This window comes from Marmota flaviventris, chromosome 7 (assembly GCF_047511675.1).
Source record: "Marmota flaviventris isolate mMarFla1 chromosome 7, mMarFla1.hap1, whole genome shotgun sequence".
Classification (NCBI taxonomy): Eukaryota; Metazoa; Chordata; class Mammalia; order Rodentia; family Sciuridae; genus Marmota; species Marmota flaviventris.
This window is the reverse complement of record NC_092504.1, coordinates 71,347,174-71,401,535: the sequence shown is the minus strand read 5'-3', so window position 1 is coordinate 71,401,535 and position 54,362 is coordinate 71,347,174. Positions and strand designations below refer to the sequence as shown.

The following is a 54,362-nucleotide window of genomic DNA, read 5'->3' as shown; positions in this document are numbered from 1 at the left end:
TCCTTTGCTGTGCAGGATCTTTTTAAATGATGCTATCCCATTTATTAACTCTTGGCATTATTTTCTAAGCTTTAAGGTCCTATTGAGAAAGTCATTGTCAGTGTCTATATTGCTCGAGTGTTGACCTTGCATTTTCTTCTAGAAATTGAATCGTTCCTGGTCTAATTTTTATATTTTTTTTATTCATGTTTAATTGATTTTCATGTGGGATAAGAGATAAAAGTCTAATTTTTTTCTTCTATATATGGGCTCCCGGTTTTCCTAGCACTGTTTGCAAAAAAAGGCTGTCTTTGTCAAAAAAAGATGAGGTTACTGTATCTGAGTAAGTTTGTATCTGTGTCTTCAAGTCTGTACTATTGGTCTATGTGTCTGTTCTTAGGGCAATTATTTTTGAGGGAAGTGTCTGTGTGTGTCACCTAAGGATGCAGAGGGGACTTAGAAATGACAATGGACAGCACTCTCAGTGCTGTCCATAATGCATGGAGTAGTGCATATTCTAAGTGCATTTTCTGAGATGGTTTATTGTAGTTGTAACTGTCCTTATACTAAGTGTGACAGTATACACTTGGACACTAAGACCCTGTGGTCCATATGTTACCATTTGATGGCTGGGTTTTATTTGTAGATAAATCTAAATTTTATAGAGGAATAAGTGGGCCTCCCCTTCCATCCTTCCTTCCTTCCTGCCTTCTTTTTTTTTTACTCTTATTTTTAAGTAGGAGTAGACTGGAGATATAGTAGGAGTAGGCTGGAGATATAGCTCAGTTGGTAGAGTGCTTGCCTTGCATGTACAAGACCCTGGGTTCAATCCCCAGTACCAAAAAAAAAAAAAAAAAAAAAAAAGAAAAAAGAAAGAAAGAAAACTTATAGAATAGTAAATATGTAACCAGTAACATCATCATTTACCATTGCTATTGAGTATTATGTATGGTACATAACTTTCCATGCTATACTTTTATGACAGAAGTACTGTAGGTTATTTATACCAGCAACACCCCAAATTTAATGAGTAGTGCACTTGCTAGAACAGCTGCCATGATGTTGACAACAGATGACAGCTGTCATGTCACGGGGCAACAGGGATTTTCCAGCTCTGTTATAATCTTATGGGAACATCACAGAAGCAGTCCATTGTTGAACAAAATGTCTATGGCTGTCGTTTTTATATTCAATTACACACACTTGATTGATCCTGTTGGTGAGTTGATCTAGTTTGTTGCTGATTTTATGCCACTAGATCTGTCCATTTCTAACACTCAATAGGAGGCTGACAAGAGTGAATATCTGATTTTGAGCTACACATTTAATTTATATACAGAGAGGAAATATTTGGTGGATCATATTCAAAGTTAGTAGTGTAGTAGTTGTTTAAGCCAGGGATGGGTGATAAGTACAGGGAGAAATTGCTATTCAACCTTCTGCTTGCATCCTGGTGTCTATGAATAAGTCTGTTTTTTACAAGAAGGGAATGAAGTCTGTACTTGGTCAGAAACCCTCCTGAACCAGTATTCCTGTATTTTATTGATTAATACCTCAATGTCTTGGGTTTGTGACTGGAAAGACCTTGCTGCTGTTTAAGCAGGGTCTGGCTGGAATTTAGTTCTTAGGCTCAGCTGGCACTAGATAATAAACTTCATTTTATCCAGGAGGTGAAACAGAAGTTTCTAGAAGATAACAAGTCTGAAGATCTTGTAGCTGTAACTGTCCTTATACTAAATGTGACAGTACACACTTGGACACTAAGACCCTGTGGTCCATATGCTACTGTTTGATAGCTGGATTTTATTTGGAGATAAATAAATGATGCCATGTCCCACTGAGGCCACTGGAGGTGAGAGTCTTACAAAGAAAGAGGAAGGACAGACTGAGAGGTTTATCTACCCTCTCACAGAAGGTCTAAACAGGATGCAGTACAGTGGGGTCAGCTTGGTGAAGAGAGGAGACAAAGGGTGAGGACTTCCCAGGGCATCTGCCGGTGTTGTCCTCCTGACTCCCACAGACGCACACTCCCCCATGTCTTGATACCTACTCCTCTTGTTTGGATTCATAGGAGCCTCTCCATTGGATTCCTTTTAAATTTGCATGAGTTTTTCTCTAGTTTCCATGGGACATAAAGTCAACTGTTATTATGTATTATACTTATTCTATTTCCTAAAGTGATCATGGGGTGTGTGAGGCAGGGTACTGGGATATTTTTGGAACAAGTTAAGATCATAAAGGACCCTCACAAATCCTCTGTTTGGACCATAGTGCCCTTGCTGTGGGAATAAGGATCTCCTCCTCTTGAAGTTTTGTGCATTCCCCACCTGCACCCCCATTTTCTTGTGGGCCAGGAGAGAGTGCTACAGGTGGTGTGTTCTTGGTGTGTTGTGTCTGATAAACCTGGGGATGTTTCTGTTCTTGGAGTTTCTAAGTGGTGTTGCACAGGGGCAGCACATACAGAGATAAAGAAGTCTTCCAAGTTCTCTCATAGGCAACAGAGGAGGGATTGAGAACAGTGTTCCCATGCTGGCTCTTTGGTTGTTAGAGTAGTCTTTTATATGATCTCCTTCCTCCATCCTTACCCTGATAAAAGTAAGAGTGGTCCTTTTAAATGTAGTTAAATCATGGCATTCCTTCACTCAGAATTTTGTGATACCCTCAATCTCATTCCCAGTCCAAGTCAAATTTCTCATGGTGGTCAGTAATGATCTCTGCCTGAGCTCTCCTTCTTTTGACCTTATCACCTGTCTTCTTGCCCTCCTTCACTCTTCAGGCCCTCTGGCCTTTTTGCTGGTTCCTTACACTAGTGCTTAGAATAGCACTGTTCCTCCAGAAAACCACCCTCAGTGACTGCTCAATAGCATCATTGGAGAGTGCTTTCCTGACCCCCTGTCCTACATCAGTCTCTTGTGTAGCTGGGATTTAGAGGTTTGCACCACCATATCTAGCTTGAATTCTTTATTTTAATATTTTTTTAAAGATGTGGTTATTAGGTGATAATCTGTTTTCCTTAACATATTACTACTGTAATTAAAACTACCTTTTAATGTCAATGTTTAATAACTCCAGTCTGGATTACCTGTGGGTCTTCTTTTATGTTCTTATTTTTGGAACTTTAGCTCCTATATCTGACATACTTGAAAATTTGAATGAGGATATCTTTTGTTTTTCTTTGTATTGTTAATCTGGGGCCCTTAACCAGTGAGCCACATCCACATGCCGTTTTATTTTATTTTTTTATTTTGAGACCATGTACTTGCTGTGCTACTTAGGGCCTCAGTAAATTCCTAAGCTGGCTTTGAACTTGAAATTCTCCTTCCTCAGTCTCTTAAGTTGCTAAGATCAAAAATATGTGCCACTCCATCTGGGTGATGATATCTTTTTAAGAATGATGACCTAGATTGAGCAGAGAATGGTCTCTTTTTGGTTTTCCTGTATTCTCAGGACATAATGTTTCTGAGATCTCGAAAGCTTGGTTTTCTAGGAATCCTCACCTTTACTGGCTCACAATTCCAAATTTTGTCTCCCTGGATGAAAGACTGTTGAGATATTTGCTCAGATATACTAGGGGCTTCCTGGACAATGCCTCTAGCAGCTTCTTTCTGCTTGGCTCCTGAGTGGTGCCCTGTGTGTAAAGTTTGAATTTGCAAACCCCAGAGGGGAAAAGGCACAGGGTTCTGGGATTGCCCAGTGCTGTTCCTTGCTTGCTGGGATTTTCTGCATGGAGGACTACATACCTGGCATACACCAAGGTTTTCTGAGTGGCAGGCAACTTCCCTTGTGCTAGGCATGTGAGCAGCAGAAGTCTTACCCCATAGGCACAGCCCTGAGCATGAGGCCGTGTGTTGCAATCCCCGTGCTTGCTCCATGGTACACTCCTCAATTGGTCACTGCAAGGACAGGTAGCAGAAATTGCATTGGTAGCTGCCTGTAATCTGCTTAGCTACTGCCTAAGAATATATACATGGTAACTGTGCAATAAAATCAGATCTGTTTCCTGCTTGGTCTCCAGAGGTCTTGATTAGCAATTCTGCAGTCACACTCTCCTCTACCCTGTTCTGTGGACCTACTCGCTGGATGAGAGAGAGCCCACACAATTTTGGTTCCTCCAGTACCATTGGCTTTCTTGCTCTCATCAGAGAACTCTTCACACACTCCGTCTCATGTTCTCTCTGCTTCTATGGTTGTTCTCGGGAGGATGATTAGTTTGGAGCAGCTAGTCCACCATAGGCAAAGATAAAGTTCTTCATGAATGTCTTTGGCTTTTAAAAATGAGAGCTAGGATTATTGCAGTTAGCACTTAAAACCAATTTAACAAGCTTAGTTCAGCCACAGGTCTAATTCTGATTAAATACTTTAAGGGAACTTTTGTAATTTCTGTAATGAAATATTTTTAACTTAATATTCACTTTTGCTCTAAAGCTTTGAACTGCTTAACTATTGGTTTGATTTAGTTCATAATTTTCATATGTTTGTGCATGAAGGAAATAATAATGTCATTGCAAAAGAATGTTGGCGTTTACCTACTTTGCTGATTGAAGGTGCACAACAACCAAAGTTGTACAACTATAAATTCAGAGAAATCTCTCCTGCCCCAGAATGCTAGAATAAGTTCCTTTTTGCCGCAGTCTGGCTGGGCACAAATCACGAGCCACTGAAGCAGGAACAAACTTTATTTTTAAAACGCAGAAAAACACTTCACACAGCTCCCGGGGAAATCCTCCCGAACACGCCACGAGGCTTGTCCAGGAACCCCCAGCCGGAACTATATCTCCCGGAAATCCCTCCTCCTGCACTTCCCCAACCAATGGGAACTCTCGGGGAATCCCCGGAAATCCCCACGAGAACTCCAAAATAGTGCGAGAACTCAAAAGTTGCGGCAGAGGCGGACAGGCAGAGGCGCCTGTCAATCAATACTGTTGGCAAAATGCCAGGGGCCATACAGACTCAGCCGTGGCTCTCAGCATCTCCCCCTTTTTGTTTAATTAAACAACAAGCAATGTGGCTTAGGGACCGTGCCTGTTAGGCAGTCCAATTCAACATATGGTCCTTACCCGTCATCGGATGAACTGACCTCTAGGCGTCAGCCTCCTGTCTTAGGTTGGTACCACTGCAATTGGATCATACCCGTCACTGACTACCGGTCCAGCATACAGCCATACTTGTGGATAGGTCTATGCACCAGTGGGGGGGTGAGGTTCTTTGCCTCACCTCTGTTGGCCCCCAAATTTGGCCTTGGTGCCAGTGGGGGAGTGAGGTTAATGTGGCTTAAGGACCGTGCCTGGTAGGTTGTCCAATTCAACATATGGTTCTTACCCGTCATCGGAAAACTGACCTTTAGGCGTCAGCCTCCTGTCTTAGGTTGATACCACTGCAATTGGATCATACCCGTCACTGACTACCGGTCCAGTATAAGCCATTGGCCCCCAAATTTTAGACCATCACTAGCAGAAGGGAGGAGGATGCAAAATGCCATGACACTAAGCCAATTGAGGGCTCCTTTGAAAAATTGTACCACCGGTGACACCATCAACAAAAATACTCCAGCACTACCACAATTCGCTGTACCAACAGATAGTTCACAATGCATACAAGTGATACATAGTCCAGGCAAGGTCTGCAAGCAATTCAAAGCAGAGGAATCTGTCAATATGTCCATTTCCTCCCAAAGTAAATCGACTCCTTGATTGAGCATTACTTGTGGAGTTATTATTCATTGATGCATCAGTTTTTACAGTTTGTTGTGATAACTATCGAAGAAGCTGTAGTTTGGTTTTATCTTTGTCTTCACCGGCACTGGGATGAAGATAGGAGTTCTGGCAATGATGCTAAGAAAAAAATTATGTAACATTCCAACAGGCACTAAGAAAACAATTTTTTGAACAATTTACATTATCCTGAACAGAATTATTAAATATAATGAGAAGGAAAGGTGAAAGTAAACAAACAGATCTGTTAACCTCCTATTTGTTCACATATTAAAACAATTTTCAACAGCTGTTTACCCAATCTAAATTAAACCATTAAAATCACGTGAATAAAAAAATTCGGATCCATTTATTCATGAGCGCTCCTCATATATGATATATGGACATACACACATACAGACATACAACACAAAACAGAAGTGTGCACACATAACATACAACACTTAAGACAATAGTAAAGGCCTTGAAGCTTTACCTAGGTGAAATCTCCATTGCAATGCTTAAAAACTCCACAGTCAAAAAATAAAACTGATCAGAAAAACATTAACCTAGGTCTGTATGAGCTCAAAAATAAAATAGAACTTTATGATGTGGGAAAAGGCAAATAATAAAATAAATATTGAAAAAAGCATCCTGGTTAATCACTGTCGCAGATGTAAGAATAGCCAAACTGGAGTTCTGGATATCAGCTGTTATGGATTTGAGTCAAATCATCTTCCTTTTGGCCTGTAGAAATTGTTTTAGTTAATCTCTCTGGAATCCAAATCGGCTGCTGTTCTCCCTGTGGAAAAACACAAACAGAACCCCGACTCCAGACAATCACTGGGTCAGGACCTTTCCATTGTCCTGTTAGAATATCCTTCCAAAGTACCTTAGGCTTATGTACATTTTTTGGACACATATGCCTTTCCGCAGCACTAAGCCCTGAGGAATCCAAATTTAAAAAGTTTAGAGTAAAAAGGGTTATTTTAAGTTTATCTTTTGGTGACATATACCCCTTTCCAATTCCCTCTTTTTGCTTTAGTAAGTACATTTTAATAGTTTGATGAGCTCTTTCAACTATGCCTTGTCCTTGTGGATTGTATGGAATTCCTGTTATATGAGTAATGCCAAATGATGAGCAAAATTGTTTAAAAGAGGTAGAAGTATAACCAGGACCATTATCTGTTTTTAACTGTTTTGGAACGCCCACAGTGGCAAAATTTTGTAAGCAATGAGCTATAACATCTTTAGTTTTTTCTCCGGAATGAAGGGAGCCCATCAAAAATCCGGAAGAAGTATCAACTGTAACATGCAAATATTTTAATTTTCCAAATTGTGGCAAGTGTGTGACGTCCATCTGCCAAATATGGTTAGGTATCAGTCCTCTAGGATTGACTCCAAGATTAACTTGTGGTAAAAAGGTCACACAATTTTGACATTGTTTTATTATTTGTCTAGCTTGTTCCTTAGTTATTTTAAAACGCTTTTGTAAAGTATTAGCATTGACATGGAACCTTTTATGAAAATGTGTAGCTTCTTCTAGTGTAGAGAAAATATGTATGTCATGTGTAGTTTTATCTGCTAAATCGTTGCCCAAACTAAGGGCTCCAGGCAATCCTGTATGTGCTCTGATATGTCCTATAAAGAATGGATCTTTTCTGTCCCAGATTAGACTTTGTATAGCAGAAAACAAAGAGAAAACAGTAGAGGAAGGGGAAATCCTGCCAGCATCTTCAAGGGATACTATAGCATTAACTACATACTGACTATCAGAGAATAAATTAAATACAGAATCTTTAAACATCACAAAAGCTTGTAAAACTGCATTAAGCTCTACCTTTTGAGCTGATTGTTTGGGTACTAAAAATGTAAAAGTTTGATCAGGGGTAACTACTGCTGCTGTACCATTATTTGACCCATCAGTGAATACATTTGGAGCATTCATGATAGGGGTTTTTCTTGTCATTTTTGGAAAAACTACAGGATGCGAAGACCAAAAAGACAACAAAGGATTAGATGGTAAGTGATTATCAAATGAAACATTAGATTTACACATGATTATTGCCCAAGTATTTAACTCATTAGCTAACTCATCAATTTGATCCATAGTATATGGAGTAATAATTTTATTGGGAGAAATTCCAAACACTCCCTTTGCTGCTTTTATTCCTTTGAGTATTAATTGTCCTACAGCCTCAGGATACCTAGTAAGAATAGTGTTAGGAGAATAAGATAAATGTATCCACAATAATGGACCTTCTTGCCAAAATACTCCTGTAGGAATATTTTTTGTTGGTATTACAATAAATAATAAAGGCAAAGTTATATCAATTCTATCCAAATGCATATTTTCCATATATGTTTCAATAATTTTTAATGCCTTTCTTGCTTCAGGCGTTAACATGCGGGGTGAATTTGGATCTGATGGACCTTTTAGGATATCAAATAAAGGTCCCAACTCTCCTGTTGGTATGCCTAGATAAGGCCTTATCCAATTTATGTCTCCTAATAACTTTTGAAAGTCGTTAAGTGATTTGAGTTGATCTACTCGTATTTGAATTTTTGGTGGACGGACCATGGTTGAGGATAATAGAACTCCTAAATAATTAATTGGAAAATTTAATTGTACTTTATCTATTGCTATCTCTAGATTATAATTTTTTAATAAATTTGTAAGTGTGGCATAACATTCTAGCAATGTGTTTTTATCTTTGTGTGCTAACAATACATCATCCATATAGTGAAATATTTGTAGTTTAGGATTTTGATTTCTAAGTGGCTGGATTGCTTTGTTAACATAAATTTGACACATAGTTGGGCTGTTAGCCATCCCTTGAGGGAGTACTTTCCATTCATATCTCTGATCAGGACCTTCATGATTCAGTGCAGGGATAGTAAATGCAAAATGTGGACTATCCTCAGGATGAATTGGAATTGAAAAAAAACAATCTTTAATATCTATAGCTAAAACGTACCAGGTTTTTGGCAAAGCAGACAATTGAGGAATCCCCGATTGAGCAGGTCCCATAATAACCATCTCATTATTAATGGCTCTTAAATCTTGCAATAATCTCCATTTACCAGATTTCTTTTTAATGACAAAAATGGGAGTATTGTAAGGAGATACGGAAGGTTGTATATGTCCCTCCGCTAATTGTTGCTTGACCAGGTCATGGGCTGCTTGTATCTTTTCTTTAGTCAGGGGCCACTGAGGAACCCATACTGGTCTATCTGATTTCCAAGTAATTTTTATTGCCTCAGTGACCCCTTCTGAAAACCCAGTCCATGTCTATTTATTCCCTGATCTATTTGAATGGGTGCTGCTATGCCTTGTTCTCCTAATCTTTTTTCTTTCCTGAAACCTTGTCTAGCCCTAATAGTGGGCGCATTTGGATTGATGTTATTTGTTAATGTCAAACCTAATTGATCTAGGACATCTCGTCCCCATAAATTTATAGGAAGATGATCCAATACATATGGCTGTATAGTTCCTTCGCATCCTTCAGGATCCTTCCAATCTAATACCATTGCACTTCTATGGGGATTAGTTGCCACTCCTAGGCCTCGAAGCGTTTGAGTGGCTTGTTGTAGCGGCCAATGTTGTGGCCATTCTTGACGAGATATGATGCTAAGGTCTGCACCTGTATCCAGTAGCCCATTAAATACATGTCCTTGAATATTTAGTTTTAGCATGGGGCGAGAATCTAAATTTAAAGACAGCATAGCCCAATCTACACCTGTGGAGCCTAATCCCCTGGAACCTCTTTCTATAGTACTACTGGAAAATTTATCATGTAGGCTGGGTATTATTAATAACTGTGCTATTCTATCTCCTGGTGAAATTACTGATATACCCTTTGGAGAACTAGCTATAATTTTTATTTCACCTTCATAATCGGGATCAATTACCCCGGGACTTATCATAAGTCCTTTTAGCGTAGAAGAACTGCGTCCTAACAATAAGCCTACTGTTCCTTGGGGAAGAGGTCCTTTTACTCCTGTGGGAATGATTTGAACTCCCATCTCTGGAGTTAGTACTGCTCTGGCGGAGGCGCAGATGTCCAACCCTGTGCTCCCTTTGGTTCGTCTGATGAGAGATCTGATGGATAATGTGTCCTGGGCACTACCCTGATGGTGTTGCTGGGTTCCTCCATGGTGTTTCTGGGTTCCTCCAGTGCCCCGTACATTTGTGGTCGTGGGCCCCGGAGCATTGGGCCCCCCTGTCCGTTTTTTGGCAATGGAGCTCGATGCCTTTCTCCACGATATCGTGGGTAAACACTTGGTCCTTGTCTGTTTTTTGATAACGGAATACCCTCTATGGTGGTTTGAGAACGGCATTCATTAGCCCAATGTTTCCCTCTACGGCATCGTGGGCAAATACCCGGTATTCTATTCGTTTGATATCTAGCTTTGTTAAACCCTCCTCCTATGGGGCAACTCCTTTTAAAATGTCCTGTTTGATCACAATTATAGCATGTTTTTGGCCTGGCATCTAAAGCCTGTTGTACTGCTGCCAAGACTTGCCCTTGTTCATTAACGTCTCTACATAATTTAATATATGTGTTTAAATCTTCATGTCTCCATGGTCTAATGACCTCTCTGCAACAACGATTTGCTTGGTCATAAGCCAGTTGTTTTATAAATGGCATTGCCTGTTCTGTATCCCCAAAAATTCTGGAAGCTGCTTGAATAAGCCTATCTACAAATTCAGCGTAAGGTTCATTAGTTCCTTGTATTACCTTAGATAATTGACCTTGTAAACCTCCATGCCCCTGTAAAGTTTTCCATGCCCTAACCGCATCTACAGCAATTTGTGCGTATACACCAGGATCATATTCAATTTGTTGCCGTTGACCCTCATAAGGTCCTTTTCCTAACAACATATCTAGATTTCTTTGAGGGTAACCGGCTGCTGCATTTCGCCTAGCTGTCTCCCTGCAAAATTCCTCATTGGCAACCTTCCATAACAAATATTGTCCTCCATTTAGCACAGATTTACACATACTAGCCCAATCTGCTGGCGTCATGTCCAAGTTGGTAATGGATTCGACCATGCTTACAGTGAAGGGTGCTTGAGGACCATAGGTTGTTACAGCCTCCTTTAACTGCTTCACTGTTTTGAAATCTAAAGCACGGTGAATTCGCTGCCCTCCTGCCTGCTCAAGTACAGGGCATGCTAATCTTTGAGGTCCTGTCTCAGGATCCCATCTATCAACTACGGGGTTTGAGGGCCACTCAGCTATCTCCATAGGGGGTGCTGTTGGTTGAATTACGCCCTCTGGTGATAGAACGGTGTTAGTAGCAGCCTCCTGTTGTAGCTTTTTCCCTAATAGCTGTTTCTCCTCTAAGCTTTCTTCCTTTAAATTTTCTTCCTCTGTCTGACTAGCTTGAGAGACCTTCTCTTTTGCTTGATCTAAAATGTCTTTCTCCATGGTCTGAACCTCTAACAATTTACTTAACACTCTTTCAGTTTGTTTTTTACTAATTTCTAATCTGTTATAAAGATAACGCAACCCAATAAGATAACACAAAACAAAACCGAAACAGAATGAAACAAAAACGGAACAAAAAATCGTTGTATCAATTTTCCTATTTTCTTGATATGTGCATTTGTGGTCTATTTCTATCTCTTCCTCAGGGGCGAACAACTTCAAACCTTGAGCCAACCATTTTTCCCAATCTGCCTGATAAAATTCTAGGGATAGGCAGCTTGAAACAAACACAAAACAAATCAAAACAAGAACACATTGTTTTTTAAAATGGTCACCCATTCTCTCACCTTCCCTTAGGGGCAAGTAATTTCACTTACCCCGAAGCTTCAGACGTTCCCCGCACGGGCCACCAAATGCCGCAGTCTGGCTGGGCACAAATCACGAGCCACTGAAGCAGGAACAAACTTTATTTTTAAAACGCAGAAAAACACTTCACACAGCTCCCGGGGAAATCCTCCCGAACACGCCACGAGGCTTGTCCAGGAACCCCCAGCCGGAACTATATCTCCCGGAAATCCCTCCTCCTGCACTTCCCCAACCAATGGGAACTCTCGGGGAATCCCCGGAAATCCCCACGAGAACTCCAAAATAGTGCGAGAACTCAAAAGTTGCGGCAGAGGCGGACAGGCAGAGGCGCCTGTCAATCAATACTGTTGGCAAAATGCCAGGGGCCATACAGACTCAGCCGTGGCTCTCAGCACCTTTTGGTAGTAAAAATATTATAAACATTAACATTAAACAAATACAACCACTGAATGATGCTCCTCTAGGCTCTTCCTGAATTGAGGTTATATCATATTATGATTTTCAAGCCAGACAAAACTAATAATTATTTGCATTTTTCTGCCTCCCTGGGTTTTGAATAATTTTCATACTGTTTAATTATTAGGACACCTTAATTTGGGAATGTGACATCTAATTGGGGTGCAGGTATTCTAGTTTGGATCTGCCTCCCATTATAGGTTCTAAGGTTCTTTTTATCACAGTGATGTGGGGTCTTCTTTATAAAGAAGAACCTACTCACTACAGCACAGTTTAAAAGGATCCTGGTTTAAATGTGTTCATATGTTGTTATCTAGTGTTTATAATTTGATTTACGTGGACTATCAACTTACTAATGCTTTTCCCTCTACAGAAAGGCAGAACTATCCAGATGTCTTCCAGTAATGACCTGTGTTCAATTTCCATGTCCCAAAGAAACTCTGATGATCTCCCTGAGACAACTTCCAGTGATAAGAAAGGGCCTGTGTTGAGTTTTCACAATGTCTCTTATCATGTAAAAGAGAAGAAATGCTTTCCATTTAATCAAAAAACAACTGAGGAAAAGGAACTATGGAATATCAAGTATGTGCAAGAACTTTTTAAAAGACCACTATATTGACCAACAATGAATACAGGTCTTGGCTACTGTGTTCAAGACTGTGTACAGACATATTAAGATATGCTTTCACATCTTTTGGCTAAACTAGGACTGAAATGATTGAGTCATCTTTAAGTGTATGTTTAGTTTGAAAGGAACTGAACTGACACACCATTTCTAAAAATGATTGTAAAACGTATATCAATATTTATTTAAGAAACTGAACAATTAATAGGTCTTTAGTTTTTCATGGGTAACCTTGTGTTTGGGTGGAAGGATGTCTGTATCATTGTTTTTTAATTGTGGGTATATAATTGTAACTCTGAAGTTTCCAAACTATGAAATACAATGTGCTTTCTGAAACAGATGCATTTTAGGTACCTGTGCACTTTATATCCTTTATAGTCTAGAAGCAAGAAAGTTAAAATGCTAGTATATTGTGAAAGTACTTATCTTTTCAAACAGACCTGGGTTAAATGAATAGTTGCTTTAAAATTGTCTCTTTATAATAGTTATAATTGTTCTATAACAATTTACTTATCACTTATTCTAATAAAGACAGGTACAACATATTTAAATATAAGATGTCTGTAAATTAATTGAAGTTATACAGTTAAAGTACAGAGTAATAAGAACTTATAATCTTAAATCAACTATTTTTATTTGTTCTAATTAGTTTTACGTGACAGTAGAATTTTGCATTTTGACACATCATATGGAAATAGAGTATATCCTCTCATTCTTCTGGTTGTATATGATGTGGAATAACACCAGTCATGGAATCATAAATGCACATAGGGCAGGGTAATAATGTCCAATTCATTTTACTAACCTTCCGACCCCTGTATCTTCTCCCTTCCCTTCACTCCCCTCTGCCTAGTCCACTCTATTTTTCCCTAACCCCCACTGCCTTTTTGTAAATTAGCATTCACATACCTAAGAAAACATTCAGCCTTTGGTTTTTCTGGGATTGGCTTATTTTGCTTAACATGATATTCTCTAGCTCCATCCATTTACCAGCAAATGCCACAATTTCATTCTTCTTTAAGGCTGAGTAATATACCATTGTGTATATATACCACATTTTTTTTATCCATTCATCTGTTGAAGGGCACCTAGGTTGGTTCCATAGTTTAGCTATTGTGAATTGGGCTGCTATAAATGTTGATGTGGTTGTGTCACTGTAGTATGATGATTTTAAGTCATTTGGGAATAAATAATTATATTTTTAAAGTACATGGCAATTATGATTTTTATTCTTTTCATCTCACAACAAATTCAGAACTCAAAGTGCAATGTTGAAATGAGATCTAGAGTAGGAGGGCAATGAATATTTCTATGTAACCTATCACTACCACATGTACCTCTGTGAGTTCAGATACTGACCGTTATGGGTGTCAATGTTTTTCTGATATTTGTGAGTCTCTGATTCCCATATATGATGTTAGGATGTGAATTTGGCTTTGCATAGATACCATCGCTATAAGTTCTGTTTGTGTCATAAGGGAAAAATTCTTCCTAAACAAAACAAAAACTTTTTCCTGGCTCCCCAAGGCTGGAGAGTAGTTATAAAAGAGTACTTTGACTCAATGTGGCTGCAGATCTATATGGAATTAGACATTCATTCTGTTTTCTAGATATTTTTTATGTGACTTTATACTTCTTTGTTAATTCCAGCAACTCCCTTCAGATCAAGGAAGTGATAAAATAGCATAGAAAATGTTGAGGCATAGGTGGAAAAGAAATGGTGAGGATCTGAGGGCTGATTGGGCTGAGGCCTTGACTGCTATTAGGATGGGATCTCTGTCCATGCAGCAACACCTGCTATCTTGCCTACTTCTTGTCTCTCTAGGTATAGGAAATCCTGACTAGGAGAATAAGGAGAGAAATGGTGGATAAAAGGCTTTGATCTTTTACTACATTAGATAGACTTGACTTATGAAAAGCTAACAAGCCTTTGTGAAATACAGTAATTAAAATATGTTTGTCCCTACAGATTTTGTGATGAAAGAAGTGAATGTACCATGCTTTGAATATGTGCAGGTTGAATAGATATAAAATACATTCTGTGTGAGGGTTCATTTACCTTGCTTATCCTTTCCAGCTGCCTCAATGGATATGGAATTAGCTACTGCTCCACATTGGAACTGTGGCATTTGGGAATCTACACTACTTCCATTTTCTGCAACACTGGGTTTAGTGTCAAAGAAAACCAAATAGTGGTACCTGTGAAATACTTTGCCTTTACATATTTACATTTGGTTTTGGTTGAATCATTCAGGATGGCATGATCTTTCCTTCAGTACATATCTTAAAAACCTGGGAAGTTTTCCAGGCACTGAATGAAGACTTAGGGAATAAGAAGGCTTTTCCTACTCATTTTAGAAGCAGTTTCTAGGTAGATATTAATAAAGAAGATCATTAGGAACTGTATACAAATGCACTTTGAGAGTGTACACAAGCATTTTTAATTTGGGAGTTTGCTAATGATTGAACCCAAGACTTTATGCATGCTAAACACCCATGCTAGCACTGATCTTCACCCCCAGATGTACCCAGTCATTTGTGTGTCCTTACACTGGGGGAGGAAGGTTACCAAAAGAGTAAGAATTTTCTGTGTCACATCTTGTTCCTGGTTTATCACACTCTCATTATATTAGTTCAGTCATTGAGTGAGTTGTTCCTAGTTAAAAAGCAAAGTGAAAGGTACATTTCACCTCAGCCCCCAGCTGCCCTAGTATCATTGTGGGACAGATTAGGTGGCACCGGCCATGAATGCCAAAGTCCTAGTGGTGTGAGTGCTGTGGGGCACTGTAAAACACATTTTGAGGTACCTAACAGTTCTAAAGAGAGACTGGCATAGACACCAGTGTTCTGAATGGGTTAAGTCAAACTGTTCTTTGATCATTCCTGTGCACCTGCAATGTCCCTGCCCTTAGTTATCCTTCCTCCATTTAATTTTCTTAGTAGTTTCACCTCTTATATTTAGGACAAAATTCAGCCTATTTGACTTCATCTTGGGTCTTAGCACAGTCAACACTGCCATCATAACCCCCTTCTTCTCTATCTGAATACTCACTTCTCTCACATACACCCTTAATTAGATTGAAGCACAATTGTATCTGTTTTGTGCCTGCACATCCCCAAAGGACATCCATGCTAGAGGGATGTCTCCTAATTCTACACAGATCATTTTCCAGTCCATTTATCAGATCCTGAACAAGCAGTAAATCATCTATCCTAGGGCATGTTTTGCTTTTTTAATTGGTAAGGTGTTTTTCTCAAATGTGAAGAACAGGTGATATTTTCTTATACTCTAGAGTGCTTTATTCCAGTCTTTTATTTCTATTTAAGATGTATTGATTCTTTTGTTCTGATTAGATTTTATTTGTTTGTTTGTTTTTTAATTTTTTTTTATTGGTTGTTCAAAACATTGTAAAGCTCTTGACATATCATATTTCATACATTAGATTCAAGTTGGTTATGAACTCCCAATTTTACCCCAAATACAGATTGCAGAATCACATCGGTTACACATCCACATTTTTACATAATGCCCTATTAGTAACTGTTGTATTCTGCTACCTTTCCTATCCTCTACCATCCCCCCTCCCTCCCCTCCCATCTTCTCTCTCTACCCCATCCACTGTAATTCATATCTCTCCTTGTTTATTTTCCCATTCCCCTCACAACCTCTTATATGTAATTTTGTATAACAATGAGGGTCTCCCTCCATTACCATGCAATTTCCCTTTTCTCTCCCTTTCCATCCCACCTCATGTATCTGTTTAATGTTAATCTTTTCTTCCTGCTCTTCCTCCCTGCTCTGTTCTTAGTTGCTCTCATTATATCAAAGAAGACATTTGGTATTTGTTTTTTAGGGATTGGCTAGCTTCACTAAGCATAATCTGCTCTAGTGCCATCCATTTCCCTGCAAATTCTATGATTTTGTCATTTTTTAGTGCTGCGTAATACTCCATGGTGTACAAATGCCACATTTTTTTTATCCATTCATCTATTGAAGGGCATCTGGGTTGGTTCCACAGTCTAGCAATTGTGAATTGTGCTGCTATGAACATCGATGTAGCAGTATCCCTGTAGTACGCTCTTTTAAGGTCTTCAGGGAAAAGTCCAAGAAGGGCAATAGCTGGGTCAAATGGTGGTTCCATTCCCAGCTTTCCCAGGAATCTCCATACTGCTTTCCAGATTGGCCGCACCAGTTTGCAGTCCCACCAGCAATGTACAAGAGTACCCTTTTCCCCACATCCTCTCCAGCACTTGTTGTTGTTTGACTTCATAATGGCTGCCAATCTTACTGGAGTGAGATGGTATCTTAGGGTGGTTTTGATTTGCATTTCTCTGACTGCTAGAGATGGTGAGCATTTTTTCATGTATTTGTTGATTGATTGTATGTCCTCCTCTGAGAAGGGTCTGTTCAGGTCTTTGGCCCATTTGTTGATTGGGTTATTTGTTTTCTTATTGTTTAATTTTTTTGAGTTCTTTGTATACTCTGGATATTAGGGCTCTATCTGAAGTGTGAGGAATAAAAATTTGTTCCCATGATGTAGGCTCCCTATTTACCTCTTTTATTGTTTCTCTTGCTGAGAGAAAACTTTTCAGTTTAAGTAAGTCCCATTTGTTGATTTTTGTTATCAACTTTTGTGCTATGGGTGTCCTATTAAGGAATTTGGAGCCCGACCCTACAATACGTAGATCGGAGCCAACTTTTTCTTCTATCAGACGCAGAGTCTCTGATTTGATATCTAGCTCCTTGATCCACTTTGAGTTAACTTTTGTGCATGGCGAGAGGAGGGGATTCAGTTTCATTTTGTTGCATATGGATTTCCAGTTTTCCCAGCACCATTTGTTGAAGATGCTATCCTCCCTCCATTGCATGTTTTTAGCTCCTTTATCAAATATAAGATAGTTGTAGCTTTGTGGATTAGTCTCTGTGTCCTCTATTCTGTACCATTGGTCCACCCTCCTGTTTTGGTACCAGTACCATGCTGTTTTTGTTACTATTGCTCTGTAATAGATTTTAAAAGTGAGAACACTACTCCTGATAGTCTACAAATCATTGATTTATTAATTGTGTGTTACTTGACTGGGAAGCATGCCAGGGGATTTGAAGAGGCTGATCATCAAACATTATTCAGAAGCTGTTTAAGAAGAGTAAGAGGAATGGAGATTATTTATAAGAATTTCACAGATTGTTGGTATAGAATGTGTCATTTCCATTTAGGGATTAGTGGCTTCATGAATAAATGAAAGGGGTTTTGAAGGATCTGAGGCTTTTCTCTCATAGGTCTTGACTAGTAATTCATATCCTATGTATACTAGACTATTTTTAACCAATGATTTTTTCCTTAAAATTTGGTTCTTGTTATATGTCTGCAATTTCATTAGCCTTCAATAATATATTCAGTGTAGCCCCTAAACCTATAGAACTCTTTAAAAAGTGAAATAATAAATCAGTATGTTTTTGTGTTTACAGTGGGATCATGAAACCTGGCCTTAATGCCATCGTGGGACCCCAAGGTGGAGGCAAATCATTGTGAGTATAACAGAAAGCACAAATAAGACTTTTGGTGCTGTTTCTGTGTGCTTTTACAAATCACATGCATTTTCTTTTCATGTCTTGTCTGGACCTTTGTCCTGTGGATAATGTGCATTTGGACTATTTTATGGTTTTAATCCTAGGACCAGGAATTCTTATTAAATTCAGCATTCAAACACAGCATGATAAAGTAATTAGCACAAAGCAGTTGACCTTGTTATGAGATAATGAGAAAGGAAAATAAAGGAATAATATTAAAAGTGTAGATAAGGAACTGAAGGTCTCAGTGGGACATACCTCAGAGGTAAAGGCTCCTATTGCTTGGGTTGGATCCATAAAGATGAGGGTCACTTGGAAGATCTGTACTGGATAAACCAATGATATCTTGCTTTAATTTTTTTTGGCTTTCTTATACCACATGATAAAGGAAAGTAAGAATTTGTGTGTCTGCGTGCATGTACACGCATATGTTAAACCACAGAATATTTTGGCTAGTTCACTTTCTAACCTGAACAGAATTTGGATTCAGAATAGGTGAGAGATGTGACCTTTGTAGTAAGGAAAAATCTCACAACATGTGTGTCCTTTTATCGGTTATTAGATATCTTAGCTGCAAGGAAAGAACCAAGAGTATTATATGAAAATGTTTGGGTACATGAAGTACCTCACCCTGACAATTTCCAGTGTAATTCAGGATACGTGGTACAGGTAAGTATGGGTGGCTTTTCCTTTTAGGTTTCCCCTGTTTCTATATGGGCAAGAGCCTTGGCTTGTAGTATACCATGCTTCCAATTGAACATGCTCAAGGAATCAATCTTATTTACACCGAATTTACATAATCTCCCTTAAGACTGACAAAGAGGTTAAAAGGAGAGGAAGAAATGATCTGGAATATGAACCTGTAGGCAATGGTAACAATTCTAACTTTGAATCATTTCCAAAGGGTCTACTGTTGCCCTTTTGCCCTTCCTTCACCTCTCTTTTTCTCCTAAAAGATGCCCCTGTCAAATCCTCATATAAAGTATTCTGGAAGTGCTTAGAAGTCACCATAATCACCTGTGCTCCATCTGGGTGTGAAGATAGGGAAGGAAAATTATTCCCTGGGCTCTGAAGCTCTGTGGAGTCACTGAAATGTTTAGAGTTGAAAGTTCACCATTACCTAGAAATTTTCCATGAGTTTGTTATTTTTGTGAATAAACTTAAACATTCGCTGGAGTGATGGTCTTAGAAAAGACTCAGTATGACTCATTGAAAGCACATTTCCCTTCAGGATGATGTCGTGATGAGCACCCTGACAGTGAGAGAAAACATGTGGTTCTCAGCTTCTCTTCGACTTCCAACAACTATGTCAAAGAAGAGAAAAAATAAGCGAATCAAAAAGGTCATTGAAAAGTTAGGTCTCTGTGAAGTGGCAGATTCCAAGGTAATGTGAAAATTCCTGACAGATTCATAACCAGGAAAGAAGACTTCCCTATGTGGGCAATATGACCTTAATCAGAAGTTTCCTAAGATGTGTGTGGTCAAAACTGGCTGCTTTCTGTAGTGATAAAAAGAAGTGTCCAGATTCCTACTTTAAAGGGGTAAATTAAGTGAAGAAATAATCTTAACCGTGATCTAATCCTGGGGTGGAGTTGGTCTATGTGGAGAGAGCCCCGAACAGCCCACCCTCATTGCTCAAGACACAGATCATTTGATGTCTTTGAACTTTTCTTGTTATTTCTTTCCTTTTTTACTTTTCTTCTCCCTCTCTTCTTCTGGGGGACATTGTTGTATTGTTTTCTGAAATACACTTCTGTGTTTCGTAAATGACAAGAATTCAAGGATTTTTTTTAAATGGGTTCTTTTTAGTTGCACATAACACTATGATTCATTTTGACATAATTAGAAAAGCATGGAATATAGTTTGTTCTGGTTCAGTCCCCAATGCTTTCGCTTCCCCTTCTAACCTGCCTGCCCTGTATCCTTCCCTCTACTCTACTGAAACTTCAGCTATTTACTTATAGTTTTTTTTTTTAAATTAATGTCTTTTGGATTTACATGATGGGAAGATTCCCTGTTGTTTAATCATATAGGCACATAGGAAAGTTTGGTTAGACTCATTCCACTGTCTCTCCTTATCTCACCCCTCCTTCTCCTCTTCATCCTCTTTTTTCTATCTCACTGAACTTTCTTCTAGTTTTCTTATTTTGGATTAGCTTCCACATATCAGAGAAAACATTTGAACCTAAGCTTTGTGGAACAGGTTACTTTCATTTAGCGTGATAGACTTCTGTTCCATCCATTTACTGGCAAATGGCATAATGTCATTCTTTATGGTTTAGTAAAACTCCATTTCATATTTTTACCACTTTATTTTTCTGCCCATTTATCTCTTGATGGGCACCTAGTTTGATTCCATAACTTTGCTATTGTGAATTGTGCTGCTTTAAACATTGATGTGACTTTATCACTATAGTATATGATTTTAAATGTTTTGGATATATCAAGGAGTGGGCTAACTGGGTGAAAGGATTCTTTCATTTCTAGTATTTAAAGGGATCTCCACACTGCTTTCCAGAGTGGTTGCACTAATTTTTAGTCCCACCAACAATGTATGAATGTACCTTTTTTCCACATCCTAATCAACATTTATGGTTACTTGTATTCTTGATAATTGCCACTCTAACTAGATCAAGAAGAAATCTCAATGTAGTTTTAATTTGCATTTCCTTGATTAGCAGATATTAAACACTTTTCATGTATTTATTGAGAGTTTGTATTTCTCCTTTTGAGAAGTCTCTGTTTAATTTCTTTGCCCACTTACTGATTTGTTCATTTATTTATTTGGTGTTAATTTTTTTAAAAAAATTCTTTGTATATTCTGGATATCAATGCCCTGAGAAGCAGATGGAAAACATTTTCTCCCATTCTGTAGGTTTTCTCTTCATGCTCTTAATTCTTTCCTCTGCCATTCATAAACTTTAACTTGATGCCATCCCACTTATTGAATTTATTTTATTTCTTGCACTTTAGGAGTCTTATTTAAATAGTCAGTTCCTTTGCTGATTTATTGGAGTGTTGGGCCTACATTTCCTTTTAGCAGGTGCAGGGTTTCTGGTCTAATTCCTAGGTCTCCAATTCAATTTGAGTTGACATTTTTGCAGAGTAAGAGGTTGGAGTTAAATTTTATTCTCTTCCATATAGATTTCCAGTTTTCCCAGGACCATTGGTTAAAAAGGCTATCTTTTCTCCAGCATATGTTTTTGGCACCTTTGTCTAGTATAAGATAATTGTTTTATGTGGGTTTGTCTCTGTGTCTTCTGTTCTATTCTGTGGTCTTCATACCTGTTTGGTGCTAGCTGTTTTTGTTACAATAGCTGTGTACTATAATTTGAGATCTGGTATTGTGATGCCTCCTGCTCTGCTTTTCTCCCCTAGGATTGCTTTGGCTATTCTGGGTCTTTTATTTTTCCAAATAAATATTATAAGTGCTTTTTATAGTTCTGTGAAGATTGTCATTGGAATTTTGATGGGATTTGCATTGAATCTGTACATGCTTCTTGTAGAATGCCATTTTGATAATATTAATTCTACCTATATAAGAATATGAGAGATTTTTCCATCTTCTAAGATCTTCCTCAATTATTTTCTTTATTCCAGTCCTATTCTGTATTTTATTTAAAGACAGGGTTTTACTGAGTTGCTTACTGCCTCACTTTTGCTGAGACTGGCTTTGAACTCATAATCCTCCTGCCTCAGCCTCCTGAGCCACTGAGATTACAGGCATGCACCACTGAACCCAGCTATTTTCTTAAGAGTTCGATATTTTTTATTGTAGAGATCCTTCACCACTTTTGTTAGATTTATTCCCAAGTATTTTTTGAGACTATTGTGAATAGGATAGTCTTTCTAATTTATTTTTTAGTTGATTCATCATTAGAGTATAGGAATATGATTGATTTATGAGTGTTGACATTGTATCCTGTTACATTACTGAATTCACTTATGAGTTCTCAAAGTCTCCTGCTGGAGTTATTTGAGTCTTCTAAATATAGTAGTATCATATCATCAGCATACAGAGATAATTTAAATTCTTCTTTTCACATTTGCATTTCTACAGATTCCTTCTCTTGCCTGAGTGCTCTGGCTAGAATTTCAAGAATTATTTTGAAAAGGACTTGTGAAAGTGGGCATACTTGCCTTGTTTCTGTTTTTAGAGGAAGTGATTTTAGTTTTACTCCATTCAGTATAATGTTGGCATTGGGTTTGTCATATATAGCATTTTAATGTTCAATTAAATTTCTTCTGTCTGTAGTTTTTCAAAATGAATGGGTGTTGTACTTTGTCAAATGGTTTATCTGCAACTATTGATATTATCATGTGATTCTTGTTCTTAAGTCCATTTATATGGCAAATTACACTTATCAATTTCTGTATGTTAAGCCAAACTTGCATCTCTGGGATAATACCCACTTGATCTTGATGCACTACCTTTTTAATATTTTTTTGTCAACATTGTCAAGATTTTCTAGCTTATTGGGATATACATTTTCAAAATAGATTCTGTGGTGATATTTCTTTTTTCATCCTGAATTTGTTTTTTAGCCTTCTTTCTTTTTGTTAGTGTTTATCAATCTTGTTTATCCTTTCAAAAAACCAATTCTTTCTTATGTTGATCTCTCCAATCTTTTTTCTTTTATTATTCTCAATTTCATTGATTTCTCCTCTGGTTTTAATTATTTCCTATCTTCTACTGCTTTTGGTGTTGGTGTATTTGTTCTTGTTTTTCTATGGCCTTGAGATGTAATGTTAGATTATTTATTTGTCATCTTTCTATTATTATAATATATGAGCTCAATGCTATGAACTTAGAGATTTTGATGTGTTGTATTACTATTCTCATTTACTTCTAATTTTTTTATTTCTCCTCTGATTTATTCTACTATGCATTCATCATTCAAATGTGTAGTATTTAATCTCCTGGTGTTAAAGTGTTTTTTTTAATATTATAATAATTGATTTCTAACTTCATTCCTTTATGATCTGATAGAATGCAAGGTATTTTTCTCTATTTTGCAAAGATTTGCTTTATGACCTAAAACATGGTCTATTTTAGAAAAATTTCCACGTGCTGCTGAGAAGAAGAAAGTGAAACAAGTCATTGATTGATGAAATATTTCATGGATGACTATTAGCTCCACTTATTAATTTTATTTTTTAATTCTGTAAAATCCTTGTTTAGTTTATGTTTGAAGGATCTCTACAGTGGTGATAAAGGTTTGTTAAAAATCACCCAGTATTAGTGTTTTGTTGATTTATAATATTGATTTAATTTTTTAAATTAAAAATTTTGTTTGTTGGATGTATGTAGATGCTCTTTTGTTTGAGGGACTAATATTTACAATCATTATATTTTTGATATGCTCCCTTAGGCAGCATGAATTGACCTTCTTTTTCTTTTCTGATTTATTATGTCTTAATGTCCACATTATCTGATACGAGAAGAGCTGCCACTGATTGTTCATGAGTAAAATTTGAATGGTATGTCTTTTTCATCCTTTCACCTTCAGTCTGTGGATGTTTTTGCCTGTAAGGTGAGTCTCTTGGAGACAGCATAATTTTGGGTCCTGTTTTTAAATCCAATCTGCCAACCTGTGTCTTTTGATTAATATTTCAGACCATTTACTTTCAAATTTGTTATTTAGAGATGATTTTTATTCTCTGACATTTTGTTTTATTTCTAATGTTTAAAGTGGACTTGATTCTCCTTTGACTATTCTACTAGTACACTTCATTCCTATGCTGCTTATCATTTTTACTCTTCATTTCCTTTTCATAAAATTTTCCCGTGAGTGTATCTTCTAGGTCAGGCTTTCTAGTTATAAATTCTATTGGTTCTGTTTATCATGGAAGGTTTTTATTTCAACTTCAATTCTGAAGCTTAATTTTGCTGGCTATGGAATTATTGGTTGGCATCAATTTTATTTCAGAGGTTAGTATATATTATTCCAAGTCCTCCTGACTTTCAGGGTCTGGGTTGAGAAATGAGTTGAAATTTGGATTGGTTTAGCTCTAAATGTGACCAATCATTTTTCTCTTGCAGCTTTTATAATTCTCTCCTTATTTTGTATGTTAGGCATTTTCATGATAATGTGTCTTAGAGTGGATCTATTATGATTTTTCTATAATTGGAATTCTTATGCCTCTTTAATTTGAATCTCTATCTCATTCTTAAGGCTTGGAAATTTTTCTAGTATTATTTTATTCAAAAGACTGTGCATCCCTTTAGCTCAAATTTCAGAGCCTTCATGTATCCCAATGAATCTTAAATTTGGTCATTTAGTGTTATCACATTTTTAAAAATATTTTATTTATGGTCTCTTAACCTCTTTTCTTTATTGTCAGCTTTATTTTCAAGATTATATACTTTGTCTTTGAGGTCTGAAAATCTCTCTTTGAAGTAGTTTAATCTATTGGTGATGCTTTCATTTAAGTTTTTAATTTGGTTTCTTGAGCTTTTCATTTCTAACATTTCAATTTGATGCCTTTTCAGAATTTTTTTATCTTTATTGAAATAATCTTTACTTCCTGTATTTTCTTTCAATTTCACTTCTTACTTCTTCCTTTAGGTCATAGAACATTTTAACTATGAACTTTCTAAATTCTTTCTCTGACATTTCCTCTACTATAATGTTGATGAAGTCAGTTGAAGCATTATGGGAAATTTGGGATAGTTCATTCTCTTGCCTTTTCATACTGTTTGTATGTCTATCCTTGTATGGGTATAGTTCTCACTTCTTCTTTTAAGGGAGGGACTATTTTGTGAGTTTCTTTCTCTTAAGAGTCCTGGGTAGGTTGAATATCCACATATTGATTTTTTATTTTTTATACAAATATCCCAATATTATCCCAATATCAGCACTACTTTCAGAGTAGTGCTGATATTGGGATAATATTAGGATATTTATTTTTTTATTATAATTGCTTCTGTGCCAAGCCTCATGCTGTTCAACCTTATGAGAAACTAAAACTTCTTGCTATTTGTTTTTTATGGTTCCTCAAATCTAGTGTAAGCTTGGAATAAACTTCTCTAACAGGCAAAAAAATGGGTATTTTTTTTTTAATTTTTTATTGTTGGCTGTTCAAAACATTACATAGTTCTTGATATATCATATTTCACACTTTGATTCAAGTGGGTTATGAGCTCCCATTTTTACCCCATATACAGATTGCAGAATCACATCAGTTACACATCCATTGATTTACATATTGCCATACTAGTGTCTGTTGTGTTCTGCTGCCTTTCCTATCCTCTACTATCCCCCCTCCCCTCCCCTCCCCTCCCCTCTTCTCTCTCTACCCCCCTCTACTGTCATTCATTTCTCCCCCTTGTATTATTTTTCCCTTTCCCCTCACTTCCTCTTGTATGTACTTTTGTATAACTCTGAGGGTCTCCTTCCATTTCCATGCAATTTCCCTTCTCTCTCCCTTTCCCTCCCACCTCTCATCCCTGTTTAATGTTAATCTTCTTCTCATGCTCTTCGACCCTACTCTGTTCTTAATTACTCTCCTTATATCAAAGAAGACATTTGGCATTTGTTTTTTAGGGATTGGCTAGCTTCACTTAGCATAATCTGCTCTAATGCCATCCATTTCCCTGTAAATTCTATGATTTTGTCATTTTTTAATGCAGAGTAATACTCCATTGTGTATAAATGCCACATTTTTTTTATCCATTCATCTATTGAAGGGCATCTAGGTTGGTTCCACAGTCTTGCTATTGTGAATTGTGCTGCTATGAACATCGATGTAGCAGTGTCCCTGTAGCATGCTCTTTTTAAGTCTTTAGGGAATAGACCAAGAAGGGGAATAGCTGGGTCAAATGGTGGCTCCATTCCCAGCTTTCCAAGAAATCTCCATACTGCTTTCCAAATTGGCTGCACCAATTTGCAGTCCCACCAGCAATGTACAAGTGTACCCTTTTCCCCACATCCTCGCCAGCACTTGTTGTTGTTTGACTTCATAATGGCTGCCAATCTAACTGGAGTGAGATGGTATCTTAGGGTGGTTTTGATTTGCATTTCTCTGACAGCTAGAGATGGTGAGCATTTTTTCATGTACTTGTTGATTGATTGTATGTCCTCCTCTGAGAAGTGTCTGTTCAGGTCCTTGGCCCATTTGTTGATTGGGTTGTTTGTTCTCTTATTGTCTAATTTTTTGAGTTCTTTGTATACTCTGGATATTAGGGCTCTATCTGAAGTGTGAGGAGTAAAGATTTGTTCCCAGGATGTAGGCTCTCTATTTACCTCTCTTATTGTTTCTTTTGCTGAGAAAAAACTTTTTAGTTTGAGTAAGTCCCATTTGTTGATTCTAGTTATTAACTTTTGTGCTATGGGTGTCCTATTGAGGAATTTGGAGCCCGACCCCACAGTATGTAGATCGTAGCCAACTTTTTCTTCTATCAAAAAAAATGGGTATTTAATTTAGTAAAATTACTATACTTAAATGAGGGCTAAATGGGGAAAAGGAGAAAGATTGGGCAAACAGAGAGGGAAAAGAGATACTGAAAATAAGAAAGAGAGAGTAAAGTTATAAAAGGGTAATTCAGACCCAGATATAGAGGAGAAATAGATAGATGTTATATATTTGAAATAGTAGCAGATAAGGCAAGAAGATGAATTAGGGTTAAGAGGAACATTTATCAGCTAGTGCTAGAAAAGCAAAGATAGGAACATTGCTTCCAATTAAGGCTTTAAACCATTGGATGAAATACTTTCAAATGGGTTGAGGGTACAATGTTAGTTATTGGGTAACAACTATCATTCAAGTTAAAGAGTTATATATATTATCAAAGTTGATGTTAGAATTGATTATAGTAATCCATGCCGAGGCAAAGAAAAGCCTTGTTAAATTTTGATTTAGATTTCAGTGGGGTTTGGACATTTAGGAGATTACCATCATTCTTTGGCTGTGGATCTGTCCATATTACAGGGGCATAGGAGCCAATTCGCAAGTTGCTGTGAACCTCCACCAGGCAGTTCTGGTTTGTCAGCTCAGGGGCTTGAAGCTGTCTGCTTGGAGGGTGCAGTGTTGTATGTTGGTTGTTTTTATTGTGCGTAGGAGTTCAGATGCAGAATCTGGAGTGTCCCTATGAGTGCTGTGGGTCACTGTGTACCTCTTACCCTCTATCAGATTCTTTTAGTGGTGGTGAGGATCCTGGTGACTGACTGAGTGCAGCAACTCTATGAGCACAGGAACTCTGTGTTCTTTGATGCAGCTGTCTGGGTATGGGAAATGGCCATGGTGATTTAAGGGATAACTTTAAGGGGTGGAAGGACTGTGGACTCCAGTTCAGTTTTCTTTTCAGATTTGGTTTTAAGCTATTTGTTCTAAGAACCCTGCTGTTCCTGTCACACTTTAAATTTTGTCTGCCTTTCTACTTGCTTTTAAGTGGGTGAGCTTAAGAGTTTTTCTGCTCCCTCCTTTCTCTCTCTGTTGCCCTGTCCCACTTTACCGATCTGGTTCAGTTTTAGGGTTAGGGGACTCTGTGCTCTTTTTCTACTCTGGTAACCTATCATCAAGTTTCTCCAGGTCTTAAACTTTGTAATATTGCATCTTAAAGCATTTGTTTTGTCACCCAAATCTTAATTCTGCTTTTCCTTCACTACCTCCTTCTGTGTGAACTGATTGGGACTCGCTAATTCTTGTGCTGTGATTCACTTTGTTGTAATTGGGCTTCCAAATGATATTTGTTTACCTCTGGAGTTACTTCTAATTTGTGGAGTGATAAAGTTATTTTGTAAAGCCTTTCTTCTTTCTTTCACAGTTTTCTTTTCTCATTCTCTCCAGTCTTTTTTGTTGTTGTTGTTTTTTATTTCCAGACTCTTACATCATTCTCTTTGATTTCTCATTTGTTTACCTCTTCTCACATAATTGCAAAAGGAAATAAGTACATTTACTTACCTTATCAACACATTGTCAATCAACAAAATGTCTCTAAAAAATGTGTCTGTATAATCAGCTGTTTTAAGTCCATATTTTTTGTCACAATCATGGTTTACAATATACAATAGCTTTAGACTCGTGATTGATGAAGATTTAATACAAATCATTTTTTTAAGTTCCCAATTTTTAAGGTTTTCTTAATCTTAAAAATTATTTTTGTTTTGTTTTGTTTTACAGGTAAGTAGATCAGCATGGATATAAAGGGAGGATGAAAAATAGGACAGACATTTCACATTCAGTATCTTGTTGACTTTTTCCTTTGTAAATTATTCATTGTATTCCCCAACTTCAATACTGATTAGCTTGTCAAAAGTTGAATTCCATAAGATTCCACGACATTGGTCGTAATTTGTTACTTAAAGTAGAGAAAAAATTTAAGAAAAATCTCCTGTAGGGAAAGGTTTCCTAAAACTCCAAGCAATTACATTTTTAGTATACTTTTCTTTTGAAGGTTTTTATCTATTTAGGGAGATATATAAAATTAACTAGAGTGATAGTAGTGGTAATATCATGTATTTGTGTAGCACTTTTAATATTAAGCATCAACTCTATATTTATATTCAAGTGTTTTTATTAGTTTATAATAATTATACAGAATAATAGATTCCATTGTGGCATATTTGTACAAGCATATGACATTTTGATAAAGGTACCCAAATGTCTTTTATAGTTCATTTGTTAATAATACCCAATCAAGGGCCATGAGTAGCATTTGGATATCATCTGTTTGGAGACTCCAAATTCCAGATGTGTTTTCTACTTCCTTCCTCCCCAAAACCTTCTTTCTCCCCTGCATATATATTTACTCATTGCAAAGACTGGGCCAGTTGCCCTGTGGAATATTCGATTTTCTGGATTTTTCTGAAAAGATGAATCAGGAATTCCAAGGTAAGTTAAGGTATAGAAAACAACATTTTGGGGAAAAAATTATGAAATTGGAAAGATGCTAAAATGGTATGGTAAAAAGTGTACATTCCTGGCTCCGACTTGACTCTCTTTATCAATCCCCTTGGGATTGTTTTGTGAGGCAGTGTGTCAGTGGGAGGTGGTTAGAAAAAACTGAAAGATCGATATAGTTAGTTTCCTCTCCTATCTTAGTAGGGATTTTTTTTTTATGTCAGAGTCATATTTTTTTTTTTTAGTGTTGTAACTTACTCTCTTAAAACTAAATACTTGACTTGGTGAGGAACATACAGGACTATTAGAGCCTGAGCTTTAATAACACATGATATTACCACTACTATCACTCTAGTTAATTTTATATCATATCAGGTGCAGTCACTTGATAACTTTGCTCTGGGCCTCACCTTATGCATATGATAAGAGAAACCTCTCCTTCTCCCAGGTGTCATTTACTTAACATACAGAATAATCAACATAATGAGATAACATGCCTTTATGAAGAATGGTACAGGTTAATTCATCAAATGACAGTGACTATATTCATTCATGTGGATGATGATAATAATTCGTGTTTTAGGTGAAATCTAAAGGAGAAAGAAAAATGATTTGCATAGGAATGGAGCTGATCCTTGATCCTTCCATCTTGTTCCTGGATGAGCCCACAACTGGTTTAGACTGGAACACAGCATATAAGGTCATTAAACTCCTGAAAAGGTAAATGCTATGGCAACGTTGTTTTTTAATTTATTTACTATCTGTTCACCTGGTATTCTTGGTGCAGAGGATTCAGAATCTAAAAAAGTGCTCCTCTTGGTTAGTGGAATACAGTCAATAAACAAGAAGTGGTTCAAGAAAGATGAAACAAGAGCATAGGGAAGGAAGTTCATGTAAAGTTGGGAAGCTTTTAAAATAGCAGAAAGGTCAGGTAAGACCACAAGCATGTGACACATGAGGAGAGAGAGAGAGAGAGAGAGAGAGAGAGAGAGAGAGAGAGAGAGAGAGGTACTATAAATTCAGAAGAGAGTTCTGGTTGTAAGAAGTAGTGGCCCTGAGGCAGGTCATATCTGGTGTGTGGACATCAGAGAGGCCAGAGGGACAGACCCATGGACTAAAGGTAGTAGAGGTTGGCTGGGGGCTTAACAAAAAAATTTAATTTTCTTATGGCTCTGGAAGTAGAAATTTGAGATCAATGCATCCTCAGGGTTGTTTCTTCCTTAGCCTCTCTCCTTGCCTTGTAGATGGCCATCAACTTCATTGTGTGTCTTTGTCCTAATTTGCTCTTAATTGGAAAGGCAGATGAGGGACTTTCGAAGACCACATTTAACTTTAATAACATCTTCAAAGGTGCTGTGTCCAATGTGGCCACATTTTGTGGCACTAGGGGATATGGCTTCAACACCTGAGTTTGGGGAGGACCCAGTTCAGACCATCACAGGTGGATTAGGATATGAGGTGGAGTTGGGCTCTTGGCAGATTGCATAGATCTCATAGGCCATCTCAGATGTGTGCTTTTCCTGTCCCTAGGGGACATGGGGATGGTTTGAGAGTTTTAGAGCAGAGCAATGACTGTGGAGAATACTGTGCAGTTGGGCAAGGGTGAGGGAGGACCCCATGAAGGAGTTGCTGAAGGAGGATGGAGCTTTGACTACGATAATCATGGTGAGAATTGGGCAGTTTCTGGGTCTGTTTTCAAGGGACTCAACAGGATCAGCTCAGGATTAGACTTGGGATGGGAGGATGGAGACAAACTGCTGAGATTTGGAGCTTGAAGATGTGGAAGAATGAGATGAAAGAAATGACTTTCCTCTTACAAGAAAGAAAAATATGAGGGATCACCTATAAGAAAATTTTCAATAGCTAAGATTTAGACATCATCTTTAAAAATATAGAAAAATATTTCATACTGACAGAAAGGATGCAAATATAATACAGATGAAATCCTGCTTTTCTCACCTGGATTCCTCACTGTCATACTTCACTGCGTCTATAGCCCCTCCTGCTCTCTCTGGTGCTCCCTACATAGTTTTTTTTTTTCTGCCATCATGCCCTTCCACTGAAAATACTACCTACTCCAGATTCCAATGAGGGAGGCAACACCACTGTCTGCACTCCCCAGTCAATAAGCATGGCTTGCCAGGATTCAATCCAGGGCTATTCAGATTTCACCGCTTCTCCATACCATCTATTTACACTCAGCACTCATTGAATGACATGGCTCCCAAGCAATCCCATTTCCATCTTCCAGACATTTCCCAACTCATTATGGTCTTTAAAGTTGCAGTTTCTAAGTGAAGGGTTCATCATGAGTTTGTTTTGCTCCTCACTTTAGTTATCTTTTTCACCCAACACAACACCAAGACAAGCACACACATAAGCACTGCTTATTGTGTGACACAGAACTGCTTCTGGTACTTTCAGAATAGACCTGTTCACTTTACTCTTTGTTCACCTTGTTCTTTAACCGTGAGTATCTCTTTTCTTAACTCACTCCTGTTAGTGCTTTCAATATTCTACTTATATTATTTTAAGACTGGGTTGTAACCCTCTGTTTGTTTACAAGGAACCATTAGCTACTTCTAATCATCATATTGAAATTACAGATTCCTATCTTGTGTTTCTCATTGAATCAGAACATTCTTGGATACATTGCTAGATGCACAAGGTGCTTATCAAATTTTTAAATTAAAATGATTCTTCTCTTAAAATAATTTAAATAACTGTTTTGAATAGTGACTGTGGCCTTTGTTTCTTCTACCCATAAGTAATAACTTCTATAAAAGATAGTTTAGCAGTGTTCCTAGCTTAGCATTGGTTCAGAGCTCAGATCCCAAACTTGCCCCTTAGTAACTGTGAGTCCCTTTTCAGTTGCTTGACCTTTAAGCCTTATCTGTAAAATGGAGGGAAATGATAATATTAGAACTGCCTTATAACAACATTTTGTAAATGGAAATGAGTTTAATTCTAAAGCATTTAGTGAAGATATTCTGAGTGCTTAGTAATAATATATCATGAGGATAGAAGTGAAAACCAATTCCTAATGAGCCAGAATAGTTAAATGATCAATGAGAATTCGTTATATGATATTCTTTTAATCAATGGTCCATAACTACTCCTCAAAATGAGATTATCTGTGATGCTTATTAATAATACAGATTCCCTATACATAACTCCAGATATTGTAATTCACTGTCTGGGAAGACTATATAGGAACCTGCATTTTCACTAAAATTCTAGCCAATTCTAGACTGTTGATGCATCAAATTTTAAGAATCTTTATCTTCTTTAAAAAAGATTAAATTTAGGTTCCCCAGTTTCCAAGTATGAGATATGGAATATGACAAACCCTAAAATAGTATGGCTTGAACAGAGGAAAATTAGCACATTAACGGCATTGATCCTTTCCCAGTTCATTCTTCCCAGTGACAGAACAATCCCTAGAAAGGAAGCCAAAGCATTAATCCTTCCCCAAATAAACCCTTTCCCAGTGACAGTACAGTAGGACCCTGAAGGGAAAGAGACAAGCACTGTACGCTGACCCCAGACCCTCCATTCTTCCCCAAGTAAAAATATTTCCCAGTAAAAACAAATTTTCAAATTCTCACAAACCTTTTTCCTGAGTGCCCAAACTGACCACTGACCCTAGATCTCTCCCATTTCACCCAGTATGTCATACCCCAAATTCCTAAGTGCCCCAAACTAATAAGATCATTAATTAAGTCACCTCTCAGTATAGCTATATAAGCCCAGAAGCCTCCTTTGTCCAGGGTCTCAATTTCCACCAGAAGAGTGGGTCCATTCCTGTGAATGTAATCCCCTTCTGGAATAAAAGGCTGAAATGATCCATGAAGTTTGCACCCAGCCTTGTCCTTTTGTGCTAACACCAAGTATATAATATGAATTGAAATGAGAAGTTTGTGGGACGAGATCAAGTTGAACTGAGAGAAAATGCTCTACTGACATGAATAAAGTATTTTTTTGAAGTTTAATAATTCATTATTTTCCCTTTTTCACTTAGCCTTTCAGAGCAGGGACGAACAATCATCTTCTCTATTTATCAGCCTCAGTATTCCATCGTCCAGCTATTTGACAGCCTCACCATATTGGCCTCAGGAAAACTAATGTACCATGGTCCTGCCAAGATGGCTTTGGAGTACTTCAAATCAGCAGGTGTAGTTGACCTTTTCATGCATGATCCTTCATTCATGGACTCCTGGGGAGAGCAGAGGGGGTAGCAACAGTGCTGCTTGATCTTTGCATAGACCTAACTGGATTTTCACCACCCTAAAGCATTTTTGATCAGTTTGGTGCCAGAGTGTTCCCTCATTTTGGCAGCACTTGCTTATTGTTCAGGGCTCTCTCTTTCTCTTCTCCTATGTGAGTATGCATAGTGTGTGTGGGGGGGGAGGCGGGGGAATACACGTGTATTTCTCATGGGCAATTCATTGCCTGTTCTATTCCCAGTTGTGGTGACCTTTCCCTTACAGTTAAGTAATTAACATGTTGGATTTACAGCTAGTTATTTTGTCGGTTGAACATTTTTTAAAAGTCCCGAATCATTGCCTTTTGGACCATGTAACAGATTGTTGTTGTCCAGTATTTCCCCTGACACATGATCTTGCTCTGCCTTCCTGAGGGTTCATGAGATGCTGCTGCATTTTCTAGTAACTTTAGTTTGAAGATGTAGGTCTTAAGTGATGTGGTCTTGAGTGGAATGGCTGGCCCTGAATCTGACATTAATGGACCAAACATTCCAGGCTGCTTGGTTCTATTTCAGATTAAATATTATGATTTCTTTAATGGCTTATCCATCTTCTTCTTTTTAGAAGTTTTTGGGTATTATTATAGATGTTTCTCCATGACCCTAAATCAAATTGTTGATATTATCTTTCTCAATTTGTTTTTATTAAATCTTTGCTGTTTAAAAATAATCAAACACATGTGAATCTGGGGAATCCAGGGAAGATGAACTAAAGAGTCAAGCATAGGTCAAGTTTAGATGATTGTGCCACAGGAAGTTGAGGTGAGAGCTCAGGTGTGCTGTGCTGGTCACATTCTGTTGATAAAGCTTCTTATGGGGATTTCTTGTCTATCTAGGATTATGGCAGCTTGAGAGGTGATTTTTTGGATCTCTGGATTTAGTAGGTAGCCAAGCAGTCCTTGCTGATATGCATATTGCTGTTTCAGCATTCTTTACATGAACTAAAAGTTCACAAGAAACTTAATATTTTTTCTTGGACCTATATTTAGATTTTTGAAGAAGTGCTAATAAGCACCAAGACATATTGAAAGCTACTTGGGGTTCAAAGATTTATGAGAAGTAAGGATTAATATAAGATGGTCTATAGATTTCAAAAATGTTTTGGAATATTTCTTTTTAACTTGGGGACAGAGTGTATGAAATATTGTAGGACTAAATGTATAAGAGGAAAGGATAAATCAGTGAGACGAAAAGAGAGCAAGGAGAAAGAAGTTATTGAGTCAGTCTTCCCTAGCCTTACCTCCATCAGACTTACTGAGTCTGCTCTATTTTCCAAGACCTATGTGGCATTCTTGCTGGTATCTTTTCTAGGTTACAGCTGTGAGCACTATGCCAATCCTGCTGAAGTCTTCTTTGATGTCATTAATGGTATAATAAAGCAAAAGTCAGAAGGTATGTGAATCTCTAACATTTCCATATTTTTGCCAAATTAAGTTGGTTAAGGATTAGCAATGCAGTAGCTCATTAAAACACAGCCTAGTGAATTTACATATTAATGTGGTGACCAAATAAATTTAGTTGTCAGTGAATACTGTGAGTATTTTTATCTAATTTACAAGTGATTATGTTGGTTTTTTTGTACTCAAGTTTCAGAATTTAGGAGTTATACAAATAAGAGTTCACAGAAAACCTGGTAAAACTGGTAGTAATCTGTTACTAATGAGGTAGTAATCTGAGGCCTGTTATCCATTTTTATTCCAGCCAACAACACTGAAATGCCTTCAACGAATGAAAAGTCAGTCATAGAAGCATTAGCTGATTTTTATGAAAAATCCCCCATCTGTGGAGAAACAAAATCTGAACTAGAACGACTCTCAAATGATCAGAACAAGAAGAGCTTATTCAGGGAGGAGATCACCTATGTTACCTCTTTTGGTCATCAGCTCATAGGCATCACCTGGCGTTCATTCCAAAACTTGGTGGGTCGTCCCCAGCCCTGGATAAAACAGGTAACTGACAGATTCTTCTAATTATGCTGTGAAATAATCATGTGAGAGCTATTTGGTTCTGATATGAACTGCTCCAGGATTATTTTATCTTCTACCCATCCTCCCATTTATTTGTCATTCCTATTCTATTTGAGATATAGAAAGAGTCAATTGAACCAGTGTAATAGTTTGGAAATGATGTAAGTCTTCCCCCAAAGACTCATGTGTTGAAGGCATAGTCCCCATAGAGCAGTATTCAGAGGTGAGGCTCTTGGAAAGTGGTTGGATCATCTGACCTCATCAAAGGATGGAGGGATTCATAGTTTGGTGGCAGTATTGGGAGGTTGGGAAAGTAGGAGGTGAGGCCTAATTGAAATAAGTGGTCTCTGGGGTGGTGGGGGGTTGCCCTGGAAGGGACTATCTTGTCTGTGGTTCCTCCTTTGCTCTCTCTGCTTCCTGGCTGCCGTGAGGTAAGCAGCTTTTCTTCATCATGCCCTCCTGCCATGATGTTCTGCCTCACCTCAGGCCCAAAACAATCTAGCTAATATACCATGGACTGAAACCTCTGAAACTGTGAACCAAAATAAATCTTATCTCCTGTCAGTGTCCTTTTTTCTGTGACCAAAATAGCAGAAAACAACTTCCGGAGGAAAAGGTAATTTGAGTCTTATGGTTTCAGAAAGTCTGGGTTCATAGAGGACTGACTCCATTGTTCTGGGCCCAAGGGGAGGTAGCACTTATACAAATAAGTGTAAATGCTCAGAAGCAGAGAGTGAGAGTGAGAAGGGGCCTCAGGAAGAACAATACTTTCTGGACATGCTCCCCAGTGACCCACCTCCTCCCACCACACCCCATGTGTCTGCAGTTACTACTCAGACATTCCATAGTAATGGATGGACAGGTCAGATTACAGCTGTCACAATTCAACCATTCCACCTCTGAATATTGCTGCATTATCAAATAAGTTTTCAGGGGACACCTCATTTGAAAGTTATAATATCTCCTTTAAGTTGATTTTCTTAGGTATTTTTTTCACAATGATAAAAAGCTGAATAACACATCAGGTAAGACACAATTACATTTATACCTTTGCAATGCTTTTTAAAGTGTTTTCCTGGACTGTATAACTCAAAATTTTGATGATGTAGACAAATTTTAATGGAAAATCTTCAACAAAATTTTATTTTTTAAAAAGTGTCAAGAAAAGAAAATATCAACTAAATATAGTATTTTCTAGTAGCTGTCCACAATCATTTATTGATTCATTTGAAAAGTTCAACTCAAGAGTATGTATTCCATTTTGATACTCTACTGGTGAATGAAATGGGTAAAAATTAAAACCTCTACTGGCATAGATTTTATTTTCTTATGAGGACAGAGACATGATATCTGAAAACAGAAAATTCATGGTGTGCCATATGGTAGAAGAGACTATGACGAGGTTTTAAAGAGAAAGAAAATACAAAAGGGGAAGGGAGAAGATAGATGGACTATGGTTGGTTTGCTCTTATATTTATTTATTTATTTTTAATTTTCGGAGGACATAACATCTTTGTTTGTATGTGGTGCTGAGGATCAAACCCGGGCTGCACGCATGCCAGGCAAGCGTGCTACCACTTGAGCCACATCCCCAGCCCCGGTTGGTTTGCTCTTGATATCAGATGTTGAAGGAACCTAGTCTTATTGACTATTCCTGACGGTAGTTTGTTCTGTGCACTGTCTGAGGGAAGAGACTGTAGGCAGAATGCTGTTCCTTATAATTGACCCTTCTCGTTAAGAGATTCTAATCCTGGTGAAGCCATAGATGTCTCAAAGAATGTGCAGTTTATGCACAGGAAATAACCAGACTAAACAAGGCTATTCATGTCTGCTTAACTCCTTTATATAAGACGTGATGGTGTTCTTTTTTTTTCCCTTTTACTGGCTCTGTAGTAGTTGTTTCACTTCTAAGGTTTTTTTTTTTTTTTCCCCACCGCAGTGCTAGGACTGAATTTAGAGCCTCATACATGCTAAACAATTGCTGTATCCCTGAGCTATAAAGCCAGCCAATTTTTTTTTTTATTTATTCATGGCCCTATGTCACACAAAAAACTAGTTCTCCTCAGGTAGTTTATAAGAAAATCAATTTAGCTTGTTTTGGTGGGGTATTATTTTTATTATCAATCATTGAGTTTCTGTGGAATATTTAGATGTGGCTTGGTTTTGGCTCCAAATAACTGACTTCCCTGCACAAGCACCATACTTTTCATTTTTAAGTATTATTGATTTGCAAGTGTGCCTGAGAGCCAGCATCTCCTTCTCAATCATGCTTTCCATCCTGCAAACATTTTTGATCCTTGTGCTTTGGCATATCTCTCAGAACACAGGCATTTTAGTGTCTTGTCAACCAAAAGTTACATTTTATTCTTCATAATAGATGTTATTTCATTTGGAAAATTGTCAGGTGAGTTACATCATGGAACCTTAGTTGCCCATTGTTCAGTAGTGAGATGATGTAGTGATTTGATTCTTTAGAGTAATTTATGCATTAGGTCTTTCTTTTTTGCCTCTATAACTGGTATGTCTTGTCCAATACATATATGGTAGTTACGGGCAGGCATTATTAGAAGACACCTATCTGTAAAATACCAGGATTGTGCATGTTTTGGGTCTAGGCTTCCTTAAGGTGCAGACAACAGGTTGCACATTCAGCCTACTTGCCTCATCAGCAAACTCAGTTCCACAGAAGGAATTCCAACAGTGTTCAGAAAAGATGCAGTCTCTAAAATAAGGGTAGAACCTTGTAGCTCCCTGAGTTTAGCAGGACAACTATTGTTCCCATTTGTAAATGCTGGAATATTAGCTCAGGAGCAGGCAAATACTCTTTGATAAAGGCCCAGATAGTAAATATTTTGGACTTTGAGAGCTATAGATGGCCTTTGTCTGGAGTAGTCAACCCTGCCGCTTCAGCATCAAAGTAGCCACAGCTAATACATATGCTATTCATGGACACTGAATTTTGAATTCTTTAGATGTTCCATATTGCAGGAAATATTATTCTTGATTTGTTTCTCCCAATTAATGGGAAAAAATCTAACCATTTTTAGCTTATATGCTTAAGAAAAATAGGAGGCTAGCCCTATTTGATCTGTGTCTTGTAGTTTACTGACCCTTGCACAGGGTTCTTATTCTCACATTATTTTTATTTCTCTAAGTTTGTAAAAATGGAGTTGTTAAAAAGTTTTATGACTCCTGCTGATAATTCTGTATTTATTGTCTTATTGTTGTACTTTGTTCTGGACTTTTTGACATGATTCAGACTTGACATCTAACCAGATAAAATACTGAGAAAATCTAGGAATGAATAGATTATTGGAGAAAGAAGATTTAATGTTCTTTTAATGTGCCAAGTTTTCTGAACAAATCAACTTGGACAACATTATCACTAATCACCTGGAAGTTCATTGTTTATATTCACATAAAAAACAAACATTTGACTATGGATCCTCCTCATACTCCTTCTACTTCTTTTTTAAGAGAAAGCTACAAACATCACTCAAAACACACCTTGAGAAATGAAATGTTGTTTAAATACATCTGAACAAAAGCAGAGTAAGATGGTTGGAAAATTTCTTTTTTTTTATGTCTTTTGAAAGAGACTAGTGGACAGATGCACAAATCTCATAGATAGTGTCATTTGCTCTGTTGTGAGAGTTTCAGTTTGCTCAAAGGCTTTCTTTTTCTTTATGGCAGAAGAAATACCACATATAAACCTTGTGAAAGCATGGTATGATCCAGGATTCATCATTTTGTCAGTATGTTTGAAAACTGAAAATATCTAGGAAACATCCTAATGGTAATATTCAGTCAGTGTAAGATGTCAAGTTTGGATGCAAAAGAAGCAAAGAATGCAGAGCATCTATTTGGAAGTCTTAATATCTTAAAAGTCATACTGTGTAAAAGTATAGATTCTTGTATACATGTGTGTGCTGCATGTCAATAGAACCAACTGCATTTGTTTTGAAAGTTTGAGCTATTGAAATGAAATAGAGCATATCCTGAAGGTATTTGAAAAATGTCAGGGCAAAGGATTTTCCTCCCTAAATTTCTCTTATTAGCAAATGAATTTTAAGAACATCTCATAGGCGAAACATTTAAATAATATTGTTTCCAGCATCTGGTCTTTACAAACTAGTATTTACAGACTATGATTCTGTTTTTGCCTTTTGTTTGACTTCTTGCCATAAGTGTCCTTTACAAATTAGCTCATGGCTTGATGTTACAATAATGTTGAGGTTTCTTTTTATTTTGATGTTTCCAAGATATATGGTAGCATATTTTGTTTTCTTTGCATTACAATTTTCTCTATTATTATATTTAAAGCAAGAATAATTATAAGATGAATTCCTTACATAGACTATATCACAATGTAACCCTTAACTTTTTGACAATTAAATCACTCTTAAGCCACTTTTTATTCTACAAACAAGTGTTATGTTGGTCCATTCTCTATGGGAGCCATTCATACAGACTGTGTAAGTAAAGATGAATGAGAATGGCAAAGAAAGAATTTGAGGCTCAGGTGTGCCAAGTAAATGTAGACCTCACTGGCTGGGATTGGAAGATAAGCAATGTCATTGGAGATGGTCATGGAACCTTTGGTTGTCCTCAACTGGCTGAGTGCTTTGGTGACAGTGACAATGTACTTTCCAGTGCAGGTGGGGATATCTCACAAGTTGGAAAGGTGTCTATTACTACTGCATTATCATTCACAATCCCATTGTTAGAATTTGTATGAGTGTGTGTATATATGTTATTATATTCTTGTTTATCTCTTTATTTGGAAGTGGTGAGGATCAAAACCTAGGATGTGGCATGTGCTATGACAGCATTCTATTGGTAAGCTACCTCCTCAGCCTTGAAATTTCATTCATTTCCAATGATCAGAGTAAAGACATCCTGTTTTTACTTGATCTTCTTGAAGTATAAAGCTGCATGTTCACTGGCATGATAGTTGAGAGTTCAGTTCCAGTTAATGACTGATTTAGAAAGTAGTGGGAATCTGGCCAAGTCATTTAAAGTGTGTATTTTAGTGGAGAAATTTGATTAGGTAGTATGATATAAATAAAATGTAGTATATACATATGATATCCTAGCATATGTATATACTACATTTTATTTGTCCACTCATCCATTGCTAATATATATATATATATATATATATATATATATATATATATATATATATTTTTTTTTTTTTTTAATAATAAAATTTTTACATGCAATTGAAACTCTTTTCTTTCTGTTTTCATTTTTTTTCTTTTTGAAAAGATAATTTCCACATTCATTCTGGGAATTATTGTAGGCGGTACTTTCCTTTGGCTAAAAAATGATTGTACTGAAATACAAAATAGGTAAGTAAAATTAGCTCTTGATTTTGAGAAAATTCTGTCACTTTGCTCAAGCTCAGGGGCATCTATTACGAATTTGAACTTATTGTATCAAAATAGATTCTACTGCTATGTATAACAATTAAAAATAATTTGAATTTATGACAATAGAGGGTAAACATTGGTGTTTTATTATGGGGTAGGGACAGTAAATGTATTGAAAACTGAATAGAAGAGTTAATTTTTTTCACATATATGTATACTTGTGTGGTGGTAAGTTACACACATCTCATACACATCTTAACCATTTCTAAGTGCACAGTTCCGGGACATCAAATATATTCACGTTGTCAACTATCACCACCATCCAACTCCAGAGCGTTTCTTCATCTTCCCAGGGGGAATCTTAAACCCACCTAAAAGAAACCACCCACAGCCACCTCTGCCACCTCTGCAACCATCTGCAATTTTCTGTTTCTGCATTTGGCTATTCTAGGAAGCTCATGAATGTGCAGGCATACTATACTCATCTTTTTATGACTGCCTTATTTACCTTAGCGTAATGTCCTCAAGGTTCTTCTAAATTAAGGTATTCTATTTTTTTCTGTTTTAAGGTTGAAAAATATTCTATCATATGTATATACTACATTTTATTTGTCCACTCATCCATTGCTAAAAATAGGGATTGCCTACACATCTTGGTTATTTGTGTGATGCTGCTATGGGTATACACATAGCTATTTGAATTCTGTTTTCAATAGGGCTTTGGAGAAGATACCAGAAGTAGAATTTCTGTATCATTTGGAAATTCTGTTGATTTTTTTAACTAATGCCATACTCTCTTCTACTTCATTTTACCTTCTTAGCAGCAGAACATAGAGTTCCGATCTCTCCACATTCTCATCAAAATTGATTATTTTTTCTTTTTTGAAATAACAGCGTTCCATTAGATTTTTGAAGATATGTCTGTTTTAAGTCCTTTGCCAGTTTTAAAATAGGATTTTTTTGCTCTTAGCAGGATTTTTTGTTATTGTTGCTGCTAATGTACAGTCCTTTATATTTATGATTTATTAATCCCTCTTCAGATACATGATGTATGCATATTTTATCCTATTCTGTGGATTTATTTCTCTCTGTTGATAGTACCATTTTTGCACAGATTTTTAAATTTTGATATAGTCCTATTGATCATTTTTCTTTGGAGGTTTGTGAGCCAATTTTCCTAATGCTTTTTATTTGGGAGTATAGGACACATGGATGGAATGGTGTTTATCCTCTCATTTGGAAAGCACTTGTCAGTGTTATGATCCTTTCTAGTTTCAGTCATAAAATGTATCCCCCAAACTTGCATACCAGGATGTCATTTTACACAGTTGCATCATAGTCTGAACCTAGATTCTCAACATCACAGTCCACAGGGCTTTCATCATAATTCATATAAGGAGAACCACTCCTTGCTAGGCATTGAGCTCCATTATTGACAGCTGTGGCTCATGTTACCTACCAATGGCCAGAGAAGTGGATGGTCTCATCCTCATTTTAATATTGATAACCTTTGAGGAATTTGATGTTGAATCTATTTTGATGTCTAGAAAAGGCTTGATTCCAAAAGCTCAGTCCTTGTCCCAGATGTCAGTGCAAATCATGAAAACAGGGTTTTGCAAAACACACAAAAATAAATTTTATTGATTTCCTCTAGTATATGAAAAAGAAAGAGCAGATTAACATTTCCAGAGTTATTGTCCTCTCTACAAGGGGGAACAAAGTGTTATTAAAGGGAAATTCTGGAACCAGACTCCAAGTATACTTTTTAAAAGGTATATATAATGTCCACATGGTGCCCTGAAGAAGCCATTGGTCAGATCTGTTGGTACCAGTTTCTATGTTTGCACATCTTACTAATACCAATTTCCTTATTCTTGTTAATGATCTGAACATGTTAACAACCTGGATATGATAGCCCAGACTAGGACACAAAAAAAAATGTGAATCTTACTTCCACACACACAGGGAGGGGAAGAAGGAAAATAGGAAGAAAAGAGAATAAAACACATCAGTTTTAAAATAAGCCTCCTGTGTTTGAGCAGGAAAGTTCATACTCAATGCCTGAAATGAATCCCTGTTACAGGCTGGTTGCTTTTAATGGAAGAATAACCATAAAAGTTAATTCTTTACTCAAGTACAGTGAATTTTCCTCTTTATTGAATCAGGTTGTGTTTCCCTATGAAGAGACGATTATTACAGCCGTTTTCCAGAGTTAAGTCTCCTTTTTAGCTTCTAAAGGCAGAGATCTCTGGAATTTTTTACAACTCTGCCAATACTTGGTTTATGCCCTGTGTGGATACTATTTCTTAACCAAGCTCAGCATAATCACAGGTTCTCAAAGTTGTGTACCGTTTATATCATGTAGCAGGAAGCATTTGGAAAAATATTAAGGAATCTGTCATCAGCTGCAATTTTAAAGTAGTGAAATGCTAACCATTAAATGTTTTAATAGAAAAAAACCAAAGAAATAAATAGGAACTTTAGCAGTTTCTTCAGATGTTTTCTGGAAAAAATGAACACTAACCTTGTTTTAATTTGTATTTTTGACTTACAATTGCTACAACTTTTAATAAGTTTGGGCATTGTAAAAGTGGCCAGTGTGTGTTGGCTCATCAAATCCATCTTCATGTAATTGATTCTTCAGTTTATGAAAAAAAAATCAGCCTTATCTCTGAAACCAGATTATTAGACCTTTCTTCAGGGCTTAGTATCAGTGCCTCATTATTTGAAGAGGCCAACAGTTTAGTTCTTTGGGGGGACCAAGCAATGTCTTTGCACTCTCTCTTACCCTGTGTAACCAAGGAACTGGGTTAGAATCCTGTGTAGAGTGTGAGCTTATTTGAATAGCCTTAAGAGTTGTGATGGTTGCTAAACATATTTGAAAAAAGGTGTTTAAAAAATATTTGGATCCAGTAACCCCACTTCTGTGTATTTATACAAAATATTTGAAGTCAGTTTGTTGAAGAGGGATCTGCACTCCCATGTTCATTGCAGCACTGTGCACAATAGTCGATTCAGAAATCAGTCTAAGTGTCCATCAGCTGACTAACAGATAAGGAAAGTGTGTGTATACACAAGGGAACGCTGTTCAGCCTCAGGAAAAGAAATCTTGCCATTTGTGACAACATGGATAGAATTGGAGAACATTATGCTAAGTAAAATAATCCAGACAGAGAAAGACAAAAGTCACATGTTCTCATATGTAAATTCTGACACTATTGGACTCTATAAAACAGAGAGTAGAATGGGGGTTGCTAAAGGCTAACATATGGGGAAATGAGGTGATGAAGGTTGAAAGTACAAATCTCAGTAAAGCAGGAAGTATAGTTTTTTTCTTTTGAACAACTCCTCCTCCTCCTCCTCCTCCTCCTCCTCCTCCTCCTCCTCCTCCTCCTCCTCCTCCTCCTTCTTCTTCTTCTTTTTTGAGGTACACTGCACAGGATGGTAAATCCATAAAAGAATAATGTACAATTCATAATTTCTAGGAATAAATTTCAAATATTCTCATCATAAAAAATGATGAATACTTGAATTGATGGGTACCACCATAATTTTTTTCATTTTGTTATTCTTTCACACATTATATTTTTGAAGCATAACATTACTTTTTGCCCCAGAAATATACTATTACAATTTGTCAATTTATGAATAAAAATAAATCAGATCTATATGAAGGTTACCCCTTGAAAAGCACTGAATATTTTAATATTAAATTTTTTTAATAATAAAACTGTTTAATGTAAAATAAATCATCTTATGTATTAGAAGGAATTATGCTGTGTTTTCTTAGAATCATGAATATTTTAATAGAAAAAGCCAAAGAAATAAAGAAGAACTTTAGCAGTTTCTTCAGATGTTTTCTGGAAAAAAATGAACACTAACCTCATTTTAATTTGTATTTTTGACTTACAATTATTAAATGTATTTGTATTATTAAATGTGAGAGAACAAATTAAAGTGAATTTTTGCCCTGTCCCATGTTTCTAAAATTGCCTTTCAACTTGATATTATGTTTATTCCATTAGCAAAAGTTATATAGTAGTTTTTCTCTTGGGCTTGGCTATTTTCCATTCACTTTGATTATTATGTGAACTTTCAAACTAAAAACAGTTTGCACCCCTTAGTTCTTCATTCTTTAGGTGAAAAAAAATTGCCTATGGGCTCTTCTTTTTCTTTTCTTTTCTTTTTTTTTTTTTTTTGAAGTAGTTGGAATTATTTACTTGGGTTTACATGCATAAAAATCTTCTCTTCTTTTTAAGTCATTTAAATGATACACACATCATCTCACTTTCTGGTTTTCACTGTCAGTTCAGTTGTTTGGTTTGGAAGGGAAGCTTTTCTTTGTTTCAGGGATGGTGGCATGCTTTCATGAAATCCTTATTTCTATTGGAGTATAAATTAACTGAACACTTTTCTTTCTAAACCTCAATTATTTTAACCAAGAAATAAGTATTAAAGCTTCATACACACGATCAAATTACTTTTTACATTATAAATAAGAATCAGATTGATTTTTGTTTTGAGCATCCTAGAAAATCCTGTAGGAAAGTGGCTGTCCCACATCAAGGGTAACTGTCAAGGCTATTGATGGCCCTGTCCTGGGTGACTACAGCAAGGAGCTGAGCAGGGGTTTCCTCCCCTATTTCATTTCTTTCCATATGTCTTACTTTCTTATTACTTCACTTTAAAACAAAACTGGATAATTAAATATTTTAACCCTTGGGAGATTTATTTAGGTTCATTTAGGTTAATGTTTCTCTTTTCGTACATTAGGAATGACATACAGCATTTTTGTGAGTTAATTTGAAGATGAGGGAGTATTTTTATGTTAGCTCAGGCTGTCATAGGAAAATCCCATGTACTTGGTGGCTGAAACAACAGAATGTTATTTTCTCTCAATAATGGAGTCTGGAAGTCTGGGGTTAGAATTCCCTTCCAGCAGGTCAGGGTTCTATGAGGGTCCCTCCCTGGCTTGTAGATGGGGCCTTCACTGGACATCCTCTCATGGCAGAGAACAGCTGGTATTTCTTCCTCTCCACCAATTCACTAATCCCATCATTGGGCTCTACTCTCATGACCTCATGTAATCCTTATTACTTCCTTAAGCCTACCTCCTGGTACTATCACATTGGGGGTTATCTCTTCAACAGGTGAATTTTAGGGAAAACAAGTCAGTGCACAACAACCCCAAACAAGAATTTCAATTTTTGCTGTAGTGTGGAGTGACAAGGGTACCAATGAGGAGATACAGAGTTGGGAGAGCCACTAGAGGGGGCCAGGCTTTCCTATCTGTTTAAACTTAAAGAGCTCTACTTTTCTTTTTAAGATGTATTTGATGTTACATTATTTCTGGAAGGAGTTTTATGGGAAGAAACCAACCTAAGAGTGCTGAGTTAACTGAGGTGCTTTTGTTCCCATTCTGTCCTGACAGAGCAGCAGTGCTGTTCTTCCTGATGGCTCACCAGTGTTTCAGCAGCGTGTCAGCCGTGAAACTCTTTGTGGTCCAGAAGCAGCTATTTCTGTGAGTTGGTCTCTATTCTGGTAAGGGACATCGCTGGCTGGGGGAAAATGGTTAAATGCAGAATTAGACCAAAAATATGATTCTGGGGATTACTGGTATTTATTTTTCTTTTCTTTTCCCTTGTGTTCTTTATGTTTTCAAATTGACATTTAAATTATACATATTTATCATGTAAAACACAAAGTATATATAAGGATTACCAATATTAAGTGAGAAAAAGCAGTCCCAATTGGGATAGAAGGTCAAGAGTGTGTGGGGCCTGCTACAAAGAAAAAAGAAATTTCAAGGTTAGGGTATGGTCATCAAATCCCTATTCTGCCGAGAAAGAAAGGAATAAAGGGGTTAAGGAGTATCTTTAGTTTTTAGAAAAAAAAATAGGTCATAATGACCCTCCCACGGAAATTTTTTAGAGGCTTTGGTAGAGATTAAGTGGAAGTGTAAACAGCAAATTATAAGTGGGATATGAAGTTAACAAAGTATGTGGCCAAGCACAGCTCTGAGTGGATCAAAGAAAAAGTGAAGAGACCCAGAGGGCAACCTTACAGGAAAGAGCAAGATGGTTTTGCCCTTGTATTTTTCAAGGATGGAGGAAATTTACCCATGCTTTAATGCCCAGGACAGGAATCACCCACCAGAGAGGAAAGGAATGAAGACAGTGGTGAAAGAGTTTGGAATTTAGGGAAGAAAGGTGTCAGCAAGAGGGGAGATGAAGATTTGATTGCTGACAGTGCTGCACCTTGGAGGCAGGATTACTGGAGGAAGAAGTCTTTTTCTTTTTTTAACAAAAGAGAAGTAAACAAATTTAGTGATCTGAATCTGCTTGAGGGCCATGGAAATTAACAATGTTACTTTCACGCTCAGAAGTGGAGAGAAGAAAAGCCTCCATTACCACTGAAGTTAGCCCTGAAGTGCTGCTCATCAGGCAGAGCCAGCCTGACAGCAGAAGCAGAGTCTCTGAGGAGAGCGAGGACATGCAGACTCTGTCCCTGGAGGGGTGATATGGGCCAGAGTGGGTGGGAGCAGGAGGAGTGCTGTCATGAGAGGGTCACAGCAAGAGCCTCATGGGACTGATGCCCCAGGGAGGCTGCATCTGAGGTGGAGAAGGATGGGGGTGGGGGTCAGCCTGGAGCCTGTGAGCAGCTGCAGTGTCAGACCTGGTGGCAGCAGGAGTCTGCACAGCAGCATCTCATCTGGGCTGTGCCTTCTGGGACTAATCTGGGGTGTGTGGTGTGTGTTTTTGTTCTGTAGACAAGAGCACATCAGTGGATACTACAGGGTGTCGTCTTATTTCCTTGGAAATATTTTATCTGACTTACTAGCCAGGAGGTTCTTGCCAAGTTTTATATTTACTTTTATAGTATACTTCATGGTGGGTAAGTAACAAGACAAAGGGGATGTGTCTCTAGCCTTGAATATGTTGAGATGTTAACTTCTCATTGCAAACACGCTTTTGGTTCCCAAAACTATAAAACAAGCTATAAGGAATCATGTATTGATGGTATATTCTCTAAATTATCTGGTTAATGTGGACACTTTTTCTAGACTTTTTCCCAACTGAACTTTAAAATGTATTTACGGAACTATATTTTTCTGAAGGATGCCATGTGTCATACTCAAACATGGAAAGAATTTGTTGAATTATTTGAGACTGTGCTAGAGAAGCTGGATATTTATTGCTTATCTGTATTTTTTTCTCTATATCTTACTACATGTATCTCTATGTGGAGAAAAAATATATACAGGCAGGTAATATCTATGATATGCAGAGATATGTAGAAAGAGACTGAAAAAAACAATGTTTGCATATCTTTTCTTCCTGTCTCCTACTCTAACGAGAGGAAGACGGTGACTTTGGGATCTATTGATTTAATAAAATTACTTGTTTGATGATGTAGAACAGAATCAGTTGTGCATTATGCTCTGGCTTCACACCAGGATCACTGAATTATCATTTCTATAAGTTTCTCTGATATGTGTGTGTGTGCACACACGTGCACACACACACACGCACACACAAATTTTCTTTGACAACTCACCACAGGATTATAACCACTAATAGAGCTGGAAACTTCAGTTTTATGAATAATAAGTGTGCTATGAGAATTAGGCATGGAATCTTAGAGCTGTAGACTTCTTATCAGTATTCTTACAGATATTCCAAAATCTTCAGACCATTCTAATACAAAGCATCAGTTCATGATAATTATAAAGTAATTTAAGAAGCTTGGCAGCCCAATCACAGAGCCACGTGGTGGTGATTATACTAGGGGGATTTACGTTATAAAGATGGCTACCCTTCATTCGCATGAAGAGAAACAATGAAATTAGTGACACAATTAGTGATACATTGATTGTGATTTGGAAGTTTTCGTGTAGAATTTTAAAAGCCAGTCGTAAAATTTTATTGCATGTGAGTGATGTTTTTTGTTGTTCTGATCTTACTTTCTCAGGATATTGTAGTGTTATTGGCACTATAAACAGTTCCAGATACACAGGGATCTACACAGCTAAACTGATCCTTTGTTTTCTTTAAGGATCAAAACCAGCAGTGGAGGCTTTCTTCATCATGATCTTTATCCTCATGATGATGGCTTTTTCATCCATTTCCATGTCACTGGCCATAGGAATAAGTCATAGTGATGTAACTATAACAAGACAGGTCATGAACATCTATTTTACTTTTATGTTGGTGAGTGTGAATTGGGCTTCTCTGGGGACAGAATTTTTCCCCCTGTTTCTCTGACACCTTCCTGTCATGAAAAAGTCTGTTTTGAGGATTCTGGATGTGGGAATCTGATGGTTTCAGGAAGCCATAGACTGAACTATAGTTTATATTAAAGAATGTACCACTTTCTTCCTTGCTCCTATATAGGCTTTTCTGCTAGTGTTCTCATGTAGTTACTTATCTTAGCTATGTCCTTATTAATGAGCTTTTAAAAAAGACTTTTTGGTGATTATGAACGTTTATTAGGACTTCAAAAACAAGAATAATGATTGATTCCCTTGCAAAAACCACAGGCTGTCTACCTGCCTTTCATGCTGGTGTTAGAGAACTGCCAGCTGTGTAAGCAGCAGAGCTTGTTTGGTTGGATTCATTATTCCCCAAGGTGAAAGTGAAGCTCCATGAGAAGTGTTACAGGGGTCTAGCTTGGATGCCTCTTGCATTTGAAAATGTTTTAAAATTACTGGAAATTTCTAAAGTCCATAGTATTAGGTCACCTGTTGTCTGGCTTCCTGAGAATTGCTAATATCAATATGTTTCTGTTTCATCTTTTTAGAAAATGATTGCAAAGTCATAATCTTTCATGGTCCTAAAATTTGCACTCACATAGATGAATCAACAGATAAACAGAGCCTATTACCACACACCCCACACAATATCGGCTAAACAGCATCCTTTCTGGTACAATAGAAAGAGATGCCCTTGAATGGCACATATACAACACTTAAAAAAGTTCTTTTTATTAATGTGGTATAGTTATCTATAATTTGGGGTTCATTTTGAGGCAACCATAAAAGCATGGCTTATACATACTCTTGTCAAAGTTTAGTTCAATTTCTGAATTTGTCAACTGCCAATATATACCATCAACAATGTGATGTCTAATTTGTATTTAATCTACTATAAAAAGAAGTCCTTCAGTAAATAGAGATGTTTTGTTTGATTTATTTGATACATTGATTGTGATTTGGAAGTTTTCGTGTAGAATTTGAAAAGCCAGTCGTAAAATTTTATTTCACTCAGAGATGTCATGTTATACACCAGTCACTTCTGGTAGGTCAAGTCTGATATACACAGGCACACCACAGCACTGCCACCATTGTGCAAATCCCAGCTCACCTCACCCCAGTTGGGGCCAGTGTTATGTGGGCCTCTCGTTCATCTCCAGCGCTCCTTCCTGAATCTGCATTGCAATATCACTTTTTCATAGCTTTAAACAGAGGGATTGTCCATGTTTTCTGCTGTACTACACCACGCTATACAGTGTATAAGTTCTAGGCATTGGGAAACCTGAAGCCTACAATTCTGAACCCCAAATTATTATTAATGTCATGGATGCAAAAAGCAAATCCTTGTAAATAACAAATCTTACAGTTGTATGGAAATAGAGAGGTGTATGTGAAGCTCAGGAACATTCTTGTATATGTTCCTAGATTTTCAGGATCATTAGGGGCAACACACCTTGGTGTTATACTTAGGATAGTCAGTAGTCAGCTCTTTGTGTCAGTGAGTTCTGCATTAGAAACTTCAAACAACCACAGATGAAAAACATACAGAACAAGAATTAGGTATGTACTGAATATGTACATTTTCTTTTTTAGTTATTATTGCCTAAACTACATAGTTTATATGGTCATAGGTATATAGTATAAACTACATATACAACATTTATACTATAGTAGGTAAAAGAAATATGAAGATGATTTAAAATGCAAAGGACACATATATTTAAAGTATAAAGCATTTGCTTGGGATTACATGCAAATACTATGCTCTTTTAAAATAATGGAATTTGAGATCTGCAGATTTGAGTATCTATGTATGTGAGTACTAGAGCTGGTCTCCCTTGGATACCAAGAGATGAATATATTTCTTAATCTTCCATTGTTTGCAAGTACAGAAAAACATGAAAATATAGTATTAACAATTAAGGATCTTCCAAATAAATGAAATCTATGATATAGACTAGAGTATATTTTCATTAATTAAAACCCTAAACAGTCTTAGCCATGTGAGGTTTACACATGCAAAGGAAGATTAATATTTAGAGCAAGGTCAAAGAATTTCAAGAGTTGTTCCTACCAGAAATGTTCAGAAGGTTATAACATTCTTGAAGATGCTTTTCTCTAGAATTCCTCATGAAATTCCCGGACCAGTTCTAATTCATGATTTTTGCTTTTTGTAGATTTTTTTGGGTCTGACATTGTATTTTGGAAGCATGGCTCCTCAGATCTTGTGGCTTCAGTACTTCAGCATTCCTTATTATGGCTTTACAGTAAGTTGTCCTTGACTATCATTGTGAATAGGTGCCCAAGGTGGGAACAGTGAAAATAAAGCCTATATGTCTCACTTCCCCTGCCATGACCTGTGGACACCTCCCCCCGCAGGAATTTCCTTCCAGGAGCAATGGAGGAGTACTTCCTATTATCCTTTAGCACAAGGTCAGGGAGTTATCTGGGGTTTTCCTCAGTCACACTGTTGTTTCAGATGAGAAAGATGAGGAGAATAAATCTTATAGTAAAGTGGAAAGAATGACAGATGAAAAACATTGTGTTTCCATTCAATAAGGAAATAAATGAGAGGATGGAAGACTGGGATACTTAGCTTATGATTAAAGAGAAATTATGAGAAACAAAGAGGCTAAACAACACTCCTAGCCCTATGGCTCTAGTAAAGGAATCAACTCCAAAGAAAACCGTGTCTTAATACAGTGTAACCAAGATTTTAACTCCTACAAGTGATTTTGATGAAAACAAGAAAAGATCATTACCACAAGTCAGCAATATTCATTGAGCAATACTACATCATTTTAGTTATAAAGATTATAGGGTTACACAGTTAAAGAGAAAAGAAAGAAGGGGCTATGGGGTGATCTACCAAGAGATTTCCCTTCTTGGCCAATTGGAAGGAATATCCCAACCTTAGGCCTCTTAATTTCCAGGGAAATTAGTTAATTTGTGATATATTGTGAATATGCAACTTTGTATATATTTGGAAATAACAATAAAGATTGAACTTGAAGATTTAATTGTTATGATTCTTTGGAAATGTTTTGAAATTTAAAACCACCTTGCATTGTCCTTTGTGTCACACAGGCTTTGCAGCATAATGAATTTTGGGGACGATACTTCTGTCAAGCCCTCAATATAACACATGGCAATAACTGTCCAAACTATGTAATGTAAGTTTGTGTCCAATGTCTTAAGAGGCTTTATTATTACTATGATGAGATATAGAGAGTCCCCTGGGATTAGAGCTGGAACAAGAATTTTCAGGGTCAACAAACCTTTCTGAGCCTACATTTTCTCCCTCATAAAGTGAGTCATTGTGCACTAATGCATGTGAACATGTTGTACTTGTATTATGCTACAGTCCAAATTGTTTTTGTATAGAAATGTTCACTGGGGGCCTGTTGAAAAATTAATGTTTCAGTTTTTGAGTGATTTTTAGTTTTTAGAGCATTTGAGTTTGAAACAGGCTGTTTGATAGTTTAGCAAAGCTTATAGTCTCTGGATGTATGGATTCTGTGCTGTCAGCCCAGCCCATGGACCACAGTAGGCACTAACAGGGCTGGAGTAACATAAAGGGGGTAACATTAAGATCTGGATCTAGTCCTTTCCTCTGCTCACATTATGTGTGTGTGTGAGAGTGTGTGTATGTGTGTGTGTTTGTGTGTGTGTGTGTGACAGAGAGAGAGAAAGAGAGAGAGAGAGAGAGAGAGAGACCGACTTGGAATTCTCCCTATCAATGGTTATGTCCTTTAATGAATAAACACATATTTCAACAAGTCAAGAAGGAATTCTCATTTTTGCATCAAGTTCTTAAAATAGAAATGCTGGTTTTAGTGAAATGAGAAGATCTTGTTTTGTACTTTTTATATTTTACTTTTCTATTACTGTTTTTAATCATTTGATATTAATACAAAATTAATGAAAGAAAAGAGAATACTGGTATTTTAAATCCCTTTTGGATGTTCAAATAACTTAGAAATAATTCTTAGTAATAAAACAATTTTGTATTTTGAATTACTAGTGGGAAAAACCTCTAGGAAAAGAGATTTTCTATTTTTGCCCGCTCTCCTTGGTTTGATTTGGGTGTGGCGTCTTTGTAACATAGAGTCACCACCAGGCTTCAAGGGAGGATGCAGTGGTTGGAAATGTGGGACCAGATAGGAGGAGCCACCACAGGCTTCACACTTACATAGGGCTCATCTTCACAAGAGGAAGGAAGAAGCTCCTCTTAGCAGAGGGAGGTCATGGCTATTTTAGGAACTTCTAAATGCCAAGATGCACAAGACAACAGGCCATAACTGTGGCTGCACAGTTGATACTGTCTTAGTATTAGGTGCTTTTCTACCTGTGGCAGGAATGCTCCATTCTGCTCTGTTCCAGCTGGTACTTCAGGTCTGAGTCTGTTTTCTGGGCCTGCAGGTAATATCCCGTACCCTAGCATCTGTGATGCTCATCATAATATTGGAGTGACAGCTGACAAACATAACTCTGGCTGGAAGCCCTTGCTCTTCTCTGGTCCTGATTTTAGAATTCTTAGCCTATGTTTTTAGGAAGGTTGTCTTGAGGATAAGCAGAACTGCAAACAACTTTGATCATCTTAGGAAGGGGCATAGATGTCATAACTTAGGCCACAGTTTTCCCCATAAGGAGTAAGTGATAGGTTACTTGATAATCATTTCTGCCCTTTGAAAAGGGCAGCATTATAGACTTAAAAACATATGAATTTGATCAAGCTAGAAATTTGGTTCTTAATGTGACTGTAAACTTGGCCAAGTTCATTAAACCTACTTCCCTTCCTCTTTTAAATGTGTAGGATATGTATACCCCTTTGATTTATTTAATGATTCATAGGTATTATATATGAAGGGATAATTATTGAAGATTTTGTGTGCATAGAGATGTCTTTAAGGAAAAGCAACTGTATTGACTAAAATTTCATAGATTCTAGGAATGAAGTTACATTCTTTCTGTGTTTAATTTCAGATGTTCTGGTGAAGAATTCTTGGAACTGCAGAACATTGATCTCTCACCTTGGGGTTTGTGGAAGAATCATGTGACTTTGGCTATTTTGATGATTATCTTTCTCATAATTGCCTGCCTAAGAATATTATCTCTTACAAATATTCTTAAATTCTGCCTTAATTTTCTACGAATTACCCTCCCATTAAAAAATATCTAATGAAAATGTTTTGTTGTCTTCTGTTCAGTTTCATTACAGCATAGGTAAGCAATAATTATTTTTAATAAAAAATTACAGAAATAACTGAATTATTCATCAAATAATCCACATCAAAACCTAATGCTATTACATATTGCATGTTAACTTATCTCATTGGACAGTCAGAATTAGGAAGAAATGCCAACTAATTTCTTGATATAACAAAGGAGAATTTAACTATAGAAACTCTTGACAAGTTGCTAATATTTGTGCTATCAGATTTCTCATGTTCAAAATGAGTAAGCAGATTAGTAGCTGGACAGTTTTAACAGCCTTTGTATCCTTGATCTGCCATTCTTCAATAAATAACAAGTGTGCTAAT

The 54,362-nt window shown here is 37.0% G+C and overlaps 1 protein-coding gene and 1 long non-coding RNA gene across 2 annotated transcripts; both read left to right on the top strand.

Moving 5' to 3' along the window:
• Positions 1 to 12,317: 12,317 nt before the first annotated feature.
• LOC114084411 (broad substrate specificity ATP-binding cassette transporter ABCG2-like) lies at positions 12,318 to 54,001 on the top strand. Its single transcript, XM_071614010.1, has 13 exons — positions 12,318 to 12,508; positions 18,019 to 18,075; positions 18,672 to 18,789; positions 19,352 to 19,504; positions 34,570 to 34,618; positions 34,928 to 35,175; positions 40,465 to 40,547; positions 46,000 to 46,089; positions 47,338 to 47,462; positions 48,624 to 48,778; positions 50,997 to 51,086; positions 51,907 to 51,992; positions 53,806 to 54,001. Exons 1-13 carry the CDS (start codon positions 12,318 to 12,320, stop codon positions 53,999 to 54,001), a joined length of 1,641 nt encoding a protein of 546 aa, XP_071470111.1.
• LOC139706515 (uncharacterized) lies at positions 29,569 to 34,568 on the top strand. The gene is made up of 3 exons (XR_011708138.1): positions 29,569 to 29,682; positions 32,984 to 33,135; positions 34,538 to 34,568. It is a non-coding gene; the product is annotated as an uncharacterized lncRNA (long non-coding RNA).
• Positions 54,002 to 54,362: the final 361 nt, after the last annotated feature.

What these genes read in the sequence shown, in the direction of transcription:
- LOC114084411 (XM_071614010.1), top strand. Translation starts at nt 12,318, where the DNA reads ATGTCTTCCAGTAATGACCTGTGTTCAATTTCCATGTCCCAAAGAAAC. An exon ending in AAGGAACTATGGAATATCAA is followed by an intron (nt 12,509 to 18,018) that starts GTATGTGCAAGA and finishes TTGTGTTTACAG; the next exon opens with TGGGATCATGAAACCTGGCC. An exon ending in ATTCAGGATACGTGGTACAG is followed by an intron (nt 18,790 to 19,351) that starts GTAAGTATGGGT and finishes ATTTCCCTTCAG; the next exon opens with GATGATGTCGTGATGAGCAC.